At 40.1% G+C, this 66,693-nt stretch overlaps 1 protein-coding gene across 1 annotated transcript; it reads right to left on the bottom strand.

Annotated features, from left to right (window-relative positions):
* Nucleotides 1–6,517: 6,517 nt before the first annotated feature.
* On the bottom strand, nucleotides 6,518–34,602 carry abhd17c (abhydrolase domain containing 17C, depalmitoylase). Its single transcript, XM_056382248.1, has 3 exons — nucleotides 33,730–34,602; nucleotides 18,633–18,812; nucleotides 6,518–9,314 (listed from the first exon to the last, which is right to left on the bottom strand). The coding sequence occupies exons 1-3, from the start codon at nucleotides 34,212–34,214 to the stop codon at nucleotides 9,095–9,097; spliced, it is 885 nt and encodes a 294-aa protein (XP_056238223.1). The 5' UTR covers nucleotides 34,215–34,602; the 3' UTR covers nucleotides 6,518–9,094.
* Nucleotides 34,603–66,693: the final 32,091 nt, after the last annotated feature.

Below are 66,693 nucleotides of genomic sequence, written 5' to 3'. Positions count from 1 at the left end.
CCTCCTCCATATGTATGCTATTGTGTTCAGGAATGGAAACGTAAACTATCTAAAAGGACAGTGATGGTCATTACTAACTAATGGACAGAACTTTAAGTTTAACTCACTCTATTCAACCAAACTGATCAGACTCTTTTCTGTTTTCACTGCTTTACAATGAGTTTTAAATAACACTGATTTTATTTGACCAAGTTTAAACTGTAATTGCTGAAGAAACTGGAGTCAGTGTGAACACTACAGTCTATTAGACGGATGTTTGCTATTAAAATCAATGAGTCCTTAAACAACCTCAGCACAAAGATCAGGGATCAGGTTGAACCTGGACATTATCTTTGCGGATGATGTCACTGAGAGGGAGCACGGAGATCAAAAATCAAATGGGACCTGATGGGGAACATCACAGAGGGGGCACCAACAATAAAGTCAAGTGTTTGAAACAATTCATTTGAATTCTGGGGATTCTGGGATATCAGAGTGGAAAAGTGAGTTCCACAAAAAAAAGTATTTGTCAATAATTAATGAATAGATAATACTAAGCAGGAGACAGATGTGCGTGATGTGCACAGCTGGACAGTGAGCTAAAGACTCATCAAGAACTTTTTCTGCTGTTTGTCACTCGTGTCTAGAAACAGTCGTCTCAGAGTTTCCGCCTGGGCGCCGTTTCCTTAAAACAACAACAGCTCCAGACCGACAATTAAGTCCATCCTCTGTAGTGCAGTTTTGGGGGTTGGGTTACACTTTTCAGCCGAAATCCAGAAATCAATCTAATTTATTAAAGTCCCCCTCTCATGAAAATCAAGTTTTTAACCTTGTTAACATCCATATAATGTTTTTATATAACACAAGACATATGATGAGAGAAAAAAATATCACACTCCATGACTGAGTGTTTTCACCTTGAACTGCAGTGAACCAATGACAGTCTCATAAACACAGATTCAGACAGCCAGGGTTTCATACGTCACAAACCTAAGGAACCAATCCTGTCAACTGGTGGGGATGGGGGGCGGGGCTAAATAAACCCGAGACGAAATTCATGTAATCATGTTATATTTAATTGTTAACAATGTGTATATGTGAAAAAATAAATCTTAAATTTAAATATTAATTATAAATCTAAATGATCATTTTAAATGTTAAATGTAAATCTAAATATAACATCTAAATCTAAACTTTTAGACTTGTAACCGAATTTTTACATTCAGCACCCCATACTGATCCGTCTGCTAGTCTCTGGTTCTGGTCTCAGACTCCTCATCTGAGTCTGGGTCTGACTGAGGCTCAAACATTTGGCTGAGTCTCTCTGATGTTTCCTCCTCTAACCATCTTGATGCTCTCTGCTCTTTCACCTGTCCACCTGGAGCAAGGAGGTGGTGGGCGGGGCTAAAGGCCCGTGAAAACCATGTTAAACTAAATATTAATCAAAGCAGAAGATTTTTACAGTTGAAAACATGTCTGGAGAAGAACTTTAACAATGTTCTCCCAAAACCACGTTGAGTTCATTCACCTTTCATAAAAAACAAAATGTCCCAAAGCAGAGTTACTGATGTACTTTAAAGGGTTTGTGTGTGAGAGTGTGTGTTTATGGGAATTCAAAGTGAGGGTGTATTAAAGGGAAGGTTGAGTCCAGGCTGGGAGAGAATTCATGTCCAACAGAGGTGTAAGTATGACACAGTTTGAAGTGCTGGAAGTGGGCAGAGCAGAGAGGAGTTAATTTCTCTTTGTCGAAGGGTAATGAGGGAAAGAGAAGATTATTTCTTGGTTGGCATGAGATTTTAAAGAGGGCCGTCACCAGATTCAGTCAGATAATCCAACACTATGATTCTCCAGGGGACGAGCAGTTCCACAGAAAATCACAGGTGCAGAAAGGTAGAAAAGATAATCAAAGCCGCTCTTGGTGCTTTGCCACCAACAGTTGTCAGTCTGATGCAGCTCAGGGATTCTTCGCTCCACTAAAAAGCTTGTGATGACTTAATATCAGCTAGACTCAAAATGGATTTAAGCTTGGTTGACATGCAGCTCAAACACTGGCTTCTAGGCCACGCCTCGCTTCCCTGCAATGTGTCTGTCGTCTTCTCACACAGGTGTCAGCAACTCTCATCTCCTGTTGCTCTGCAGAAAAGGAGCAGTCAGCTGATTCTTTTTTTGGCTGGCTGCTGTATTACAATGGGACTAAAATGATCAAATCTTAAGATGTCAAGTCTAGTCAATGTATTCCTAGAGCTCATTTAGGAGCGGCAAATGTTGGCCAAAGTGTTTTACAGTCAGATGACAGTTACAGTCGAATAAAAACACAAACATAATTATAGTAAAGAAGAAAGAAGTAAACAATAAAAGCAGAAAAATCAATAATATTAGATGAAATCATAAAAATAAAAGAGGTGTTCTGCAAGTTTATCATATAAGTTATCTCACTTTTCATTTAGAGCAGGTCCAGACTGGAGTATTTATAGTTTCCAACCTTTAAAATAGTACCTTACCAGAGCACCTACAGTATAAGTACCTTATTTTAATTAGATATAAGTCTATAACATATGAAATACCCATAGTAAAATGTGTATATGTACATATATTAAAAATATATGCTGATTTCATTATTGTATAACACGTTGCGATGATAAATGTTAATGATATATTTTAATTTATATATGCAAATTTATTGAAAAACATAATCCTACATATAAACATTCTCTATCTTTCTTCTTTATATATGTTTTTCTTATTCATTTTTGATAAATTTTGAACATATCTCTTCACATTCTAGGAAAGTGGTCTCAGACTGCTGTTTATAATATCTAAATATTAACAGGCTTTGGGATGGATATATTATTTATTTATTTATCTATTTACATAACATGTCTTCAATATAAGTAGAGACTACATACATTTTTGCTTGGGTTAGACATATATGTCAATATATGAAAAAGTTCCTATTTCTAACAGGTTTCATATATAATACTTACATAAACATTGTATTTTATGTGCATTATGGAAATTCAATATTTGTACATGTACTAAATTTGCGAGTAAAGGAAGATGTTTCTCTTTTTTTGGCGGAGGAGAGATTCAGCGTCTGTCTCTGACTCTCTTTCCTTTTAATGTCTGTCCTGTTGCTAAACAGCTATACATTTGATTCTCCAGTGTTTGCAATTAGGGCACAGTCACACTGAGATAACTAACTAGTATATGAACATAAAAGTTCCTATCATTAGCTTATCACAGTCTAAACATTTTTAATGTTTAAAAAAATCATTTCAAAACATCAAAAAACTGTTTTCAATTTTTTTCCATTCCATCTTTTCACCAAAATTGTCCTGTTTTGCAAATAATTTGTCAGCCCACCTGCAATACCTATATCTATAATTTCATCTACAGAGAGGCAACATAGGGACAGAGAGCGAGGGAGAGAGAGAGAGAGAGATAGGGAGAGAGAGAGAGAGAGAGAGAGAGGAGGGAGCATGAAAGAGAGCATAGCATAATGCAGGTTACACATAAAGATGTATAATAATAAGACTAATAATAACATCAACGATAGTAAAAGGACTTAGTAATAATAAAGAGACTAACAATGAGACTAATGATAAAAGTTTCTAGCAGTGGGTGTTGAGCAGCAGCTGGCTTACAATCACAGATCCAGAAATATCTGCAGGAAGTGACAGGAAGAGAGAGAGAGAGAGGGGAGAGATGAGGGAGCCCAACTGTGGGAGAGGTAAGAAACCAAGTTAGTAACCTGTATTAAAAGGATATGAAGGGGGACAGGAGGAGAGAGGAGCTCGGTGCATCATGGGAAAGTTCCCCAGCAAGTCTAGAGGGACCAATTAAATGCTCCAGTCTCTGTAATAGGATGTGATGGTCAATGGTATCAAATGCAGCACTAAGATCTAACAAGACAAGTACTGAGACGAGTCCTTTGTCCGACGCAATTAGAAGGTCATTTGTAACTTTCAGCAGTGCTGTCTCTGTGATATGACGCATCTAAACCCCCACTGAAAATCCTCAAACACACCGCTGTTGTGTAGAAAGTCCCGCAACTGACTGGCGACCGCTTCCTCGAGGATCTTAGAGAGAAGGTCTATGTTTGGCTAACATACACACACAGCCTGTTAATAAAGACAGACTGATTATATCAAATAAAGAAGTGTAACTAAGAGTAAAAGTTCTTTAAGCAGGGTAGTTGGGATGGGGTCTTAGAGACAGGTTGATGAGTAAATAGTTGAAATTAGTTGGTGGAGGTAGGTGGGAGAAAAACTGTACTAGTTAGAATTATATCATCAAAAAAGCTCATCAGGTCGTTACTACTGAGAGCTATAGAACTGCACGGATCATTAGACTCGCTAGACATTACTCTGACTGTCAGCCCGGCACAGAGCTGACGAGAAACCTGGGGTTATTTTTACTTTCCTCTATTAATGGTGAGTAATAGGCTGCTCTGGACTTCCCATATGTTTTAACTAACTTGGCAGACTAAGCAAGAGTCTTCCAGTTTGATGGAATTCCATTGTCCTTTAAAGTTTTCAAGACTTTTCATGACATGGAATAGCACTTAAACGAACTTGATATTAAAGGGATAGTTTGTGTTATTTGACGTGAGGTTGTGTGAGGTAGTCATGTATAGTCAGTGTTACCTGCAGTAGGTTCTGATCAGCTCTCTAGCAGCATCGGTACACTAGCAGAGCGATGTGTTACTGTGCAAGGGGCCAGCAGAAAAAACGTGTTACATATATCTTAGAAAAATAAAATTTGTTTACTCTTTGATGAAGACTTGAAAACGATGAATGCTCAGTGGTGCTTTTATTGTGATTCACTTGTGTATGATCTGAAAAGTGTTTGATTGTGACAGATAAAACTGTTGATTTTGAAGAGTCAGAGGTTTGGTGAATGTACACAGCTCGAAAAAATGAAGGGAACACTTAAATCACACGTTGGATCTTGATGAACAAATTATTCAAGTTGAAAATCTTTACTGATGTACATTGTATAATTTGTTGAGAACAAAATGACGTAACAACGGTCAATGGAAACCAAAATCATCAACCCCACTGAGGGCTGGATTCACAATCTCACCCAAAATCAAAGTAAAAAATTGAAATCACAGGCTGATCCAACTTGTGTCCCATAGGTGCTCAGTTGGATTTAGGTCAGTGGAACGTGAGGGCCAGTCAATGGCATCGATGCCTTCATCATCCAGGAACTGCCTACACTCTCTGGCCACATGAGGCCGGGCGTTGTCCTGCAGCAGGAGGAACCCAGAGCCACTGCACCAGTGTCAGGTCTGACAATCACTCTGAGGATTTCATCCCGTTACCTAACAGCAGTCAGGGTACCGCTGGCTATGACATGGAGGTGTGTGCCATCCTCCAAGGATATGCCTCACCAGACCATCACTGACCCATCGCCAAACCGGTCATGCTGGATGATGTTACAGGCAGCATAACGTTCACCACGGCGTCTCCAGACTCTTTCACGCCTGTCACATGTGCTCAGTGTGAACCTGCTCTCATCTGTGAAGAGGACGGGGCGCCAATGACGGACCTGCCAGTTCTGGTGTTCTCTGGCTAATGCCAGTCGAGCTGCAGGGTGCTGGGCTGTGAGAGGTCCCACTAGAGGACATGGGGCCTCATGCCACCCTCATGGAGTCTGTTTCTGACAGTTTGGTCTGAAACATGCACACCAGTAGTCTACTGGAGGTCATGTTGTAGAGCTCTGGCAGTGCTCCTCCTGTTCCTCCTCACACAAAGGAGCAGGTACCGGTCCTGCTGCTGGGTTGATGCCCTTCTTTGGACCTGTCCAGCTCTCCTCGTGTAACGGCCGGTCTCCCGGTTCCTCCTCCATTCTCTTAAGACTGTGCCAGGAGACACAGCAAACCTTCTTGGGACCTCATGTATGGATGTGCCATCCTGGAGGAGCTGGACTACCTGTGCAACCTGATTGGGCTGCAGGTACCGCCTCATGCCACCAGTAGTGACAAGGACACTAGCAAAACACAAAACTAGAGAACAAGCAGTCAAGAAGTTTTTGTCTCTCAATTGCACCTGTTGTCACTTCCATTTGCACCAAAGCAGGTGAAACTGATTCACAATCACTTGTGCTTCCTAAATGGACAGATTGATATCCCTGAAGTTTAACTGACTTGATGTTATACTGTGATGATTAAGTGTTTTTTGAGCAGTGTAGTTTGACAGCGGGGGTTTGTGTTTAATTTTGAGAAGATCATGGAAGGTTTCAAGAAATGTGTTTAAACAATCATGAAAAACTGTCAAAACATGCTGGAAAGGCAAAATCTTCCATTCTCACTGACTTTCCTAAAAATAGTCATAGATGCTGTGGGTGGAAACCAACTGATGACTAATTGGTGAAAATGATGAAAAACATCTTTGCACCCACTGTACCTATGGTGCGAAATAAAACCAACACTATGTAATATACTGAACAGAGCCTTTAAAAAGAAACCAAGCAGGGAAGACAAGTGATAAAAGGCCTGTAATCCCTCTAACACAGTGAAACAATGAGGCCGACACGCACTTCCATGCATCCTTTATTCCATTATAAGCATTAAAACATCCATTGGGCTGCCTTCTTACAACAACCATCACATGTATGACAATCTGTTTCATGGCATATTTAAGGCTTATTTCATCTGTTTTACACACTATTACAAAATCTGATTCTACTAGCATCATCATCTGTCTTTCATTTGCATATCGTGAATCCAGTGTTCGATCAATGAGACTAGACGGCCCTGTGTGAGGGCTAAACATGTATAGAGAAGATATTGAAGTATACCGTTACAGAGGATTATCATACAAACCAGCTTCAGAGACAGTGTAAATCTATCAACATTTAGACTGGAAAGCCTCGTAAAAATGTCAGTATCAAAACAATGATCAGGACCAAAGCAGGGTCTTCATTTCCTTTTAAAAAGAAAGGAGCTAGAGGAATTATACTAGAGATGATCAAGGGCTCATTATCCAGAGCATCGGCCCAACATTATCTATAATCAGAAAACATTCATACCCAACTGACAAACCACTTTACAGCAATACACAGATCAGTTAAACGATCGTCACAAGTTGCTATGGAAATATCCTTCAAACACAATCTTCATCTGAAAACATTTTCACCATTTATCTCAATGTGATAGTGTTTTCCTTCTTTTTTTTTTTTCTCTTTTGGTGTGATTGAAACATCATTGTTTAGTGTTTTACTGCTTTTTTTTTTTTTCATTATAGGGGGGCAAAGAACAAATCATTCAAATACAGTTGATATAGGTTGAAATGTCCACAACTATAAGAGGTGGTCTGCATGCGCTGCTTATTTCCACAGCATTTCATTTCCCCGTCGTGGTTCTTCCACGTCTTCCCAGCTCCAAGTCCAAACTATGACAAGGCTCAGCAGACAGTGTTGGTAGAGGAGAACGTCCCTGCAGGCAGGAACACGTGGCTGACAACAGAGGAGGATGATGATGATGATTCGGTTTTAGTACCATGCTGTCATTTCAAACTGTCTTTGACATGATTGATCCTCTGATGAATAGCAGCAGTTATCAGTCCACCTGAAGACCACAAGGGCCCCGATGTAGTTGCCAGGACTGTCTGGGTGAAATGTTTACGAACATAAGGCTTTATTTGTAGTGTGAAATGACTGAAAACTTAAATACACACCCAAACCCAAGCAACAACACCTTCACTTTAAAATACCTTCACATGGAGCGGGGTTCACAGTTGAGTGTCTTTAATCTGCAGGTAAACCCAGCACCACAAACCCTGGCTTCACTTTACAGTCTCCTGTGTGAATCAGCTGTTAATCTCCAGTTAACAAAAGCACAGTCCTGATACCTGCTGCTCTCTCTTTTACTGAGGTCAGCTTCTATATTACCCAACATGTGGGATCTTCTTTGTTTCAACAATGGCTTCACCAAGTGCTGAGATGTCAGGATGTGTTTGTATTGTGCAGCATAGGTTGATGAAATCAGTTCAATCATTCAGGTCCTCTGGTAAATTCAGGTTCACGTTACATCACCTTTAATGGTGTACAATTGTGAATAGGCAAACCTATTCTAAATGTTTCATGGAAGTAACTCTTTGCTAAATTTATCAGAAGCTCCAAAGTATTCAAGGACTTGAGTCATTTTCTCACAGAATTAAATATGTGTGTGCCAATAAGCACAGTGGCACACACTAACGATTAATGATGTAGGTCAAAGCAGCTTGTAAATTTGATGTGAGAGTAGCATGCACCAGGACAACAAAGATCACAGCTACAAAGACCAGATGTGCAGAGGTGCATTCTGGTTAACAGCTTTTAAACACACACTCTGGGGAAAAAAAAAAAAAAAAAAGAGTTCTAACTGCAATTAAGAAAAAACATGGAATGCCAAAAGAAATCAACATACATCTTCAAATGCAGAAAACAAATCATTACCTGAAAATGTCTGCACATGAAAAGTGCAACTGTTTAATCAACCCTGAATGGTAACTTAAGAACACATAAAAAGTAAAAAACTTCAATTTTATCTCGAGGTGCAAAATTGATACTTCTTCACCTGGTATAAAAGAATAGAAAAATCAAGCTTGAACATTGCAAAGACTCTGTCCAAAGAAAAGCAGGGAGTGTGGGAGGAGCGGGGGGAGGAGTGAGGAGACGTGACGAACTGAAGCTCACAGTGAGAGACAGTGATGGAGGAAAAGTGAGGGAGAGTCAGTGGGAGAAGAGAGGAAGGCTGAGAGCTGGAGGGGGAAATGAATCCAGATTGAGCAGCGAGTGCAAACACTGTCTAGGCCTGGGCTCATTGGCAAACTGGGTCCACATGTAGGAGCAACAGCCAGGGTTTAGGAGACACTACATTTTAAACCACAGCTACACACCTTCCGGGACTGGTGTTACGCTCAGCTGCACCACAACAATCTAGAACCACCTCCTCTTCCAGTCCACTACACATTCCCACCCTGAAATGGCTCGGAGGACAGGGGAGAACAGTGTGGTCAGTTTACTCTGGTCCTGCCCCCTTTGCTAAGAGAGGAAGTTGGGAGATGATAAGGAGGAGGCTTCTTGAGTGTGTTGAGATGAACCCGGGCCTGATGGGTGGAGCTCCCCCTCAGGAGGTGGGAAGCTCGAAGGAGATGAACTGCTTGAGTCTCTCCAGGTACTGGGCGTACAGTTCAATGTCGTTGTGGCCGGCTCCCTCCACCCACAAGGGCTCCACAGCACGGGGGCAGCGTTCGTACATGGCAAGACCGTGAGAGAAGTCGATGACCTCGTCCTCCGTACCATGGATCACTAGCACTGGTGACGCCACCTTGGACACCTTGTCAATGCTGTTCAGGGGGGGAGAAAGAGATTGAGGATGAGTGTTAAAGAAGAGGAGAATGAAAACCTTATAAGCACCTGTTGGACTGGATCTGACTGATGACCACTGATTTGAACCAATTTATTAAAGTTCCTCTCCAGACATGTTTTATATGTGCTGTGATTCATATTTTGTTTAACATGGCTTTCACACTTAAAAAGAGAAAAAATACATCAATAACTGGTCTGAAACTCATCTCCTCTTACTTCCTGATTTAGAAATCTGGATCAGGCCTTTAGCCCCGCCCACCACCTGCTGTCTCCAGGTGGACAGGTGAAAGAGCAGAGAGTATTAAGATGGTTAGAGGAGGAAACATCAGAGAGACTCAGCCACATGTTTGAGCCTCAGTCAGACCCAGAATCAGATGAGGAGTCTGAGACCAGAACCAGAGACTAGCAGACGTATCAGAACAGTTAGCATAGTTAGCATCTTTTATTTGTTTATGTTTGTTAGCTTGTAACTGGCAGTGGCTGACACAGTGTTAGTGATTGTGCTAATGCTAACTGTCTTTCTCTCTCTGTACTGACAAGGTGTCAGGTTTATCTCACGAGTTGACAGGATTGGTTCCTTAGGTTTGTGATGTATGAAACCCTGGCTGTCTGAATCTGTGTTTATGAGACTGTCATTGGTTCACTGCAGTTCAAGGTGGAAACACTCAGTCATGGAGTTGATGATTATTTCTCTCAGCATGTCTGTATCATATAAAAACAAGGTGAAACACTTGATTTTCATCAGAGGGGGATTTGAGTTTTGACTCATTGTGGTTAAAACAGAAGTTCTTCCTCAATACAGCACATCTGAACTCAACTCACATTCTTGGGGGTTTGAAGCATCTTACCTGTAAGTTGAACTTGGGAATTCAAACTCACAATACAAGGTCAACAGGGTGCACTCAACTTGCAATGGGGACAACAATGTTCTCCAGCTCAGCTGGACTCAGCTGATTTCACCTAAGCACAACAGATACACTTGTTTTCAACTTGTTTTCACTATATTGTGTATTTACAATAAGACCTATTCAACTCAGGGTAGGCTCAAATCTAAACATCTTAAAACTGCTACGTCTTAGTGATGTGGTCAAAAATAAATTGTGAAGCCCAATTTTTAAGCCAATATGTATGAGAACTGCAAACAGTGCTCAGAATAATGGAAAGTTGGAGCATCTCCAGTCCACTGAGCCCTGAGGGAAACTGTGTGACCTGGTTGAAAACCTAAGAACAAGTGAGTAAGAACTTTGAGATGAAAGTGTTTTGTCAACATCTCAAAACTTTATCTCGTAACACAACAGCTGTAGAACAAAAATCCTTACAACTGTGGGTTTGTCTTCTGCCATCACCGCTGGTTCATGTAAAAAGTATGCTGCCAAGTTCCCAAGTTCATACATTGGTTGGCTCACAAATCATCCTCAATAACAGGCACATCAACAACACTTCCTGGCATTTACACGGTAAATGTGGACTTTGAATTGAGCCAGTACTTGGGCAAATGACTGACATTTCAATGGCTGAAAGACCTCAAATCTAAGCATCAAAGTCTAAAATTAACCATTAAACCCCAGGATTTAAGATCGGCTATATATTAAAGCTACTAAGTGAACAATTTAAATCACTCTGGCAGATGATGTACGCTGATAAAAGCTGCATATCAGCTAAGTGGCGTTTCCTTCAGGGATGTTCTGATTTTCATCATCATCAGTTGATGGTTAAATTCACAGAGAAGAAAACATGATCAGAGCAGGGTTTTCACTGCCTCTTCCAGCCTCGTAGCTCTGTTTCCAGCACAGTTTACCTTCCTGCCTCGGTTCACACACACTGCAGATGGTGCTGTTGATCACAACATGCCTGAGAGGGATTTGAAATAAAGTCAGGCTAACAGTATCTTTAGGTGTCTAGAGAGCGCTGTGATAGGATTCTGCAAGCTCAGGTAGCTGAGAGTTTTTCCAAACAAAAACAGGCTTTTAGAGGATTTCAGTGGGAGTTTGAGCACATCACTGTGGGACCACAGACTCTGACGAGACCACAGTGGGAGTGGAGATGCAACACGTGTGGCTGCTTTACTGTTACAGGGACAGGTGAATTAGTGAAAATGTAACGATTGACATTTAATTATGATAATTCACGGTTGCCTTTACAGGAGCTCTTCAGGTTGGAGACTCCCTAACTCCTATCCAGAGGTTTTAGGTCCAAAATTCAAAATGCATACAAGAGTTCTGGTTTTGAAGACAATAACATGGATGTGTAAATGTGTTCATGTGTAAGACGCTCACACTGATGTGGTTAAATGATGATCGGCTCTGTCTTGTGGCCTGGATGAAATTGTGCAAAGCCCCAGTCCCTGCCATGCATACCAATTCCTCACTAATCATCCTTGCCCATAACTAGGTGGAGCTCAGCCTTCATGGTCCCTGCTGTTCAGATAGAGGTTTAGTTGGAAGATTAATGCTGGGAAATCATCACAAGCTAATTTCATTCCAGATGGAATAAAACTATTATCCTGTTTGCTTCACAACTGGGGTATACGGACTGAATTATTGCAGACGTGACTGTCAAACATGCGTATTATCTCTCCCAACATTAGTATGAATGCGAGCTCACAGCTCCACACAACAAACTCTGACAGAGAAGCGACAAAAGCACAGGCAAAAGTTTGGTTTACAGATAATGGACTATTAGGGCCATTTTATTAAATGAGTCCAGTATCTAATCTGCTTATAAAACCACAATCCCTTATAGAATTCAATTACATTTAGCATTCACCATTTTCAAATAACTTAACTTATAAATAGTAGATGTTTAATTATCTTTTGTTGACTTAGAAGGAAAAAACTGTGCAGTTTTTAGTGTCAGTCTAATGAATGTTGACAGCCAGTAACTACAATAACCTGCAGCAGCAGATATGAATGTAGTTACTTAAATCATCAGGCTGCACCATGTCACACTGTTCATGAAAACACATGTATGAATCTAAACCTGACTAAAAAAATGTCATTTTATCAACAACACTGTGACATGTTGACGTCATTACATCATGACTACCTACAGCAGCAAACCACATTGCTGAAAATATATACATATACATACACACATGTAGATGTGTGTATACATGTTACAAATAGTCAAGAGTCAAGTCAAGATGCTGGACCTAAGATGTGATCTTGATGTGATCTCATGAATTTCAGAATCTGAGTATTTGCTGGAAAGACAGTGTGCATTAAAGCATCTGTGCTCAAGTTTCTTTTCTAGCTCTCAGGGAACTAAGCTTGATGTATTGATCTTGTGACGGTGTGGTCTATTCTGGTCTGCCTGATGGTGCTTTGGATACAACTGATGCAGGTTGTGCAAAGTGTTTGAGTTCAATGCACGGCACCCTTAGAAACCTTTAGTCTAGCAATTACTTTGTTCTGATCACATTTTTACTACAATCAAAATGTTACTTAGTAACCAGTGATCTGCTAGAGACTAGAGGCACAGCCTCATTTCAAACATGTGAAGACTGGCTGCAAGTGAGTTAGTTGAACGAGCCTCTGAGTAAATTAGTTTTACATTCAAAACAATATTTGGTTTAAAAAAATAATTAAAGGGTTAACCACTAAGCGCGTATTGCCGTCATGCCACTGCCAAAATGTAATTAGTCAGGACTATGGCAAGGAAGGCCACCCGCCCCTGTGGCCTCACACCAATCAAATCATAGCATGCTATCAAAGTTATTCCACTGTTAACAACATCAGCAAGTGCAATTATGGAGAATGGAGGATTGGAGTTTAAAAAAAAAATTAAAATTAAATCTGATCACAGGTCAACACCAAAACTAGAGCTGCGTACGGAGAGGAGGGATCCAGACTTTCAACGAGGACAATTATGGCCGCATAGAGTGACTAGCTGGTAGTGTTAAACTTCAACAGCTATTTTGCTGAACATGTCTCTTTTTGACAAGGATTCATGCTCACTGAACAATCCTTGGGCCACTACAGGATTCATTGATCCTGCCAACCTGTCAATGGCAATTGAGAGACATGGTAAATCAAAAAGTCACATAGACTGTGCTGTGAAAATGAAGCTTTTTGGATGCATAAGGATTTACGAGGCTCTGGCCCTGGCAAGAAACATTTGCACAAAGAAGTACAATGAACAGGTGAAGAAGAAACGGGAGATTCTGATGACACTCATTGTTGCAGCCCTTTAACCTGTGCACCGAGAACAAGCATTCAGGAGACACAATGAGGCCACTGGCTGCTCCAACAGGGGCAATTTTGTGGAGCTTGATTGTGAATGAACTACGCATGCTGTACATCAACATGCTGTTTCACAAGTCATCAGTAAAGCTGGTGCAGCTTCTTGAGGATGACCTACAGCACACTCTCTGGGGTCTACTAGCTGCTCCAGCCACCAGCACATCAGCAGAGCCCGCCGTCTCCTGTCTGAAAGGGATAACAACATATCTGATGGACATGTCTAACAGAACAGACTTGTAAACCTTGGCAAAATATCCACTGACTGTTATTGTGGAGGACTTAAAAGCCTGTGGGAAATTCTAGGACATCGTTATTGAGCACTTTACCACCATGAAAGACAGGAGAATGGCCTCCCTCTTCAGATATGGGGAGTGAAATACACCACCCCACCCCCTTCTCTCTCTGTGGCGTTACTGTTGACTGCTCATGTAGCCATGTGTTATTGTTTATTGTGCCTTGCTTGCCTAGATTGAGCTGCATGTGTTAACTAGTCTGCTGAAGTAGCTGTTGACGCACAGAAAATCAGCACCAAGGACAGCACCCATGAGGGGTTAACGATACCTGGTTACTATTCAGGTTAAGTTACGTGAATAAATGAGACTTTGATTGTTTATAGCCTCCACAGAGGTTTGTACTATGAAGCAGGATTTGAGGTTATCAAGGTAACTTCAGGTTTAACTCTGGGTTTTCAGTCCTATGATGGTGGTTCACTTGTTACCAGGGTAAATCACCATGGTAACTTGCACTGAACTCCTTACCTGCTCTGGAGCAGTTTCATGAACGCGCTTATAGCCAGATAGGTAAACCTGAGTTAACTGAACCAGTTGATAACCAGCTTCATAGTACAGGTTATCCAGGAAGGTCAATGTTAGGTTCAGTTAAGCCAGATAATGAAAAGATATCCTGGGTCTGTTGAACGTGCTTCATAGTACAGGCCTCTGGTCCGGTACATGTTTGAAAAATCTTTTAGGTCGTGTTGTATAATGAACATTTGACCTAGTCTTGAATGGTAAGGAAATATGGAAAGTATTTGTGGAATCCAAGCACATACAACATCATGTGTTTGAAACATGTACCATTCTGAATGTACCATTCTGACTATATGATGTGAATGTAAAACATTAAACATCTCACGATAGAGTTTGTAAATTAATGTTTTTTTTAAATTCATTATCGATTCTGTGCTGTGCATTAAGCAGCCGGTTATGCATTGAGGTGGGGGGAAGATGTATAAATTTGACTTGTTTAGGACTACATCATCTCAAACCAAGGACTATACAATGCAGACAAACTGTGCTCTGATGTTCAGACTCTGTCCTGTGTGCACAGAAAGCTGATTTAACATATATAATTGTATTTCTTAATGAAGGAGTGGCTCTGAGGCTTCCTCTTGTTTGAAGTGAGATTTAACAGATTGATTTGAGAGAGATTAGAGTGTGTTGCCAGCTCTGTATTATGTTTACCAGAAATGTAAAATTATAGATTTTAGTACCGAGATAAAATTATATGTGATTTTGCAAAGGCATTTTAACTTTAAAAACTTTGTTGTAGGAATCATAAAAAAGTTTCAGAGCGACAGAGACACAGAGCGTTCTCGTAACCATTTAGTTCTTCATGGTCCGCTGCACCTATGATGGAGTCCAGTTTAGTGGTAGAGCATTTTGTACGACAAGCCTGTTGCAGTTGCCCCTCATACCAACCTGTAAACAAGCAGGAATCTCACGAGACAAAGAAAAAAAAATTAAGCTAATGTCTCATGAGGCCCCTGGTTGGTTGGAAGCTTGGGACTCAAGCCCAGGTAAGGCCAGGTGCATTAAGGTGCCACTGGCTACTTTCTGTAAGATGTCAGAAGTCACTTAATACTATTATTAATTATTATTACGGTGCCAAAACATGCAGTGAAAAATTATGTTCAAGTGCAGATAAATGAAAAAGGTAGGTGATGTAGAAAGTTAAGTCTGAGTCCTGAATAGTATCAGTGTTTACGTGCAGACATGTCATGGACCAGTGTGATAGATACAGTAGATACGAGACGAACACAAACACAAGCGCCGGCACAATAGAACACTGTGCTTAATAAGGTGCAGTATTTCAACAAAAATGCAGATTTTTACAGAGCCTTTACATGCTGCGTTCCACTGCAATGCTTACTGAGTGTTTCACCTGCCTCATGCAATTAAGTGCCAATGTATTTATGTGCCACTATAAATATGCATGTTTTATCGTTTCACCTATTAGCAAATTGGGAGATGAGAAGATGGGATACCAATCTCATGTCCTCAGTGCGATAAAGTTTGGCACTGTCAGTTCCTTGTTGTAGCTTGTAGTTCCAAACAGCGCTGTGAGGACATTGGTCTCTGCTGAAACTACATTTTCTCCTCTGCATCTTGCGCAAAGTCAGAAATAACTCATGTTTAATGGGCTCATTGTCTTCAGCTCCTCTCACAGAGTATCCTGGCAACTTCTAACAGGTTGGAATGCCTCTGAAGCTCTTCCCACATTTTGGCCAGGATCTCTATAAATTCATAAAATACGATACTACATATACTATTACCACCTCTGACATGCTTGTTAACTACTGTGAGTATTATACAGTACGTGCAGTATGGTGACTTTCCCATTGTCTTTTTTTTTCTAACTTCCTGTGACTGTACTGCTGTATTGGTAATGGCTGATCCAGGCATTTTGTATGGATCATATTAGTTACATGAGGTGTAATAAATTCCTTATTCCTCGTTTACTTTAATCTGTTGTGCTCTGGGTTTACCAGCGGTCTAACATACTCCAGCTCACTTTGTTCAATTAGAGAAACAGCAATGAGAGCCACTGAAATACATAGATAGTGTAGTTATTGCTGCATTCCTCAGCTGTTTTATTAACACTAATTCTACAGATGGCTCAACTGATATAACTGATTAAAATTATCAATCAACTCCAATATCCTACTTTGACAAGACTTCATATGCAGTAGCAGCATGCTCCTGCTGCTGACCCCTGAGCAGGAGCCATGAGACCCACCATCTGCAGCAGGGCGGATCTAAACTGAACAGCAGGTCCACAGAAACCTCTGTATATTAAAAGCCATTACTTTGTATCATGTAGGGTGCAAATTCATTCACTGCATGACTGGTGCTTTTTTCAGTCATTATTAGTTATTTAACTTGTCACTATCACAAAAGTATGTTTTTTCTGTTATCACAAATCATTGTCACACACCTGCATTCAAATCAGAGTGCATATGAATAAAGTTCTGAAATGAGGATAAAGCAGGGCCCTTTGTGTTTGGTTCACAGCATGGTGCGTTATCTGGAATCTGAACAAATGACAGGCTACACAGGAATCTGTCACATTGTTGTGCAGTAAGGAATCACAGGTTCACCATGCAAGCAAAAATAAGCTCTTCTTGCTAGACAACTAAGAAACGTGGGAATAACCTGTAGACCTGGTCATCAAATGACCTGTATTGCTCTGACTGTGCTGATCTGTATTCTCTGCACAGGTGCAATATGTTCATGTTGATTAGTCAGCTATAAGAAAAAACATTAAGGACGTGGACATGCACATCAGGATTAGGGATGGATACCGAAACCCGGTATTTAATGGGCCCCGGGGCTGAATCTTTAAAGACTGGAGTGTTGATAAGCTCCGGCGTTATCGGTTCTGCTTTTGGTACTTGATAATAGGGATAGGCATTTTCAGTAATTTCAATATTCGAGTACTCTCATTACCTTATGAACGAGTACTCGATTACTCGCAAATTATATATATTTATATATATATTTGTCATTTCTATTTATTTATTGTTTTTCACAGTAAAAAAAGAAATACACAAGGTCTGTGTCCGACTGGAAACACAAGCGCAACCACAATGTTAGGCTTGTGTTTGCAGTCATACACTCACCTCCCCGACCAAGCCTACTATTTGGCTGTCGGAGAACATGGTATGCAAGTTGAACACCGCATACCTTGCACTGCACGCTATCATCCTATTTTTTTTATTATTATTATTTTTTTAAATTAAAGTAATTAAGTATTTCACAACATCACTTTCCCTAGTCATGGCTGCCATGTTGCACGTAACGCTACCTGAGTTGAACTAATGTAGCCAAAAACAACACGTGCACAGGTGCGCGAGTAGCGTTTCACAACTCAAATGATGACGTCAACAACCATGTACCCATCCCTACATTTCCAGTTTGTTATTGAGACATAAATGTGCAGCTCACTCTCTCTCCACTGCGTCTGTGTGTGTGTGTTCTCTGTAAGTGCATGTGAAAACATCGGCCCTTGCAGTTGTGTGTTTCCTCAGTCCGAACAGAAAGATGAATTCCACTGGCAGTGGAAAAGGGGTGAATCTGCTTTTAATAGTGGGTTTACCCATGTTTAAAATACCTGCTTATATCTGATGTTGGTGGAAAAAGGAAATATGAGTGCTGAAGTCTTGTGGTTTATTCCGTGATGTGTGCTGTGTTGACTGTCATTTGACTGAAAGTGAAGCTAAATTTACTGTCTATCTACAGTACACTCTAACCCTCGGGGCTCTGGAAAGTAAATGCAAGAATAATAGAAGAACATTTAAGTGGCCAAAACAATTTCCTTGGCAGGGTGAGAAGCTCAGACATCCGGAAACAGCTGCTCCTACACGTCTGAAGGAGGCGGTTGTGGTGGTTTAGGTTTCGGACAAGGATACTACCTGGACACCTCCCTGTGCAGATATTCAAGGTATGTCCTAGTGGGAGGAGACTACAGGGCAGACCCACACCACAATAGAGGGATTACATATCCCATCTGGCCTGGGGACGCTTTGAGAACCCCCACGAGGAGCTGGACGATGTGGGGAGAATGATATATGGGCCGTGGTAGTCTGTTCTATTACTGCAGAGCAGCCTTTTCCACTAACCTACTGACACCTGTAACCATGGTAACTGTTACAGCAAAGACGGCGACATTTTGGCCTGATAGCCAACTGGCTTTTACAAAATAGTTTTTTTGTCTGCCAGGTAACTGCTGCTGTGTGTGTGTGTGTGTGTGTGTGTGTGTGTGTGTGAGTCTCACCTGGGGAAGGCATCGAAACAGTAGGTCTTGCGTGTATCAGGGAAGGCCACTCGCAGCCCTGACATGAGTGGTGAGTGTAGGATGACAGCAGCACATTCATAGCGAGCAGCCAGGTCAATGGTGGGCACAGTGCCAATGCTCTGACCATACAGGATGATGTTCTCAGGCGTTACACCATACCTGTATAACCACACACAGACAAGCCAGATTCATTTATAAAGTCATTTTACATAGAAGAAAATAAGTTGCGCTCAACATTGGGAAGTAGGTTACATGTTTTAAGTGTAAATGTGTGTGTTTGTGCGTATATGTGTGTGCAACTGCAAGGTTTAGGCCAAAGTATGCCACTGTGATAGGGCTGAAAGATATATCATCATCATGTCCTTAACAAGATATGAACACACACAATACTGATATCGCAAAAGGCAACAATATGGACGATATCAAATTGCTGGTGAATTGTTATGTATTCAACCAGCCTGAGCACCATGTACTACTGGTAACACCGAATTTTACTGCAACCTTAATACATCTAAGATCTTGATATATGGGGTAAGGAAAGACTTGGATGTTGAGTTTGTGAGTTGGTTAGCAGGTCTAAGAACAGCACGGTCAACAGTCACTTGTATAACACTCTAAAGCTCCTTTCCCACTGATCAAAAAACCCATTGAGACCCACTAAAATCTGGCTTTTGTCAGCAATGGAAAAGGTAACAACCTGCATTAAGCCCCAGGTCAAATGACTCTGAAGTAGACAAAGGTATTTATCAGCTCAGATCAGCATTGATGTAAACACAACACCCAAGTGAACACATCAATTTTCACCCCTTTTCCTGCTGTAACGTCTTTCAGAGCACAGACACTGTAGGCACACCTGATACTAGTCCTGCACGGTGCTCAGACACACCTTCCCCTGAGAGTGAGCTGCAGCCCTGAAATAAGTTTTAAAAACACACAATCACCGATCGAAGCGTCTCTCACACGGAGGCTCCAACGCTTTTACAGAAGCACCAACCCGGGGATGAGACATGACGCCTCCACTGCGTCTGTGTGTGCTCTGTAAGTACATGTGATGACATCAGTCATAGCAGTTGTTTGTGTCCTCAGTCCGAGCAGAAAGACAAACTCGACTTAGCAGGTTTGCCCACATTTAAAATACCTGATAATGTCGGTGAAAAAAGGGTATAACACTGCAAAAAAAAAAAAAAAAACAAAACAGCAAATTCCATTTCATTTTTTAATGAAAGCTCTTGACAGCTCTTTGGACACTTCATATCACTACATGTTTTGTGCAAATGTTTATTCATCCACTGCTCGGTGAAACCACTACATGTTGTCACTACATGCCCTATATTTCTGACGCAGTCTGAGATCCTCTGGTAGTTCACTGCTGGTCATTCCCATGTCTGGGTCGAAAACCAAAGGAGACAGGGCCTTTGCTGTCAGGGCCCTAAACTGTGGAACAACTTACCAGAGCAGATCACACTCTCAGAGTCAGTTCAGTTTTATCTTCTTCACTTCTTAAGACACATTTTTATAGGAAAAAAAAGCTTTTATTGTGTAATGTCTTTTTAATTTACGGTAATTTACTTTGGTTGTTTGGATGTTTTTTTATCTTGACTCATGTGAAGCACTTACTTGATTTGAAAAGTGCTGAATGAATAAATTATTGTTTTTTTTATTTATTATTAAATAAAGTTATTATGATTATGTTGTAGTTGAGAAGGGAAGTCCTGCAGATTCCAACTGACACCAGCTGAGTGCAGTGTGTGGTAACACTAATAAGCAGTGTGTAGTTGCCTGGATGACATGACACTGACCATGCTCCATTCCTTCCTGAGTGTTTGAAGCTCTGTGAGCGTTTCAGCAGCAACATCCAAAACCACAGCTTTCTAAAGAGAACAATCACATCTGGCTCCTTCATAGTTCACTTGGAAAACAATTCTAGGGAATGGAGAGACTTCCTGGTTTCAGGTATACTCTGCACAATAGAGAACGGTTTGATGTATGACCTGGACAGTGGCGTGTCTTTTCCCGGCCTCTCTTCTTAAGTACTGCGGGGTGAAAGGCAGCGCTGACAGAAAACAGGCTCGTCTAGAGTCTGTCAGGGGGAGAGAGGGAGAACAGGGACGTCATGCTCCTTTGCCAGAACTCACAATCTGGAGAGGAAACTTCAAGCAAACGCTCCCCTCTCCTGACAGCGCTGGGAATGCAGCGGGAGGCCGAGCAGAAACGTCCAGCAGCCACAACACATACACAGAGGGATTACACCCTTGCTTAACAGACAGCCATGACAAAGGATTTGGACAAGAGGTGCTAGATTGTATGTGTCCTATGAAGTGATGCCATCATAACAGCTCTTCAGATAACAGCTTGGGTGTGACTAATCTGCTGTCCTAGACAAATCCAGCCTCCGATAAGAAGCAACTGAACTGAACCGTCATCCTGATATGAGATTATGACCCTGCACATGGGTGAACAAAGTAACCACCGGCTGCCAGCTGACTCACAGGACACTGGACTGCCTCTGACAGGACACTAAGCAACCCTGAGGATGATTGCAGCTACAACTTGGCATCATGGCTGTCGAAGATCAAAAAGGTGGATAGTCAGCCTCAGTTGTTTTGGTAATGAGAAGGGTTAAGACCTTAGTCTTATGATCCTACTAACACCATTACAATTCCCAAACGTGGGTTACATATGACAATACAGTTAAGCTTTAGACAGAGGCAATAACCAAATACTGATTTTCAGTTTTCAATAAAACTGAGTATGCCCCTGCGCAATATGTTAAATGATTCAAAATTATTTTATTTTTAGTTGCATAATTAAAAACAACCAGGTTAGATAGACTACATAGAAAATACAAGCCAGAAGAAGAACCTCAATGCAACCAAAGTCAGTTAGACTGTGTCCCTATGAACACTGTAACAAAAATGATTACACCTGTGAATTCCAGTTAAGGCTAACTGCACCAACAAGGTTATAAAATAACCTGCAACATGTTTCCACATTGTGAGAAGTAGGGCTGAGCGATACTGCGATTCAGACAGATATTGCAATTCGAGTCATGATTTCAGTTTGGAATGATTGTTTTTGGATTTCCTTTTCACTGAAGAAAATTATAAAAATGATGATGATGCGATTTTTGTTGAGTCTTGTTCCAAAAAAACATGTTCCTTTACATGTGGTGAATATAATTTTAGGCCGGGGAGTCTCCGTAGCACCACAATGCTTCATCTATGGTTCGTTCTGACACATTTTACCTCTATCAACCAAAAAAAAAAAAAAACTGCAGCCCCAGTGATTTGGATATTCTCTTGTCCATATTGAGATTTGATAATATTTTGATTAATTGTGCAGCCCTGCCCAAGAAATAAACCAGATTGTGAGATTACATAAAGATGGAGAGGACACAAGATCATCAGTAGACTGCTGAACACAAGCTGAATCACAGCTGCAGCAGTGGTTAGGAAGTGGCCATCCTTGAAAAATGACACCACACAGAATTTGCTGTTTACACAACCTTGCATTAATATTACACATGGGTAAGAGCTTGTAACTTGGCACAAGGATTATCTGCGGGGATAGGTGCTTCAGTGTCTGTGAGATGCACAGTGCATGAAGTCAGGCCAGGACTACCACAGTAACTGCATAGTGAAACATGGAGGTCGGAGTTCACTGACATGGCTGCATGAGTGCAGAAAGTGCAGGGAAGATGACATTTATAGATGACACTATGAATACAAGTTTGTTTACCCGAATACTGAATGAACATACGACTCCCAGTCTCGAGAGGCTCGACAGGAGAGGAGTTTTACATCATGACAATGATCCCAAACACACTGCAAAAAGAATTCCTAAGAAAGAACATGAAGTAAAAACTATGACCTGCCAGGTATGTTCCCGACTTGAATCCAACAGAACACCTGATGCGTATTTTAAAGTGGATGTTAGAGCAATGAAACCCCTCCAGTAAAGAGCAGCTGAAAATAATCATCTGTGAGGGATTGTGCCAGACCCCGACAACTCCCACACCCAGGAGAATCAGATATGTCATCAATAATAAAGGCGGTTATACAAATAAAAAAATTAATTAAAAAATGGCATCTCGCTAATTAAGGGTACACTGACTTTTGTTGCAGTTGAACATGGACCTTTCATTATGGTGTAATAAGTTAATTGCCTTGATTCTTCTTGGGCTCTGGATACAAATAAATTAAACTGTATTAAACAGACAGGACTTGTAATTACTGAACATTGTAGTGATACTGACCAGGGGTGTACTCAGTTTTGTGGTATACTATCTGTGTGAGACGCCACAGCAAGACAGACAGCACGATTAACTGTACAACGGTGACAAGCTAGATTCAAGCCTCTGTTGCCATCTCATTCTCATGTGACAACAGTTCTGTCATGTTTGCTTTAACAGGCCTCAGAAAGATGCAGTCCCAGTTTCTCCCAGAGATCCATCCACGGATGAAAAGTGTGCAACCACAAGACAAAAAAAAAAAAAAAGATTTGCAGTAGTAAAAATGAGTCAGAATCACAGACAGTGTGATGCTTAGAAAGTACAAATGCATTTAAGGAGCACCGCATTTTTTTAATGCTCAGATTACAAAGATACAGTAACTGTCTAAGAGACAGATTTCATTGTGATGTGTATTTCATTTGTTCATATAGTTTTTATGACAAATTTATGATAATTTAAGTTCATACAGTCAATAAAAAGGATTAAAAATGCAATAAATAAGATGTTAAAAGGGTAACTGATAAAAGTTTTGTCTAAAATATACAAGTGTCAAACAATGTTTGGTGATAAACAAGTCACATGACCAGAGTGAAGCTAAGGGTAAAACCGTGGCATTGTGGGTTGGAGCAGTGGATCAGAACTCCGTGGCTACAGAGGAGGGATGTACGGCTCCAAAATGATGTCATTCTGCACACGGTCATTGTATTTCATTTGTTATATTTGTGTATAATGTTGTTAATGTACCTTTATATCGGCAATGTGATATGTTTTCTGTACCTTTATCTGACTTGATGTCTGATGTGCTAACATGATTGGGTCTGATTATTGATGGACACTAACTTAGCGTGTTTGAGCTGCTTATACAGACACTTAAGAGACTTTAAAACGATGGAGAAACATATTTTCAAACTTTTATATTTGTATTTTCTTGTAGTTTTCATGGGGTCTTCTGATGTTGTTGTCAAAAGAGAGATAAAATAAATCTTCAAAAGACATCTGTGTGAATAGTGGCCATTATTTGTTGGACAAACCAGTGTAGCTACAGATACTAAAGTGAAAACAATTAAAAAGGAGAAAAATGTTTGTGTATGTCCGATTGGTTTTAACCTTTTTAATCTTCCCCATGTAGTTCCACTTGCTAATTTTTGAGTCTTTGGGTGGGCAGCACAAGCATGTTTTTCAAGGTGCAAATTACCCATTAACGACATGCTACTGCATCTCCAGTGTCTGAGTCTGAATGTGTGCACAGGGAAAACATGGTCAGTGAAACGTTACACACTTCCACATTACCGGCATGTTCGTCTCATCTGCTTTATTTATTCTGATGTCAATTAATCTATATTGATTACGTACCAGTGCTTGTGCAAAACAAATGGCTGCGGAGCTGAATGCCACCACAGTCACTTAGAGAGGTCTGAGAGAGGGAGTCCAAATGTACATGTCTTGAGCTTTAACAGGGCTGTCATTTTAAATAGGGAGGTAAAAGGGAGTCCACTTCTTTTAAGTGGAGAACAAAAGCTTGGGAGCCAGTTAAGTAGTGCAGGAAGAAAACATGTTTGATTAAAAGAAATCGTGGCTTTCATTTTCGATAATTAACGAATAAATCTGATGCCGCTCCCTGTTCAAGGAGCAGCATTAACTGCAATCAACCATGTTTAGTGACAAAACACTTGAGACTGTAAATGGAAAGCTACCAAGTAAATACAGATACAGAGGGGGAGATGGAGAAAATGAGAGAAAAATGTTTCCATTTGCAAACTCAGGCCAGTAGAAATGGCCTGTCCTAACATACATACAGTACATTCCATGGAAACATCAGGACAGGAAAAGTTTCAGGTCAAAGAAAAGGTAGAACAATCTCTGAATGGAAAAAGCAGTATTAGGTTTTCTCAAGTTAAAAAAGCATCTTACAGTTCATCCTGTGTGGTACACAGTGAGGGTTATTGAATTGAAGATAATTAGTCCCTTTGTGCTTTTCAAACTGTAATGAAGATGATATAAAGAGCCAATGTCATTCTCTTTCAGCATTCTTTCATGCCACTTGTTTCCTGAGCAGGGCTGATAAAAATCTGAGCTGTGCTCTGCAGTTTGGATCATGCTATTTCATTAAAACCTAGTGGGGGAATTGTATAAAAAGGCTCTTAGGCAAAATTTGACAACCTACATTACAAATCACTTTTTATTACGGTGAGTAAATAAACCTAAGTGGTGGGCATGTCCAGACTGATGCCTGAGGCATTCAGGTGGATTGCCATTGGCTAAATTATAAAGCATGTCCATAGTCTGACACGAGAGGCCCAGTGAAATTTGATTTTAAACACAGGCTTTAATAAAAACACAACCAACAGCTCATCACTACTCCCACAAGAGAAGAAGAAGAGGAGTAAACTAAATACTACAACATCAAAGATGCTCTCTGTGAGGCGTTTTAAGACAACTGACAATTAATGTGTGAGCTGCTCAATGAATGTTTTGTAGTTGACTGACAGTTTGGGGGCTGGCATTGTGTGTCTGCTGACAGACACACAAAGTTTCATGATATTTGAGTCCATTTCAAAATTCCATCACAAGTTAGGTAACATCAAGCAGAAGGATAGTGGGACAGGGAAACTTCTCATATGTACAAATAAAATGAACAAGGCCACATCTGTGAAGCAAAGCACTTTGCGGGGCCTCCCAGAACAACACAGAAGCCAGGAAGTTTACATTTACTCAAGTCTAACCAATTGTTATTTATTATTTGTCTGGAAATTAACTAATTTCCTAAAGGATAAAAGAGTTTTTTGTTCTAATCCAGTTATCATTTTTAACATATAAGGCAACTGCAAGCAATGCTCTATGGCAACACTCAGTGTGATGAAGTACCTTGATTTGTTGGTAATTGTTTGTTATTGATTGAATTATCCCAACAGACATTTAAAGCTGTTATTTCATTTAGAAACATTTTTTTTTCAGAACATTTACTATATAATGATATATATCAACATTGTGACATAAAATCACATGTACCATGACAAAAGATTTTATCCATATAGCCTGGGGGTGGGTGATCTGGCCAAAGGATCATACGACAATCTTTTGGGGTAGAATCCACGATCTGAATCACGACCGGCATCCCATTTCAACTCTGATTTTTTGTGAATGTCCTGACTGGACGCTGTGAATCTTATCTTCCTGCTACTTTGACACTTCTTTCAGATGTTTGTCCATTCGCCACTACCATTTGCCCACAATGCTGTCTTCTGTTTACAAACGGTGCCACAACCAATCACACTTTTTGCTTAGTTCATATGGAGTATTCATTTGGACAGCACTGTTATTAAAATATGAGGTGCTACATCGACCTCTGGCTCGTCCCGCCTCCTGTCTCCCTACCTGCAGGTCTCTCGTCCCGTGGACAAACTATAACTTGGACTGCAGATGGTGACGGTGGTCCTGTTTCTTGTTGTGCTCAGGCGGAGTACTGGTGCATGTGCTACACCAAACTCACTGAGGCTATAGAGCAGAACAAGGACTGCTGTCTGCAGCTGCAGTTAGCAGGCTAGCTGTTTAACAGTTAACATGGACTGAACTTTTGAAGTTAAAGATCTAAATATAGAAACCTTTAATGATGCGATTCATCTGAAAAATATGTCATATTCCCAAGTACAATCATCCACAATATAAGATCGTCAGATCACCCCCCGCTAATATAGCCCATCTAACAATGGTCGTACCCCACCATACTCTGAACTCTACAGTACCATTGTTAAGTTAAGTGTTTAATGCACAGTCTCATTCAATGAAACAGATTTGTTGGTAAAAATGCTGAAAGGGTAAAAGTAAAAAGTGTCGACAAAGTGCATAGCACTATCGACACTCCGAGACTTTACCACAGCAATATAATAAGAATCCACCCACTGGGTATGGTAATGTACAATACTGTTCAATGGGACCTTTTACAATTTCCAAATGAGAAATGCAGGCAAAGAAATTAAGCATTGCGTGTGCTGGAATCTTTGCTTAGGCCTTTTGGGAAATCACACATCATCAGTGCACGGTCACACTGTCTGTCCTGCCAACACTAGCCACATCAGACACGGAGCAATGTCCAGCATGAACAGAATGAAGCCCAGGCTTAGAGGCAGGATATTTCCATGCTTCACTCTTTCAGTAAAAGAAGAGAAACTTCACCCTGGTACACCCACACTGATGGGATGAGGCCTGTGGAATCCTAATGAAAGAAAATTGTGCTCATCAAAATTGGCTTATTGGAATATCCAACCAAGTTATGATCTGTTTATACACCCAAATAATGATACAGTGACAGATTACTACACTTAATTCTTTTGAGACACACTCCCTTATTTTGTTATTGAAAACCAAATCCCCAAATTTCTTTTCCAACTCACAGTGATGTTCTTGAAGAAACTGGGGTTTGGAGGCACTATAAGGCATTACAACACAAGGGAGTGTATCTTTAAAGCCTACTGTGGGGAAATGTAATTTCAAAGGGGAAGAACAAGTACAATCAACTCATTTAGCAATTATCAAAATGCCAGGCCAAGTGATCTTTGAGCAAACAAATCTTTATCTCAGAAGTCTTTCTAGCTGCTCCAATTCAGCACAGCCCTGCAGGCTGAGTAACCTGACTACCATTATGAAATCAAATTGCTGTTTAAGGGCATAGTCTTAATGATTTTCCACAAAATGTAATTAAAAATATATTGAATAAACATAAACCTCCTCCTCAGGTGCTTAGCTCCCCTAAGGAGAGCCCAATGATTAAGACTGTTACATGCTTGGGTAGCTCACTCTCCAAAGGGTTTGGGAACAATTAAATGTTATTTTTTAATGGTAGGTGGGAAGAGACAGTCTTGGTCCCGTTCAGTTGCAGTTAGACTACCTGTCAAATGGAGCATTAATCTGAGACATGCTCTGCATGAGAAATCTATGGCTCTGCTTCGTTTTATATGAGGTAATGATCAGCCTTTGGCCTCTATTATCACATGATGGCAAGGTGATAACAATAGGAAAATTACTCTGTCAGCTCTTCATCATTAAATATGTATTGACTTCAGAAATATTCAATCAATTTAAGAAACAGCTGTACAACCCAACAGCGGCGACATGATGAGCATCAGACCCCCTCGTACCTGGGACGTCAGAGACGAGCCGACATGATTTTATTTCTGTTCCATTACCTGTTTTTACACTCTCAAACTCATTGTCAGCATCAAGCTAACTACATATAGTTGAAGTCAGACGTTTTTAAGCACCTTAGGCAAATGCATTAAACTCAGTTTTGTACAATTCCTGACATTTAATCCTAACAAACATCACCTGTCTCAGGTAGGTTAGGATCAATGCTTTAGTACAAGAATGTGAAATGTCATTGCAGGAGCCAAATTTCTAATGTCAAGGTATTGTGTAAATCTTAAGCTGCCCCCTAAGATATTTAATTTGTTATTATAATTGAGCTTTGCGTTAAGCTAACAGAATATGGAGTCTTCCCTTTTTCCCATGGTTCCCCTCTACCACTATCTTGGAGGTTCCCAGCACTCAGGTAGTCCCCAGGTAGAGCAGTAGAGTTTTCTGACTGCACATTATTGTCAGTTTCTCCAGTCCATCTGAAGGCATAGGCAATAGAACCTTTATTGTTTATTTTCTAGCCATTGTGAAGCAACATTTGATATCGTTTATTTTTACTATTGGATCCCTTTGGTTGGATGACAATTCAGAGCGCATTTAACTATACACATCATAGTTTCAAGTATCAAGTTTGGATCGCAGGATTGCCTGTACATTGTGTCAAAAAAAAACAACACTGACAGACATTACCTTTGTAGCAGAGGTATGTGATAGTGTTTCTGTCGAAGCGCCCTGGATGAGTTGCTGTGTCTGGCGGTGGAGTGGATTTGTGGATTTTATGAAGGTGAAAGAGCCCAGGAGTCAATATTGTTTGAAATTGTCTTGAGCTGGGTGAGGCCGGAATAAAGACAGCCTCTGAGCTTCAATGAGCCATTCTGTTGTGTTTGAATAGTAATAACAGTAGAGAGAATGATTTATTTCAGCTTTTCTTTCTTTCATCACAATCCCAGTGTGTCAGAAGTTTACAGACACTTTGTTAGTATTTGGTAGCATTGCCTTTAACTGTTTAATTGGGGTCAAACATGACATCATCTTCCGTCATGAAAGTTTCAAGGCACAGTCGACTTGGAGAATGTTAACTTCTGACCCACTGGAATTGTGATATAAATAGAGAGTTTGACCACGTGAAATATGTGGAGAGGTTAAGAAATGAGTTGAGACTTCAACCTAAGTGTGTGTAAACTCCTGGCTTTAACTGTAAATCCTGGTTGTCTTTCGAAATAAATCTTAAATATGGCAACATGCTAAATTCTATGCTTAGCCAATAGCCAAGTTCTACATTAAATTATAGTCACAGAATTCATTCTACTTCCGTTCTGTGGTCACCATTATCTCCATCATCCAGTTTTATTTGCCATAATTACATTTTTATTTATTCAGTTCAATTCAATTAAATTTTATTTATATAGCTTTGAATTATAACAGAAGTCATCTCAGGGTACTTTTCATCTAGACCCTCTGCTTTATAGTATCACAGTGGAAACAGCTTTTAATGATCAACTACTTATATGAATTAAAAAGTTTCATCCCTATACAAATGCTGTAAGTAATTAGTAGTACTATATTAGTCGTATAGTAGATGTATAGTGGTCTGCTTTCAGTCATTTTGGGTCTTTTCTCTTAGTATTCTTTTAATAACATACAAAATTTGTCATATGCTTAATCTTTCCTCTAATTAATGTTCTAACAAGGTTTTTGGAGCCACAGTGTGTAACGACCACTAATGACCGTCCCTGCCTGCTCTCCCATCATACGTTCACTGCATGAGAGAGTGTGTGTATGTGCGCTTGCTGTGCACACTCGTGCACCATGTGATATCTTCACTGCCGTGGCTCAGTTAGTTAGTTTGTCCTCCTGCTGCTCTGCTTGTGTTCTGGGACTTTTACAATCATGGTAATCATCGTCCCTGCTTTCTCACAGCAGCAGGTGTGTTACGTGAGTGGAGTTAATGCTTTCGCCCTGACCATTCAGAACAGGTGTGGAGCAGGAGAGGGCCACAGCACAGTTTGTTATTTAATCTTTATATAGCAAAGATGTACATTTCATTACTTTATATGCATGTAATGCATCTATAAATGTCAATTATTAGGTAATCTGCATGAGAAACAAAGAAAAAGGGAGAGTAATGTGGTTATAATAACCATTTGTTTAGTGTGATCAATTTTGACCTGGACAGATTTCTATAAGCTGTTTCCGCTATATTAACAGACACCCAACATTCCCCCATAAATATATGGATCACTGAGCATTTAGAAACTTCCCTGATCCAAATAAGTGGGACAGAAAATTAAAGATACAAGAGTGCAGCTGTGTGCAGTGACATGATGAAGACGTTTTAAGGCTGAATTGACATAAACTTGATGCTTAATCCAATTAATTATCAATAGATTAAATAATGATGCAGTGGCATCAAGTTGTTTCTCTTATTTGGTCCTCCCCATTTATATCAATGCAGGTAGACTAAAGAACAGACATTATACACCTTTCTGTGTAATGTAATACAGCTCAACAGCTGCACACACTACATCCTCCACAACAATCATCTACTGTCTAAAACAATTTTATTACAAACTAAACATTATAACTTTCATGCAGGAGGACTTATTACAGGACTGCCATATTAGACAACATCAGTTTTATCTACATAAATTAGAAAAAAAATGCCAGATGAATATATATTAGTAATTGTCAGTTGAATTCACTGTTAGCGGCTAACGCTGTACATTTAAACTTACACTAGTTCTTTACTTCAGCTTACAAGTCCTCTTGCACAAAGCAAATATGGCATTATTTGCTCACATAGCCACACTCAGGCCAAGCCCACAGATGCCACAAAGCCCATCTGTAAAAGTCGCTTTAAACCTACACAGACCAACACGACAGACAGGTCAACCTGATCAAAGATTTCAAAGAGCTACAGGTTAGCAAATGAGAGTTTGATGAGGCACTAAAGGGCAATGATAACTGTTTAATTTGGCTTTATCTTTCCAGCTAACTTATCAATGTGGCAAACAAATGCAACGTTCACACTGGGAACGTTAACTTTATCACAACCTGCAAGCTGCTAAAAGTCAAGCCTTCACAAGTATGCAGATCAACACCAGAGTATAAATACTCAATTTATAATAATAATAATAATAATAATTATTATTATTATTATTATTGTCTTTTACTAGAAAACACACTCAGTAGAGCTCAGACCTCCGAGCCTCATTAAACACTGTTTAATAAAAGATATAAATATATAAAATATAAATATAAAGTCAAAGAAATCACTTAAACTCATATAAAGGGAATCAGATTACTGCATAGCATGTAAAAGCTTTAATAACACTATGACCTTGATTCTTATTCACAATAATTCAATTTCTAATGTCATAAATTTACTAGTTGTCAAAAACTAGGGATGTCATGATAGCAGAAATTTGGTAGTTGGTACCAAAACTAATGAAATTCCACAATTCTTCATACCAAGTTCAATACCACAGCAAAACATAGAAAATGAATGAAAACGAAGAATTCAACATTATATTTTGACAGACTAAACAGTGATGACAGTAGCTGCTAATGTTGTGAGCACCCGGCTCACATTATGAGCTGCTGCTATGTTAGCCCAATCAAAAACACACCTATATGTATGAAAATTCAAACAAAGCTGAATGCCTTCATACAGACAGGGTTTGTAAGTCATCAGTAACAGTTGTAGCACCTGTAGGAATTGTTCGCATTAACTTTCAAGGCTTCATTTGCTTCCACTGCTGCAGGAAACCTGGGAGTTTCTCAGTCCCTGAGAAAAAGCTGTTTTCTATGAAATGTACATGATTTATCACTTTTTGGTGACTTAAACTTTTTGTTTTTTACCTTGGGCAGTTTAAGCAGTGAACTGCTAAAATTTCAATAAAAAATGGAAAAATGAGGATGTTTTAAAACTTTTGACCAGTAGTGTATATATGTATTCTCTTATTTACACTTTGCTGTGGCTTTTTCATCATCTCAGTTTATATAATACCTTCACCCTATACAACCATGTCACATTATATTTCCCTACTCTTTTCCATGTTGATAAGGACAATCTGAATGCACCATGTAAAAGAGATTGTGGAACACAAAGAACTGCAAAGAATACACTAGCATTTTAAGCCTCGTCAATCCAGTAACGTTTATTTCCATGGTCAAGAATGAAAAAAAAGTTTAAATCTCAGCCAACATAGACAAGAAGTCCTTAAGTCCTCACAATGATGGAAACTTGAACATCTGAACTCCCTCTACTGGGGAAGATCATGTGATACGAACAAAAGCTTCGAACCAGAACTAGAATTCTCAGTTGATTCACATATGCCAAAAATCATGTTTGCTCACCGTTCATGACACCGTGTTGACTGAACCAAAAACTTCCAAATGAACCAAAAACTTCCAGCTGAACCGTGACGGCACAGTGAAGCACCCGGACACACACACACACACACACACACACACACACACACGAGGTAACTTGTTATTCCTCTTAAAAAAAAAAAAAACAAGCATTGTGGATCTAATAACTTCATATTGGTCCTTAATGAAGGTTATGAAGGTTTTCTGTGGAAATCATAACTCATCACCCACAGGGCTAACACTAGTGAATCAGAGCACCACTAACAAAAAAGCCAGCAAACCAACCCACAATGCAACACTTTACAAAACAATTCTGGTGAAGAAAACAACTCAGCCATGGTCCGTTTCACTTCAGGAGCCAGCCCCAGTACTGGTGTTGCAGCAGAACACACACATCAAATTCTGTTTAAACACCATTTTACCAATGATGTTGGTCAGTAAATTACACTATTAATTTATGATTCCACTACAGACAGAAGATTGTAACACACCTCCAAATAGACCTGTCACAATAATTACATTATTTGGAAATTATTTCATCTTTTCATTTATTTTAGCAGCCTAAGACAATGATTGGTCTGTTCTATTTAGTGATGTAACTGCACTTTTTAACATCCATTTGGTATTATGCTGCTTTTTGAAGAATGCTTCATTTTTTTTTTAAATTGTTGCTACAATTTCAAGTACATGTGAATCCATAGTCATATCATATATCGTATCACTACTGAGATATTTGGCTTAATATCAAGGTATGAAATTTTATTTATATTGTGCATCCCATATATATATATATATATATATATATATATATATAATCTAATCAAATAATGAAATTTAATTTGATCATTCCCACCCCTACCACTGACTGATCAGTTTTCTCAAGTGATATATTTTGTCTTGACATGTGGACCCACATGTCACACAATTGATTGTTCTTCAACTTGATTTATTGTTGAGCCTGTTTTTCAGTTGAAATATTAAATGTGCATGTGACATGTTAATTAAAACTAATTTTATATGAACAAAACAGGTTTTGGCAGTAGGTACCACAGAAGCTATCCCTGTTGTGTGAAAGGAGCTAAATTCTTGTCTCGGATTCTGAATTGCTTATATTTTCATACACTTCCATGGTGCACCTGTATACAGTGATAGTGTGATGGAGAGAGGCAGCCATTTGTACTGCTACTTTTCGCCTCTGTCACAGGATTCAAAATGAGAAACTGTTTTTTTTTTATTTAGGGTACCATTTCCTCAACATGAAGAATGTTGGGGTTAACTTAAGACATGAACACCAAACCACTACATGGGCTGATCCATAATACTCTCATGGTTCATACTCACTTGTTCCTCAGGACCTGCCAGGCCGCTTCGATGTCCGCATACAGGTTCTTCTCAGATGGCTTTCCGGTGCTGACTCCGTAGCCTGAGTAATCATAGGAGAACACGTTGCAGTTGATCCTGGAGCCGAGGCCGATGTAAAAACTGCACATCTGTCCCAGGTCCACGGCATTTCCGTGGGAAAACAGCAGCGTGTACCTGCTGTTCGGGGCGCAACGCACGAACATGCATCCAACCCGGTTACCCCTGCTGCTTCTGGTGGTAAAAACTTCCACTGCATCCAGTTCCCGCTGGGAGTACTGCCAGTCCGCCCGTTCGGTTAAATGTAAGCTAGTTACCCCGTTAGCGTCGGTGTGCACCGAGTACGTGGGCTCCGGCGGGAGGAAAGCTAGCTTGGCCGCGATACGACTGGGACAGGGTGGACAGCAGAACAGCCAGCATAGCTCACCGAGAGAAAACCCATTCATCCTGGGGCCTTGTTCGGGCATTTAGGCGCGGGTATACCCGGTTTAATCTCTTGTACTGAACCAAAAAACAGTCAGTTCTCCTCTGGCTTGAGCTCCTATTCAGTTGCCATTAACAGAAAGTAGCGAGTAGTGCTGGATGACAGGTGGCTCGGTCTCTCGGCTTTACAGCTAACAGCTACCTGCAAGCCGGCTAGCGTCACAGTGAAACTCGCACTTCATGCAGATTACAGATGAACTAAAACGAAGCATTTACATTTATCTTACTTGAAAGCACAAAACAGTGCAGCGGCTGCTCTCGATTGAATAATTTCGCCTCTTTAACATATTATTTGGTAAACGTCAAGGTTTGTAGCTGATGTATTGTAAGAGAGACAACAGCCATTTCTCTAGCATGTAGACGAGCCGGTTTTCCGGTACAAGCGGATATCCTGTTTGGCATCTGTTTTGTTCCTTTTTTTTTTTTTTTTTTTTAACGTTAGCTCATTTTTTTCCTTGTTTGTTGTATATTAATGTAATAATCATAATCCCTTACACTAATTATTACAGTATATACTCTACACTATATACACTATCTAATATTTTTAAAGTGGGCCTATATCATTTTTTTCTATATACAATATGCATATAGGCTATATACAATATATCATGTATATGTACTGTATATAGGCTATTTATTCATCACATGCTTTCATCCCAAAATCAAATTAGTGAACTTCCTAATCTTATCATTTATCATCCCCATTTTAGAAATTTTGTGTCTTTCCATTCACTTATTTGTGGTGATGCACTTTGTTTTCAACTTTTTTAAAGATCTATTTTAGTGCTTCTGCTCTGTTGCCCAAACCTGGCGATGACAATTCAGTTTAATCCTTTAACCAAGTGTTTTTAATTGCACAAACACAAAATCATTCATTACCCTTCAATCCTGGCAGCGTTGCTGTATGTTTCCTACAAATCTACTTATTTGTAATTTTCAGAAAACTGGGTTGGTCTTGCCATTCCTATAATATAAACACTTACACCTGTCAACATACAGCGGGCAGTATACTCCCAACGCAGAACACGGTAGGTCATTACCACATATCAACACTGAGTACGGCGCACATGAAAACAGCTGAGACTCAGATTCAGAAACAGTATAGAGGCATGTGTCCTCAGATAGCTGAAGCACTTCAAACCCACTTGAGAGCGAGAAGAAAATTACACACATAAAATCTATACGCATATTTCAGCAGTGTCACTAATAACCATATGGAGACGGGACTTGGCTACGTTTGTCATAGCCTGGAGGAGGAAAGTCATTCCCAGATAGTCTAATGTGTTAAAATCTAATGGGCTGCGGCGATTGAATCTGGGCCAAGTTTCCCATACAAACACCACATGTCTGATATTTGGAGTAGGTAGGGGAAAGTATAAGTAGAATATTTATGAGCCTGAAACCCAAGATGTCTCACTGTTACAAATGGGCTGAAATAAAGCCTGTGCACAGATATGTTTCTTTCATCAAGACAGTATGGGATCAAGCACCTGCCAGCATGAATCATCTCAAGTCTAATTAAATTCAGCCTTTGACCTTTAATGTAGAACTGAACTGTTTTTTTTCTATCCTGCCCCAGCTGCATTGATTCAAGTGTAGCTGAAGATAAAATGATTCATTAGGATGAAAGGATCATTCCTTCTCCCCCATTATGATGAACACCAGGCAAAAGTCAACCTTGATCTTCCATACCTATGTTACTGGTGACAACTGGTGCTGATATGAAGCTTAGCGAAAGTTCAGTCAGGAAGACTATCTACTTACTTCTAAATCACAAGCAACGTTTCCTGCTATCTATAAGCTCCACCCACTCATTCACATCTTCACCCAATCACAACCTTACACGGTGGCCTTCAGCCAATCACCTGTAAGCTGTCAAACTTTAAATTGTCTCTCTCTCTGGTGTCATTCAGCTGTCATTTCATCACCGTGAATAATCTGCGACCCACCTCCACCCCTTCTCCACCTAAACCATGGATGCCAGACCATCTCCAATCAAACCATCCAATCAGAAGTCCCCTCATCAAGACGTTCCCATTCCCGAGCTCCATTCCTCATCACCACCACCAGTGTCTACACTCCGGGATGGAGTCGGATGCAGTGGAGACGCGTTCTCTGGAGTGACGAATCGCACTTCACCATCTGGCAATCTGATGGACGAGTCTGGGTTTGGCGGTTGCCAGGAGAACGGTACTTGTCTGACTGCATTGTGTAAAGTTTGATCGAGGGGGGATTATGGTGTGGGGTTGTTTTTCAGGAGCTGGGCTTGGCCCTTTAGTTCCAGCGAAAGGAACTCTGAATGCTTCAACATACCAAGAAATTTTTGACAATTCCATGCTCCCAACTTTGTGGGAACGGTTTGGGGATGGCCCCTTCCTGTTCCAACATGACTGTGCACCGGTGCACAAAGCAAGGTCCATAAAGACATGGATGAGAGAGTTTGGTGTGGATGAACTTGACTGGCCTGCACAGAGTCCTGACCTCAACCCAACAGAACACCTTTGGGATGAATTAGAGCGGAGACTGAGAGCCAGGCCTTCTCATCCAACATCAGTGTGTGACCTCACAAAAGCGCTTCTGGAAGAATGGTCAAAAATTCCCATAATCACACTCCTAAACCTTGTGGAAAGCCTTCACAGAAGAGCTGAAGCTGTTATAGCTGCAAAGGGTGGACCGACGTCATATTAAACCCTATGGATTAAGAATGGGATGTCACTTAAGTTGATAAGCGAGTCAAGGCAGGTGAGCCAATACCTTTGGCAATATAGTGTATATACTGTATATATCTAATGTAATATATATCTAATTTACCACTGTTTCTTATGCTAATGATGTCTTATCAGTATGTATTGTTTATCACAGCAGCAAGTAATGCTGCACTGAAGACCAAACAGCACAGAGAAAATAAAAAGAATATGTATATATGAATGTTAAGATGCTATTTTATAATTTGTGTAATTATATTAATACGAACAAGATTATTATGATAGATTTAATCTCAATATCACTTTTCAAAACAATGTTATAACTTGCTTTTCAAAATGTAAGTTAATAAAATAGTTCATTTTTAAAATGAACTTTGCGAAAACTACAATGGAAGTGGTGGTGTTGGCTTTATGAACTTCTGATGTGGAGTGAACATTCAAACACAGGATCCAGAGGCCATTCCAACTACTTCAGTTGTCACAACTGAAGATGCGTAGGTCGATCGTTAAAGGACAAATGGATGGATGGATGGATAGATGGATGGATGAAAGATTTTTTTTTCTGTACATGAGATATTAAAATACACAAACGAAAAATAAGTACAATTACATATCAACTTAAAATGGCAGCACTAACAATAATAAACTAAAGTAAATCATTATTACTTCCACTTTCTTCATTTGTGTTTTTAAATCTATTTCTTCACTTTCAGGGTGTTAAACAAAGGAATCTAATAAAACATAATACAAGTAAACATTCAGCCATGCAACAATAAAATGCCAACCAAATAACTGATATAAGATTAGCCAAATAAAATAACATAAGGTTTGAGAAGTCCATTCTTTAACTCAGTGGTTCTCTTTGTTCTCAGTGGTTTGGGAGGAAAGAGCTTTTCAGACAGAGGGGTGGGGTTGTATAACTTCCTGGGTGTGGTTAATAGCATGACAGGTGATTTCAGATGAGGCAGGGCATTACACTTCTGATTTAAAAAAAACATATGTAAAACTGTTCTTGCGGGTCATTGTAAAGTCTATGAGCCCAGAGCCCAGACCTAAACAAAAACACAGACAAAAAAACCTGCACACTAACGTCCTATGTTTTCTACATAACATGACCTGGTTTACAAATAGCAACTCAAGAATTCTAAATGAAATCCTGTAACATCAGACAATTCCTTTATAAATGCCAGCTCTATTTTTTTTTTTTATCACCAAGGTTCAGTTGTGTTTGTACTGTACTGGTATCACAACAAGCCTGTAATTCTATTTCATGTAGCCTATGTATTTCTTGCGTCAACCATAATGATGTACTACTTTTGATATTTTTAGATTGGCACATATAAGGAGAAGATGAAGATGAGATGAAAGAGACCTTGAGGGTATGAGGAGCTTTACATTGATCCTTGTGCCTGACCAGGAATCCAGATTGGAGTCCTGGTGGGAGCGCTGTCCCCAGTTTCTGCGGTAATTGAAACAGAATGCAGTAGAGTTGCTGTAGGTGTTGCTGTTTCAAAGTCTCAGTTAAGTCCTTTCCAGACATTGATCATCTGTAGTTGCTTCAGAAAGTATTTAGACCCCCTTCAGTTTTTGCACAATTTGGATTTAATTTTAAATGGATAAAATTGCCATTTCCCATCAATCTACACTCTACGTAGGAGGATTAGGGCCACATCTGATCTTAATTTATCTAACTCAATCTAAATTTGAAATTCTGAGATTAAAGTCAGAATTGAGAAATGTAAATTTATTACAAACGAAAAAACTGAAATCTCCAGTTGTCAGACTTTTGCTGTGGCACTCTTAATTGAGGTCAGGTGCATCCTATTTACTTTAATTATCCTTGAGATATGTGCAGAACTTGGCTCGAGTCCACCCGTGGCAAATTGAATTACCAGGATATACAGTAGTTTAGGAAGATTCCACAATTACACTGCATGTCAGGACAAAAACCGAGCAATGAAGTCCAAGGAACTTTCTGTAAACCTTTGCAATAAAATGTTGTGGTGACGTATAGATCAGGGCAAGGTTTTAAAACCATTTTTAAAGCTTTGACTGATCCCAGGAGCACAGTGACCTTAATAATTGTGTATTAGAAGAAGTTTGGACTCTTCCTGAAGCTGACCATCCAGCAAGACTGAGTTTCTGAGGAACCATAAGTCTATAGACGTTCATTACCGTTATCTCTATGCTGACAGTGGGAGCCAGAGCAGAGTGTCTCATGGAGGTGTTCATGCCCACTCGCCATGTTGTTGGAGGATAACCCGGCTGATCTGTCCCTGCACAGCTACCTGTGAGTAGAGGACACAGACAACATTTGAAACATATAACAGCCTCATATAATACAAGATATTAATTGAATCCTTCCATCTCAGTAGAATTGGACGACGGGCAGCAGTGTGTATGGACACATGTGAACTCTCATATTAAATGTTATAATACATTTATGATACCTTTTTAAAAAATGGTCATACCCTGTTTAGCACTGTGCATAACCTTTACAGCGGCTATTAGGTCTACTTCACTATACTAGTAACATGCTTTGATTTAGTGATTTCAATTTAATTAAAAATACACAGTACTTAAATGAACTAATAAGATGTTTATACCATGTAATGGCTGATGTATTAACTGTTAACAAATGATTTCTAATAATTAAAATTTCATGCAATGGAATACGTAGTGGGATTTTTGAAAGAATCAGCATTATTTCATCAGGGACAGATACAGACGTGATGAGGCAACACATGAGACTTGAGAAACTCTATGACTTTATTACATTTCTGAACGGGTAAGTTCTTTGGTCCCACTCCCACTTGCTTTTGGATGCAATAGCTTCCCACACCGAGTGAGCAGAGATGCTGCACGGGTTGTTACTTTTCCTACTGTGAGGTGACGGAGAGTATCACATCATTAAATAACGTACACCAGAATGAGTTCAGAGCATGGGATGACAGAGATAAAAATATGACTTCACTATACACTGTGCAGTGTGCGTTTGATGGCTTGCCAATCACCAGGAGCTGCACATCCTCTGCTATTTTTTCCATGCCCTATCCTGTGATGATAACAGCTGGAGGACTCTTCATACAGACAAGGCTTCTGCTGCCACAGGCAACAAGATTTTCTTTTCTGTTTGAATCCCAAACATTTTGGTTTCCATTAAACTTCCATCTCTTGTGTTATGCACCAGTGTTATGTTGATGAGGAAAGCTGGGTCAGGAGGTAGAGTGGCTGGGTCTGGGTCCGAGTATCATCGGATAATCCATAATTCATTTTTTTAGCTCAAAAATTAAAAAAAAAACATTAACACTAAACCAAAAAACATTTATTTATCTATTTGTTCATTCATTTATCTATCTATCGCCTTTTTATCACCTTTTTTGTTTTTAAACTACCAATGAATCACGGATTATCCAATGATTCCCAGACTGTGGAGTGGGTGGTCCAACAAACAGAAGGTTGGTAGTCCAATCCTCCTGCAGTCCGCATATCAAAATGTCCTTGGGCAAGACACTGAACCCTAAATTGTCCCTAATGCATCATTGTGTGTGTGTGTGTGTGTGTGTGTGTGTGTGTGTGTGTTTGGTAGAAAAGGTGAAGGTTCAGTAAAAGTGATGTACGCATGTGTGAGTGAATGTGACTTGTGCTGTAAAGCATGTGATTATGGTATGATAGGACTTCTCACCATTTTTGTTGTCAGGATCTGTATTCATTTTATTGGCATTTCCTGTTTTATTTTGAAGTCTTGGTTCTGTTGTGTTGCTTTTTGTTTTACTTCCTGGTTTTTCCCTCCTGTTTTGATTGCTGTCTCCGCCCTAATGTCCTTCACCTGTGTCTTGTTTCCTGTGTATTTAAATCCCGCCTCATTTCTCATGTCTTTGCCAGATTGTCGTTGTTACCCTTGTGTTCAAGCTCTCTTGTGTTTCAGTCCTGTTTGATTCCCTGTGTATGATCTGTTTTTGGTATTTTTGTGACCCTCGATTCTGCCTGTTCCTGATCTGCCTTTTTGCCTGGTCTGACTGTCTTTTGGTATTTTGACCTCTGCTACGTTTCTTGGATTAAAGATTTGGATTTCGGACATTGTACTTCTGCCTGACTCTCTCTGCACTTGGATCCAAACACACCTGCCTTTACATTTGTGTAATAATTAAAAACTGTATCATTCAGCATGTCAGAATAATTAGGGTTTGAAGCATGTTGAACTGAAACCCTGGTTGTACTGCATGAAATGAATATTTCTTTTTCTGCTGTATATGAATGTATTATTACTTATCCTCCATCTTCTGGCAATTTCAAGTGAGTAAATGCTGGAAACGTCATGGCAACGCAGTATGAAATGCTAATGTCAGGCCCATCATGTAATAAAGGCTATAGATTGTGTGTAGTTTCATAAATGAATGTCATCCCTGCCGTCATATTTCAACAACATTGGTAGTTTAGCCAATTAGCTGCATCCCTCTCCATTATATGAATAACGGAACTACTGAGTAACCGCAGAGACTCTGCTCAGCTTCTTGAATGTCATATACACTGAAACTTTATGAAAGCTGCTTATTGCCTGTTGCAGCAACGTCGTATTTTTTAAAATCATAAAGCTGTGATCAAAAATCTTGCACAGGGTGTTCAAGAAGAGATCCTCAGAACAGCAGATGGGGGAACTGTGAGCCCGCTGACCATGCCTCTGCTCAGCGTACACTGCCCTGGCTCATGGAGCTGGAGGTGAATCTGCCATAAGGAGAGGGAGCAGAAGATGAGAAACCAGGGAATCCATGCAGGCAGGTAGCTGCTGCATCTGGTCAGTGATATGACTCATCAGATTTCTTATGCAAGACTGGATTATGAATGAATGGCAGCAGGCAGGTAACAGGGTGAGGTGAGTCCATTGTTGCCACTTTGTATTGTAATGAAATGCACCGCTCAAGGTAGATTCAGGTTTCCAAAAACCACAGTCATTACTTGGGCAAAACAAGTAATCAGTAATCAATCAGACAACCAAAGAAATCCAAGAAGGGGGGCAGGCAGGGGGAGATTCAAACCATGAAAAAGTCACACACAAGAGACTAAAACACGAGAAATGGCTGGAACCATGTCATGGGGAATGAAGATGAACTGGCACAGAGGGAAAGGAGCACAGGGACTGAATACTCTAGGGCTCAATTCCAATCCGGTCCCTACACCCTCCCACTCTGTGACAAAGTGTGGCTCTGTGTCACACTCGTGGCTGTGGAGGGTCTGTTAACTAACCGGGAGGGTAATAAATGCACCAGTGAGTTTTTGGGACGTCCTCGCTTCTTTCTGACAGAAACAGGAAATTAGTTTTTACCCAAAATATTTCAGAAAGGATATTGCAAATAAATATTTATTTAAAAAATAATCTTAAAACAACACGGACAAAGATGTGTGGGCAATTACATGGCCCACACATAGACTGTATATAAAGATGGATGTAGCCTCTTTGACATCACCCCCAGGTTTCAGAAGAGCGGTTTTAAAGCTCAGAGTGAGCTGCTCTGCCATTGCCATCTAGGCAGTGTCTGACTCATTACATTCATGGCATGGTAAGCTTGTGTAAGTGCTTCTTTGGCCACATTTCTTTTTTCGTCTACCATCTTAATCGGATTATATCTTAGTTTTTTTTCGCTAGTTCTTGAAATTATACAACAAAGGCATTCAATCATGTAACGTTTTCTAGTCTGTTTGATCCAAGGCATCGTATGATTATCCTTTGGAAAAAAAAAAAACACACAGAACTCACATTTGTAGGTTTGTGACATTTCATCCATCCTGGACTCAAAGCGATGCTGCACTGCTCAGGGAGTGTGGTTTGTAAGCCTGTATAGATGCAGACTTGTTGTTGGAGGGTTGAATAACCCACTTACACTTAGTGGTAATTGGTTTGGAATGACACTTTGTGTGTCAGACCTTCTACATGAAAACGCCAACAGAGTGAGAGTGGGTAGGGGGAGGGTGCAGGGGCCACATTGGAATTGGACTGAGGAAATGATAATCCAGCCATAAAATTGATATGATATTTTCATGTCTTTACATGATGACTTGTTGAAAATAAAGAATATATACACACAGTTATCTATTTTTCAGAAATCAGTCTCAATAATGGTCCTTAAAAAAAATGTTTTATCACTATTTGACAGACCTGCCACAACCATGCTAAACAGGAGCTGGGGCCTAGTGCCCAGTGTCTGTTCCACACAGTTACCCATCACTTTTTTCTGTCTTTCCCAGCTGCACTCCCACATGAGCTCTACATAAAAAATTGAGTCTCTTTTAGGGCCGAATGTGAGCTGACTGACATTCTCATGGACTTGGTTATCATGATGCAAATTCATAGGCTCCTAGGGTCATGTCTGTCAGAGAGAAAAGAGCCACATTGTTGTTCACCATGGTTGAGTGCATGAATGATTTCAGCACCCTATTGGTGTAATAGAAACTCAAGCCACTGAATATAGGGGTTCAGCTATGTTTGTGTTGGTCTATATAACCACCCTCATGCATCAAAGCGCATGTGTCATGTGGCGTGAAGTTTGTTTTGTAGAAGTCCGTACAGCGTGACGCTGAAGTTGTATGTTTAAAGGGAAGCACGTCAGAGAACTTCACACTTATTTCACTGTAAATCATGCATGACTTCCTCAATACAACATCATTAACCCCATTGTGCCTCAAAACACCTGGCGGCGGATAGTGTTGTACTGCTGCATGAAAGTGGCCTTTTCACGACCCATCACCATGTCATACCTATAGTAAGAGGGGCCTCTGTGAAACTCATCTCAGCTCTGATGGTGAATTTGAGAGGGAAATATACTTTGTCCATGTTATGACACCTGAGAGAAGCTGGAGTCTCTATCTTTCTTAAAGCATTGGGAGAAAGCTAAAGGAATCTGCTATAAATGTAAAAATACATCAATAGAGCATTTTACAGGGTACTCAAAGATTGCATTAGAATGACAGTACTACCTCGCATAGTCAGGTTAGGTTCTATACCCAGTTCCAACATGATATAACAGTGTTGAGACACTGTGTGCAAGTGATTCGATTTCGGAGGTCAAAGGTCAAAGGTCAAGGTCACAGTTACCACATAAAACATGGTGTTGGCTTCTTGAATGTGATATTTCAAGACCACCGTGAGGGAATTTAGTTGGAACAAACATTATCTTGCACTCAAAGATGAACTAAATTTGGTGATCAGAGGTCAAAGGTCAAGGTCCCTGTGACCTCCCAAATCACATTACTGGCCATAACTCACAAATTGAAAGAGTAATTACGACCCAATCTAACTCAAATATCTATAAGGATAAAAAAAAAGGAGCGCTTGTGACCATATTTTCTGCAACTTGACTGGTTGCAGAAAATATGGCCACACAGAGATTATTCTAGTGTACACCTGAAGTTTTATCACAATCTGCACTGCCGGCACACCACCTTTCACTTCTGAATGTTATAGCACAGACAAAGTTGAGCTCATGTCCACCATCATGGTAACAAGTCTCAAAATAGTACAAATATGATCTTTGTGTCCGGGTCTTCCTTGGGAATATGTTGAACGTTTGTGTTCAGCACACACAGTAATGTCCGTCATGTCAATATTGTTGTGATACTTTTTCCCTGGAATAAGTCCAGATTTTTCACTGCCTGACCAGCAGAAGAACCTGGTATGGATTTTAAGGCACATTTATTTGAATTGCACCAATCTAAATGCTCCAGAAGGTCCTCATGTTGTCCATGGTGACTAGAAACATGTCTGTCGTCTTTGTATGTTATTATTACTGGTGAAAGTTCTGCACCTCACTATCCCAACAGGTAATATAATAATACTGATCACAGCAGCTGAAAAGTTCCTGATAGACTAGCTCATGATACGTGTTGTTGCTTCTTCACACTCAACAGTCTTTGCTTTGTTACTCCTCTCAGTTCTAAGCTCAACCTGATGAAATGAAAGCTGAAATCAAGAGAAACATTCATCATATCAAATATCAGCCTGAGCAGTCAGTTTGGAGCCACGCACTTGATCCAACAATCAAACACAATATTTTCACATGGCAGCATCAGAGCTCTGGTTCCTCCCTCGCAGACATAGCAGTGCAAGTTGTGACTCAGGAGATTTAAGCTGAAATTTAAGTAAACTTTCAGAATAAAAGCGAGCTGAATGTACTGAACATAAGCAGAATCTGTTTACATTCCTCGCTCATGTGAAAGGTTAGATGGAGCGCTGTGATTGGCTCAGAAGCTGTGGTAGGTCCTTGTCAAGTTACCACATGGCTATGATGAAAACACATGGTGTTTTGAAGATTCTGAAATACTGTATTAGTCATGACAGACTGAGGCAGCAGGATGATTTGTCATGACACAACTACTCCACAGTGTTTTGACAGTTTTCCTGTTCTTGAATCCTAAACAGATTTGGAGTTTGACAGATGTCCAGATCAAACCATACAGCCTCTCACCTACAATCTCCAGCTTCTCTATGCATTCGTTCCATGAACTCTAAAACACTTTAAAAACAACTAATGTGACAAGTAGAATGACATAAGTCTGTTTACAGGTCCTGAGAGGTACTACTGCACATTTGAAAATAACAATTCTAAAAAGCCTTTTGTGAAGTCTGACACGTTTACTGTGATGTCACTTGAGTCAGCTTCAGCTAGTGCTGAGGACTACAAGTCCAAGAATGAAAAATATCCAGGGGTGTGGAGTTAGAAAAAGTGAGCTCACCAGCTCACTCTTTATATCTGCTAGCACTTCCAGGATTCATTATTCATTCATTCATTGCTGTGACTAGCAGAACGTGAATCTCTGACTGCAGGGGGAGTAGCACTGTTGGTAATATAAGGACCAGGGTTTGACAAGGAAGAATAATACGTGCTATGAACAAAATTATACCTCTGGTCCTGCAGTCAACACTGTGCTAAATTCATTCATATGCTTTGAAACAAGCATAGTTTGAGAAACACTTTCAGGTAAATATACTTATTTTCTTTGTTGAAGAGAGTTTAATGAGAAGATTGATACCACACATCCAATATGAAAGTACAGTCTGCAGCCGGTTAACATAGCCGAGCATGTTACTGAGGCTAGCAGCTCCAGGCTACATTAGCTGTGATGGTGCTGGAAATGGTGCTGGACTAATGAGGACAAGCAACAGTGGTTATGTGTGTGTGATACCCTGTTGTTTTTAACCAGGGGTTAAATTGGGATTTGTGAGGAGATGGAGCCTTTATGTTTGTATCTCTGATACTTGGCCAGATACATCTCCTGTTCACCAAGGAAACACAGCTTAGTAAAGCTTTTGAAAACTTACCATAGTTCAAAATGATATAACTAAATGACAAAGTGCCGTTACAGACTGTACACACCTAATGTGTTTGATGCTATGTGTGTTTGATGATGTCTGATAATTGATAGCAGTAATCGATGAAGCTCTTTAATTTGGTGTAGAAATTGCCACACCAAATCAAAGAGCTTAATTTTTAGAAATATATTGCCAAAAATTTCACTTTGTAATCATGACAGTTAATCAGGTTTCCTGGGAGATTTAAAAAACACAAGTGTGATATACCGATATGATACTGAAAAGAGCTCAGCTCTGACAGGGTGTGATTTGCTCCGGCCCAATTTCACCCCTGATTTTAACATGGTTCCAGTCTGATCAGAGTCTAGTGTCTCTATTGTTACACTTACACAGAGTGGGATTTGTTTGCTCCAATTTGGATGAACTTACTGAGAATATCTCTGCATATATACATTTTTGTGAAGATTTAGTCATCCCCAGAAACCAATTTCTATTTTTCTGAATCACAAATCATTGGTGTTTAAACAAAATTATCCAGAAGAACATTAGTTTTAACCAGGGGGTTATCACTTGTTGCAAAAGCATGTTAAGAAGGAATATAAAGAAAAAGTAGAAACTATGTCGGGCATGCAGACTAAGAAGTGTCCCATTTCGCTTGAGCTGGCAAGACTCTGAACTTCCTAATGACCTGACTGTTTCTTATAGTTTTAATTCTCACAATTTTAGCGTGGTGTTGTAAGGTGTGCTGCCCTTGCTCTCTCTCTCTCTCTCTCGCTCTCTCTCTTTTTTTTTTTTCTCTCTCTCTCTCTCTCTCTCTCTCTGTAGAGGTACCGCTCCTCCTCCAAATAGGGGAGATAGGCTGCACGCAGCTGCACCCACTTACTAATTAGCGGGAGACGTCATAATGGAAAGTTGTAGCTGAGTCGAGGCCAGTGGCCCAGTGTGTAGCCCAGTGTGTAGCCCAGTGTGTAGCCCAGTGTGTAGCCCAGTGTGTAGCCCAGTGTGTGTCTTACTCTTTGCCATGAAGGAAGGTGCTTGGTGTCCTGATTACCTGTTTTCTTTTGTTCTTTGATTCCTTAGTGTTGTGTTGTACATATCTGGGTTGTTTATTGTTTCACAGCTATTTGCTTTTAGTGACCTTTATCAGTTATTTGGTTAATAATAAAAGTAATTGGTTTTTCCCTCACACATTGTTTTGCTTCCTGATCTTTCTTTCCTCCCTGAACACATTTTTACATTTGTTACTTGCCCTCATCCCCTGGTCCCTTCGGGGAACGTTACACTTGCACAGAGCAGAATGAAACACATGTTGATACAGACAAGGTTTTTAAACTCAGGGGAGTGAAGGAGAGTGAAAGTCCTGGTCCAGATCATATTGGTCATTGACTTCTTAAGAACTGTGCAGAACCGTTGCCTGGCATATTTTCCTTTATGTTCATGAAGTCACTTCAGCTCCATATGTTTCCTCGTCTCAAACCGACAGATATCAAAAGGTGAAATGAATGGTGTTTTATTTGTCTTTTATATAAATGAGCATCACTGTCATTATGAGGGCAGACATGTTTAGTTCATATATGATTCTATCATTGCGTCCCTGCTCAGTAATGTAACTGACCATGGTCCAGAGGTGGATGGATTTAGTGACTATGGTTGGATATAGAAGTGTCTCAAAAAGTTTACAGAATGGCTTAGAATAATGACAGAGAGCGACGCTTTTAAAAATATGATTGCCAGGGTGAATAATACTTAAAACAAACAAACAAAACCAGCCAGACGTAGCAGACTTTCATGGCTTACATTACGGGTGCAACATCTTAGAGAGGGTATAGGACGCTGGTGAACAGAATATCTATGTAGGTGCTTGTGTATGGGTATATATTTATCAGTGTCTATGCATATGTGTAAGAATTGTGTGTTTGTGTGTGTGTGTGTGGGGGGGTAATTTATAGCTTTTTGTCTCTTGTTTTTTTTTCACAACTTTTACAAATGATACAGAACTTGATAATTCAACTTTTGTATTAGATGTGTTTGTACAAGTTGAAGTGGTACAATGAATAAAAATTTAAATGACAAAAATAAAAGAAGTGTCTGAAAAAGAGGACCTGATAATTGAGTCAGTCCTCACTGACCCCAGTCAGCCATTGTTCAGTGTGTTCAGGTTGCTACCATCTGGCCACAGATGTATTCTGGCAAGATGCAGGACCAACAGACTTAAAAAAAATTCACTTGCCCCGGGTGTTATTGGCTCAGTCAATAATCATATATGATTCTATGTTTTCTGTGTAAATTACTTTTGTGTCGATTGTTGCTGATCATTGTTTTTACTGCTGGCTGTGCAAGAAATTGTCTCTCCGGGATAATAAAGATTCCCTTGACCTTGATACTGGTGTAGAAGAAAATAAGTGTCTGTCTTTCTAGCTCTTGTGGCAAACTAATTTACACTGATCAACACATCCATGTGGGAAACTTTGATTTACTCCTCCAGGAAGATGGCCTTTGAGAAGCTTTCCTTAACTTACATGTGAATTCAATCTACCAGACACCTCCAGACACAGACAGAGATATCACACTTGCAGAAGTGTTGAAGGGCTTAGCCAAATGGAAGCACTGGCAGATCAAATTAGAATTTATTCTTAATTAGCTTGTCTAGGTTTTCCTATTTATCCTTGTTGTCACTCAGACTTCTTGATCACCCCAGCCCACAAGCCATTGTTCTAGGCTAGCCCTGATGTAAATAGTATATAAACCTGCTCTAAATGTTGACCTGCAGACAGAATTGTACCACCTTGCTGCAATCGTCTGTCTCCACTGCGCAGTGAATAAAATTAATCTGAACTAGCCATTGAATTTGGACCTGAAGGAATATTATTCTTCAAAACTGGAACCAAGGGGAAACAGCCAGATTCACCTACCAGTACCTCTAAAGCTCTGTAAGCTCTCGCAATAAATAATCTGCTCATAACAACTGCAGCATTATTAAATTTTTTATGTTGTTATGCAGGCCCTGTTGATGTTTCCTCTTACATTATGTTGTGTATTTCCCTGCTGTAAACTCTAACTCCCTTCATCTGATTTGTGAGTTTAAATAATGAGTTTAAACTTTGCGGTGCTGTTGGATATGTTAAGGTCTCAATTGAGTCATTTTATGTTGAGGATGTAACAATGATTATATTTAGGCACTGGCAGCAGTTGGTTAAGGGTTAGGGAAAGATTATGGTCTTGGTGTAACAAAGAAAAAGTCCACTGTAATATGAACTGTAACTTAACTATGATGGTGGTGTGCTAGGCCCACAACCCCCTTCCTGGACCAGGTTCTGGCCTCAGCAAAACAGCAGTCAGCACTACAAAAAAAGAACAAAACAAAAGCAATTGCACAATGACGCAAGACCTCTGAATGATATTAAAGGAGGACCTCATCAGCTTTATCTTAACAGCTATGCAATGGTTTAAATCAGCTCTCTCTTGGGGCAGGAACAGGCATTCGCCTCTTAAGTCACCAACAACCCAGGGAATGTGCTGCATCAAGGGAAGATCTGGCCTATGACATTAAAACCATCAGTCAAATCCACATACAGGACCTGAATGCAGTCAAATAAAAGAAACAGACACAGCTCAGATAAATACATCAAATGATCTCACCACAGGGTTGAAGGGCCGTATCTCTGCAGCCTTATTCTCAGTTTATTGGCAGTCGACAAACAACTTTCAGGTGCATTACAGCACCCTGTGATCTGGAGTGTGGACTAAAGGTCTACTCTCTCTGATATCTATACCAAACACAGATTCACAATCAATGCAATAAACAAAATAGCCAAAAGGAATCAAATGAAAACACCCATATTTCTCAGGTTCTATTCATTAATCTGTAATGACATCACCTGAAGATTTCTTTCGAATATTACTGATATTCTGTGCTCCAATCTTTCTTAGTGCATTCTTTAATACGCCTCTCTCTGGAACATACTTCTGACAATACAATAAAAAATGGTCCACTGTTTCTTCCTCTCCACAATAGTCCCAATCACGAAGAGAGAGCTGTTTAACTCAGTATGACCAGTCCTTAATATTGTTGTAACCCCCTCCTCTTTCCTGATTGGTCCTCCAGACCCTGCACCTTCAACCAATGGTTTATTTAAAAAAAAAAAAAACATGACTTCCTTTATTTTTGTTCCATTCTGTCTGACATCTCTTTTTGATCACTTCCTTCACCACTTTTGCCTCTACTCTTATTCACATTAATGTGACTACTCCCACTCTTTAAAGCCCTTTTAGCTGCTTTGCTCTCCGTCTCATTCCCACCAATTCCAATATGAGCAGGGACCCACACAAATCTAACAAATTCTTGCATTTGGTGAATTCTGAATAATGATCGTAGTATTTAAAACAGTAAATCCTCTCAACACCTCTCCCTATGCCTTGCTCAGTATTATCAAATACATCATCAGTCATAATTGAGAACAACAAAGGACTTATAACACTACCCTGTGGCATTCCATTATCCACAATAAAGCTGGCAGAAAACGTTGTCCCACTTCTACTTCTATAGAGCGTCCATACAAAAATTAAACTAAACATTTTATCTGATATTCCTAATCTTTTGATTTTAATTAATAACCAAGCATTCCACATCAAAAACAGTGCTACCACTACCTCCTTATTCACCTGTGATATCTTCTGATTCTAGACATAGCATCGATTCATTGTTCCCCTTCCTTTTCGAAATCCACTTCAATATTGTTCTAAGATTCCCTATTTCCAAATAACATATTAGTCTTTCTGTGATCACGTGTTCCATAATCTTACACATGTGAGATGTGAAAGCAATTGGCCTATATGTAGCCAGGTGAACACTGTGGGCTTTCAGAGATGGCTGTGCCAGGAAAGGAAGTGAATGAAGCTAGGTGTGTATTTCTGTATAAAAATATCCCTTGAAATGTCGCTAAAATACACACAAAGTAATCAATGACAGCAGATGATTTCATGATTAAGCTAACAGAGCAGTGAGTAATAACTTTGTATAGTGCTGATTTCTGTAGATTGGTAACATGAGATGTGTGTGTGTGTGATATCTTCGCCATGCCGTGAGGAACTCTCAACAGCAGAGCAGCATGAGTGGTGTAAAGGTGCATTTACTCATATCATCGTGATGATGATTTCAATTTAATGTGACCATTTTGTGTGTTTCTGCCTGACTTTAGAGGGGCGATATACTTTGTTAACTTTCAGCTGTGAGTGTCTTGCAGAGCATACTGCGCACTGGAGTGAGAGTGAGTTTATTATTGACATTCAAACGTATTTGGCACATAATATATTTGCGAATGCATATGTGAGGGCTGACATGTAGGGTGAAAACGCTGCCCTCTGTAGTTTGGGTTAGGGAGAGTTTCCTCCCTTTGGCAACAGGTGTGGGCAATCAGTGCCTCTTTGTCTGAATCCTGGTAGATGTGTGGTAGGACTGCTTGGTGTGTGCAGATGTAGAGAAGTTGTGCCCTGATCGATCCTGACTGATATATGCTCTGCAGTCTTGTGTTGAAAAGGAAATTTGAGCCAGAATAGTCGGCCTGCTGACCTCCCCAGTGTCACCTTTAATCAGGGCCCCAGATTTAGCAAGATCTAAGTGCCAGACTGCTGCTTTACCTGGCCCCCTTGCTTTGTTTTGCCTGTGCCAATTCATCTACATATTCCGGCCTCACTTGCTTTGCGTTGTCGGGGCCAGTTTGTCCATATTGCCTGGCTTCACTGGCCTACTATGTTAACGGGGACTAGACCCTATTTTTTGTGTGGATTGCCCATGATTTGTATAGTGTTGATTTTATCTACTGCTACACCACCCATCGGATTTAGGAATGTCTTTTTCACCTTTGTCAACTCGAACCAACTGGAATTCATTCTGTGTTTTGTTTTATTTCCTTTCAGGCAGTAGTGTAGAATGCAGTGTGGGTCGCAGTGTTAGCTAGCACCGAGGGATCATGTGGTGGAATCTATTGGGGTCTGCGATGGGATCTCTCCACAGTAAGTACTTTGTCTGATTTATTGCGGCCCATAAATACCACTGTTGTCCTATACTGGAGTCTGTAACTTTTTAGCCGTTGTTTTAGCTATTTATTAGATTTGTTGATTAAAACAATTTTTATGGATTTAACCTTGTTCTCTTTTGCTCTCAAGTGCTGCAGCCACAAGCATCAAACTTTAAATAAATATTTCTTGCAGTGAACTGAACGCAGGTCTCTGCTCTCCTTGAACCTGTAAATGTGTATTGTGTCGACACATATGAAGTTAGGGCCTTTCATGACCCGTTGGGTTACATAGATACCATATTGATCTCAAATACTGTCTTCTGTCACACACATTTTGTTTACAAATCTACAGTTTTCATGAATGAATGCACTTTTCTGTCAGGCAGCTGTGTATAGTAAGCTGTGAGGTTTAACAAATGAATTTCTATTTGTTCTGTTTCTTATTTTTCTTTATTCAGAAAGTGCCACTTCTGTTGTCTCCATTGTCTATAGTGACTATAGTGACTATACTGACTAAGAGATAACTGCCAGTATTGAGTACAGGAAGAGCACAATAAATGGGAACATTTATTCTATTGTAAATTGTTGACAAATCCTCAGTATAAACAGTATTAACCCTGTTCTCTTATTTAAGATCAGTCAGGGATTAAATATATAATCAAAAATAATTTTCTGTGTCTTGTCCTATCATTTTATGATTAGGCCATATAATTAGATAAATTGGTAGGATCTTTGTAATGTGAATGTTATATGACCTCTCATGGTAATGCTACATTAGACAGATGGCTCAACATAGGAAAGCAAATTTGATCTTTCTCTGGAGCAGTTAGTCCTAATTTACCTACAGCCAGTTTCATATCCTCTAATGAGAAGAGCGCATTAATAGCGTCATCCCTCTCTTACTCTCTTTCCAGCAATTCAGTCATGGTTTGCCCTTACAGTACTGTTTCAGTCGGCTTTTGGACTCTTTTTGTTTGGACTTTTGGTTGATTTCCTGTTTTGAAATTGCCTTGAATGTCTCGTAGATATTTTACTTCCTGTCTTTGTCCTGTTTCCCTCCTTGTTGAATTACTGCATGGCCCTAATGTGTTTCACCTGTGTTCAATCACCCTCGCCTCCCTTGTGTGTATTAGTCACTGTGCTCCCTGTTGTCCTCATCAGTTCATCTGTTGTACTTCAGTTCGGATATGTGATGTTTCCTTTGTTTCCTTCTTCTAGTGTTTTTTGGAATTTTGTAAGTTTCTTTTGTTATTCTAGATCTTTTCCATCAACTCCCCTTTTCCATTGTCTGCATTTGGGTTCAGTTTTCCCTCAAACATGACAAATTCTTTATTTGGTTCACTTGTTTTCTGTCTTCCTCTAATCCCCTTCTCTGAGGTACTGTAGAGCTATGGACCTCGACCAATGCCTCAGATAACATATCTGGCTTGTTTCATCTTCACTTGCCTGCACCCCATAATTGTCCACTGTTTTTAAAACTTGATTCCTCTGCACCCGCCCTGCTGTCTCTACCTACCTCACATAAAATAGATTAATGATCCCTTCCAACAGTTGTATGATTCATTACCTCCCACAAACAAATACCTGCCAATGACTGTGATGCTAATGTCAAGTTGAAACTTGATTCTCTGCCTGTATTAAACCTTGTGAAATCATCTTTTAAAAAGCACCTATTATGGCCATTTTTAGTGTTCATCATTTCATTCTTGGTGTCAACTAAAATAGATTTACATGCTTTAATGTGACCCGAATCAGAGCCCAGTGTCCTCTGATTGGTCAGCTTGCCGGCAACTAGTATGGTGACGATATGCTCTGCATGTCTTGTGTAAACACGGTTGTGGCGGCTTCCGTTCTGCCTTATTGTTTTGAGCAAGAGTCTGATCCTGAAGCAGAGGATGACAGACCCGATACACCTTCACAAGCTGGACTGGAGCAGAAAACAAGCGTACCCACTGTCAGGCAGCCGGAAGGAGGGAGAAATATGAGGAGCGCTGCGAATCAAGACGCAGGACAGTCTGCAAAGACTTCGGATGACAATGACAATCACAGATCCACAAGGATAACGCAAACTGACAGGCGGTGAGCCTGAGTCCCCCTGCTCGGCCTCGTTAAGTGTGAATTATAGAAATGTTGTGAAAATGAAGCTCTAGCTGTGCATGGTTTCTGAAGCAGTCCTCTTAGAAGTGCTGGGCTCACACAATGTTTGGATCAGTGGAGAACCATGGAAAAATGAAGCAGATTTCTCCAGGCAATTGAAAACACTGTCTTTTTGGTATGGCTAAAAAAAACAAAAGAAAAGTCTTTATAATAAGTAGTTATGTGGACCCTCAACAAGGCGTTTCATACAAAATGAAAATCCACACCAAATGACCACTCTTCCATTTCACCTCTTTATTGCCTCAATGCTTCCAACTGCAATCTCTGACATTATTAAAATTCACAATAACTAGATTTCCATCCCCTGACCAAACCTCAAACAACTCCATATTACTCCATATTTTATATTTCTCAATTCTCAATACGAAACACCTTGCCTAATAAACACACCGTCGACCCATGCCCCCCTTCTGTGTCCCTTCTTAAGCACATATACCCTTGAATCACAAATTTTAGCTACATCTCCTCTACACACCTTAGATCAGATTTATATTCTGCCCCATGAAGAAAACCTTGAAATTCTTGACCATTCAACAGCCGACTTGTCTCAGTCCACTGAAGAATTGACATGAGTCACTGTGAACTTAATTCTTTGTTTAACTGGCCGAGTTCTTCCTGAACATCCAACCCTGACATTCTTTGAGTATTTGAATGTCTTGTTGCGCTCATTATTTCGGTCTTCTCAGATCTCCCCCCTGTTTGGGATGTGCAGTTAATTACACCATAAAATACACAAAATTCTACTTATTAAATATTTCCATCTCTCATCTGACTGTTCGTCACATGTTCAGTGTACTGTCCCCTCTCTGATATTTCTCTTTCTCTCCTCTCCATGTTCCCTCTGGAGCACCTGTACTGCTTCTGCATAAGATACTGTATATCCACGCTTGCTGTTTTGGCTGATGCCCAGGATGCTCGCTCGCCCTATCTACAGGGTGCTGACTGCAGTTCACTTAAAGGCCTGGTGTCATTATAACAAGGGTTTTCTGAATGTTACATTGAGAACCTTTAATAATAATAAACTTTATTTTTATAGCACCTTTCACAGGAGAATCACATCTCAAAGTGCTTTACAACAAAGAAATTACATGCACCATGTGCTTCACATGAAAAAAAAAAAAACATCAAATGAGCATGAAAACATGTTAAAACCATGAATGTAAAATAGGGGTTCAGTGCTGTTTACTTCCATCATCATGTCAGCAGCTGTGTGACAGGAGACCCTGCTGTCTCCCAGTGCCACAATCACACAATCCTCTCTCCAACCTGTCGACTGTTTCCCTATCATTCAAGCCACAACAATGTGAGAGTAAATCAGCTATTATTGCTGTAACCCCAGCCTCCTGTATTAGCATAATGAGATAAAAGCCAAGTTAGCCAGATGCTGCAATAAAAGCAGCTTTACATAAAAAGCAGCTCAGCACTCAGCGGTTTATGTTCACAATACAGCAAAGATCACGGGCTGTTTGTATTTAAGAATCAACACACACACACACACACACACACACACACACACACACACACACACACCAATAATGTTTCATCGTCATCAGAGGGGGTGAGATCAACAGCAGGTTCCTGACTCACTGTTGCCAGGTCAGTCTCTCCTCTGCAGACTAGGACTGACAACACTAGCCTAGGGTCAGGTCTGTGGATGGATGAAGCTTTTTCTGGTAAATCGATCAAGTAGCAGTGAGGTAGAGTCTACATGCAGATCAGTGGTTCTGATTTTTGGCAGCCTTTGTTCACAGCAGCCTGAGGTTAGTAGCTTATGATTGCCAGGCTGACCAAAGAAAAGAAGAAGTAGACAGCTGGTGACATTTTATTCAACCTTGGCTGTAACAGGTTGCCTGGCTGTGTGATGCAAGCTGTGTTTTTTTCTTTTACCTTTGAAAAAGTGTCAGAGACCTCTGTACATATTTGAGTCCTGTGAATTGAATCAAATAAAGCATTTAAAATTTGTGTGTTGTGCATATGATATCACTGAGCCACGTTTACTGTCCTTTTTCAGACCCCTTTACCTCCACTCCATCCTCCACTCCGAGTCAAGAGAGCTCAGTGCACTGCAACATAAGAAAACACATGCAAATAGACAAAACACAAACAAATTTAGAAAACATCTTCATCAGTTTGACAACACATGAGCTGAAAATACTCACAACAGAACGGAAGTGTTTCCAGGGGAGACTAGGAAGTGATGAACCTGATGGGACGCACCTCTCAATGCTTTTAACTTCAAAAGTCACAATTGGGCATTGAACAACAAGTCCCAGCCAGGTTCAACACTTATTTCTTTTTTTTTTTTTTTTTTTTGCCTTAATTCCAACAGTCCAACAGTGTGAGAGAGAGAGAGAGAGAGAGAGAGAGAGAGAGAGAGAGAGAGCGAGAGAGGGTGACATGCAGCAAAGGTCCACAGGTTGGACTTGAACCAGAGCCACTGTTAGGACTACGCCTTCATGGTATGTGCGTGTTTGCAGCACATGTTGTCAAGTTGATGAAGAAGTTTTCTAAATTTGTTTGTGTTTTGTCTATTTGCACTGAGCTCTCTTGACTCGGAGTGGAGGATGGAGTGGAGGTAAAGGGGTCTGAAAAAGGACAGTAAACTTGCTTCAGTGATATCATTTATTTGCATGTGTTTTCTGAAGTTGCAGTGCTTTGAGCTCTCAGGGCCACAGCAGGTCAGTGGTTATCACATCCCCACATATATAAACACCTGTTATGATGTGACCCACAGAATGTCACACACCTAAATCACCTGATGACATTTGAATCGGCTCTATTTGCTGAAGAAGACCATGTGATGTGGATGATGCTAGTAAGTGGACCTTGAGTTAACATAGTGATACCAGGGTGAACAATGAACTTCCTTGCTTGAACTTTACATTTCAGAGAGAAATGTTTTGCTGAAGATCATTTAACTGAATGTTGTTATTGGTAACAGCACATGGACTACCCAGCAGTGTAGCAGTAGGAAGTGAAAGATGGGAATGTTTCCTCCATCACTGCGCAGCCCTGTGGTAACATCAGTCTGACAGCATTGCATTCCACACTGCAACTCACATAAATAAGACTTCGGTTGATGTGCTGCATTTTGCTGAGAGGTGTTTTTAATTTATTCTATTTTGTCTGGGTTCATTTTAAAAACATGGGAAAGAAGATTGGAAACATGTTTCTAAGGACAGCTTGAAAAACAGTTTCATAGATTGGTTTAATTTCAGGACAGTTCTATTTTTTATTATTTTTAAGGAAACATAAAAATACTCAAAAAAAAAGTCTTTCTCTCCAGACTTTGAACTTTTAGCACAACATCTTTTCAGTCAGTCTTTGTGGAGGTTCAGTCGGTAACGTGTTACAGCTTTCTTGTCGGCTGCTAACAGTATTCCTGACAAATGAGCTGCTATATCGCCCAGATAGATTGTAGAGAGCAGTCAATTCCATCACCGAAAATGTATTGCTCGCATTAACTCCTGCCAGTGTGACTGAATGGCTGGGCAGCTCCAAAATATATGGAAATGATCTGCCAGTTGTCTCCACATTACCTAGAACATAGATCCCATCCCAACTCATTTGTACACTTTAAATTTGGGGGGTTACAAAACTTCTAATCAAACTCCACCAACATAATTCTCTCAAAAGACCAGGGGCTGGTTCCACACAGATATGTCAGACTGGTCTGTAGTGTTGGTCCAGTCTTCATGTTGCTCACAGATCAGTCTGATGTTAGTTAGACCCACTAGCTAATTGTCAGCCAAAAATATTACATACCTTAACATAAGGCTAACTTAAGGCCTAAAAGCCATGTTACCATGGTAACAATCAATAAAACCTGTGCTGACCAGTAACAAAAAAACAGGAAAACATGCTTCATAATATGTGGTTTCCTAACATTGGTATGGAGAAAGCAAAGCCACAGAGATTTTACTTTTTATTGTTTCACTCTTTGCTGAATAACCCAAGTAAAACATCCTTGTATCTGTTGAATTCTTCCAAAAGACAAACATTTTCTGCTGCGGTTAACGGAGATGAGCAGTTGGATGTTATTACTTGGTTGGCCATGTTTTTTATTTTGAAAAAGAGTCTTATTTAACCCAGAATTCATTGTACCACAGTTCGGCCTAAACTAGTCAAGAACGTCGATACTTAAACCTCCCATTAATCCCTGCTGGCTTGAAGTCGGGGTCAAACACTCCTCATCTCAGCTGTCCTTCAGTAGTGGTGATTAATATTTCTTAAGCCAGATTCTAAGAGGGACTTTGCTATATACAGCCCCCCCCATATGAATCTTGAAATCCACTTGTCACATTCACTAAATTGTTTTAAAGTTATTACAACTGGTGAGGATTGGTGAGCACATTCATTTTTATTGCATCTATCTTATTATGTATATTCAAGGACGGTCGGACCACTTGTCAATATCTGACTTTATGTTCTTACTTACAGGGCCCTGATTACTGTCATATATTTTGGAAATGTCTTTAGATATTTCAATCCCCAGGTAATTAATAATTCAAAGTTCAATTTGAATTCAAATCTAATGAGCATGTCTTTCTGAGGAGTATAATTATAACTTAGTGTTTTTGTACATTTAATTCAAATTTATAATAAGTTCCAAAATCTTTTAATGAAGACATCATTCTAGGAATGCTAACGTCTGGTGCTGTAACAAACAGCAACACATCTGTATATAGATAAACCTTCTGCTCTACACATCTGTAAATCACTGTGCTAACAGTTCAATAAATAAAGGGAGAAGGGCGTGGCTGGGAGAGCAACTTTGGTGACACACTCTCTCTAAGTCAGTCGTTCCTGCTCTAAGTCATTCATTTGAGAGTGGTATCCATTGGCCTTTATTCTGGCATTTGGTGCGGAGTGCATAGTTTTAGCATCTAACAGAATTGTGCTTAAAGGCATATCTTAGATTCTCTCAGTTAATTCTCTCATCGAATCAAATGCCTTATTAGTATTGCTTTAATATTTCCCTTAATCACAATTACATGCAGCACCCATGTAATATTATCTTATGTCTGCCTATCACAAACAAAGCCTGTTTGGTCTGGATCCACTATATTCTACTATTATATGTTCTAATCTTTTAGCTAGCATTGATGCATGCAACTTGTAGTTTATGTTCAATTCCAAAATCTGCCTAAATGCACTACACTCCTTTCTGGAGGGCTTTATGCTCACAAACCTGAGCCAAATCATCTGGAGAGCAGGCCCAAGGCTAACTGACTGGGGTGCAGGCTGGAGGCTAGCAGCTGGCCTGAGGCTAGACTTCCATCCACCAAACCAAACCAGAAGGGAATATGACAGTTCATAAGGTTCATAACCAAATGAAGTGCCAGCTGGGTCAAAGAAACTAAACAGGAGCATGAGTAATACCAGGGAACAGAGCAGACAAACTGACAAAGAATGAGGGGAACACAGAGACTTAAATACATATATGGAGAAGGTAAGTTAAGGTAAGGTAAAATCAGGTAAGGTAAGGTAAGGTAAGGTAAGGTAAGCTAAGGTAAGGTTAAGTCAGGTAAGATAAGGTAAGGTAAGGTAAGGTAAGCTAAGGTAAGGTTAAGTCAGGTAAGGTAAGGTAAAATCAGGTAAGGTAAGGTAAGGTAAGGTAAGGTAAGGTAAGCTAAGCTAAGGTAAGGTTAAGTCAGGTAAGGTAAGGTAAGGTAAGGTAAAGTCAGGTCAGGTCAGGTCAGGTCAGGTCAGGTCAGGTCAGGTAAGGGAGCTGAACCTGAAGATAAAGCTCTCAATCAATCAAAGAGTTGATCTTTATTCCATCAATCACCCACTGGCTTTGAAGAATGACCTCCTGTGTGGTAAAAGGATCCAGGTGAGTCTAGCATTGATCAGGAAGCCTCCCTTTGGATGAATTCCTGGCACATCTGACTAGGATGATGTGCCAGGACCGCCTTGAAACACCTCAGGATTCCCCAGAAAGAGCTGGAGAATGCAGATAAGAAGAGAGTCATCTGGTCTACTTTGTTTAACCTGATGCTACAGTCACAGGATAGATTCACATTTTGTCTGGTCAATCTTACTGCAAAGTACCATGTCCATATGTATACTGTAAGTGTTATTGGTGGTCATTGCTTACTGTTGTTCTTGCCCATAGTGGCAGAGAGGAGATCCCTTCTTGATGTGATTTCAAAGTAAAAGATGAGGAACAAAAAGAGCATTCTGAAATGAAGATGAAGTTTGTTGACCAAAAAAAAAAAAAAATAGAATAATACTAGCTTAATCCTTTAAAGCTCATGTGCCAGTGTGATGCACTTTGAATCCTAAAGTGTGGATGTAGGTTTTCCTACCTTTCCAACTTAAGCCACACAATTACATCTTTGTTATTTATTACATTTAAGTTCAGATTTAATTTTCAAACAGTTCAAAAATTAAAAAATAAATGTAAAAGTCTTCTGAATTTCTAGGTGAAGGTTATCAAAGAAATAAGTATATGGTGGAAATGAAGTGGCCTTTTTACTTAGTAGTCTGTTTCCTTTGAACTGAGTATTTTACATTTTAAATTTTTGTAATATTACAACTTTAATCTTGAAATTTCAGATTTCTTTTTTTTCTCCATCATATAAGTGGGATCACTTTCTGCACTGTAAGAGATAAGTGAATCATAATTACACTGAAAGCCCATTACCTCCAGACAGCAGGTACCGTGCAGGCCCGGCCAGAGCAGAGTGTGCTGACGATGACTGAAGGTTTCCCACTAAGCAGGTGCTGCTGTGAACTTTTAATACTAAACTTTCCAGACTGTGTGGGCACAAAGCATAAACATAAAAGGATGTGAATAATGAGCCATGACTAACACACGACCTGACAAACAGTCTTTGTGTCATCAGAACAAAGTGAGCGTCTGCAGAGCGTGAGACCCTGTAATATAGTTTTGCAATATTGTTTCAAAGTGGACTCTTGCTATTGTATCTGTTTGGATGAGTTAAACCCAGCCCAGCATCAGATGCTCACTGCCAAAGTGTCTTTTTCAGTACCATCGCTGGGCGATGCCAAAGATGGAATGTTAAAAAATTCTCAGAACATCTATTCTTTCTTTTCTGTAGAACATTAGAGGAACATTCACATTTCCCATACGAGACATACAGGTGGCAAATGAAAGGAGAAAGCTGAAAACTGAGTGGAGGAACAGGATGACAATGCCCCCATCCACAGGTCACGAGGGGTCACTGATGGTTTGATAAGAATGGAAATGATGTGAATCGTATGCTATGACCTTCACAGTCACCAGATCTCAACCCAGTTGAACACCTATGGGAGATTTTAGACTGACAGTGATAGACAGCGAATATCTTTAGGAGGATGGTGTTCATCCTCCAGTGGAGCCAGAGAATCAATGCCAACTGACCCAACACCTTACTAAGACACTGTATTGTTTTATCACCTGTCTGTACATAAACTAACTAACTAACTAACTAACTAACTAACTAACTAACGAACACACACAAAGAAAAATAATCAGTCCTACTCAAACTGTAGTGGAAATGTGATGCTCCTGTGCTTCAGTTTCCACTGAGACATTTTGCATGTTTTGCTTACCAGGCAAAATTCCTTTTGCAATGACCGATGTGGAAAACAGCAATTAGATCACTACAGGGACTTTAATCGCATTTCTATAACAAAGTGGTAGATCTGTGTGAATGCTGATATTTTGCCAAATCATTTGAGTTGGTCGTCTTCACTCTGAACAGCATCGGCAAACACAGGCAGACCACGCTGACCAGTCCCCATACTGTAACAGCTGTATAGCCCTGACATTTGGTTGTATTTTTGAGGAGGTGCACATCACCATCGGAGTCAATATACACAGCCCCCTTAGGTACAGCATAACCCCTGAGAGAGGTATAAATCCAGCTTCAGCCCAAACAAGTGCTGCCTTTGTGGCCTGGTGAGATCTTCTGGTTGAATCCTGAATCTCAGTGTAAATTAGAGGTGAATAGATCTGTAAATACATAGCAAAGCTTCTTAATATGCAGTAAAACTCAACACACTAAACAGAGCGCTGAGGGCTTCCGGTTTGGAAATGACCAAGTGAGGACGTGCTCCAGAGCTCCTCCACTGAACTTTAATATATATCTTTTTATAAACATCGCAACTTCATCTCCAAAATAGTACACATTGTTGCTCTGACTGATTACTAACTTATTCTTAATGTCTGGTCTGTCTAATATCTAGTATAAAGCATCTTCAAGAAATTTGACCAAACTACATCTTCATTTTTACAGGGAAACAAACCACAGCGTATTAAAAAAGTGTATCTCCAACGGCCTAAACCAACTGGTGGGCTTGACCTTCCACATTTTCTTAATTATTATTGGGCATGCAATATTCAGAAGCTTCTGTATTGGTCGAATCCAGGGATTACTCCTCTTTGGGCACACGTGGAGATGTCCTCTTCCGGGTAGTCTCTTTATTCTTTGGTATGTTCGGGCTTACCCCTTGTCCCTGTCACAAGTTCTAAACTCATTGTTACTCACATTGAAGATCTGGGCTCAGTTCAGGAGGCTGCCTGGTGTTAACAGACCATCCTCTCATTTCCCAATTTGTTGTAATCACCTGTTTGAACAGACTTACCTGCTGTCAAATTCACCTTTTGCCTCATGGTGTTGGAACTGGATGTTGTATTTCTTTTTATATTTTTAATTACAGTTACATTTTTGTTTGTTGTTGAACTCTGGGCTCCCCCCCCCCCTATTTTGTATTTGATGGTCTCTTCCTCTGCTGCAGGAGGGAGGGAGGGAGGGATGAAGGGAAAGAGGGGATGCTCATGTACTATTGTTTGTGTTATGTTGGAAAAATTGTAAAATCTAATAAACAGAGCACTGAACATAAAACCACAATAACAACATAACTCAGCAAATACCAATTTGATGAGTATGAAATGTTATGGAGCTTTCATGTCTGACAAATGGAACAACATGTTCCAATGTTCAGAGAAGCTCAGTAACCATCTGCAGTGTGGGTGGACAGAGGGCGACTGGGTTCCCTTTGGTTCTGCCAGCTCCAACATCTGTTCCCAGGCAGGCCAGGACAGAGCCCGGGCGCGCACACACACACGTGCACGCACACACACAACCACTGTGTAAGGGACATGGTTGAAGTACCAACCCACATGGCAGGTCCGCTCTGCCTGCGGCTGGTGTCTGAGGTGGTGCATCATCCGTGGAGACTGATGAGCCAGAACCAGTACTTGATCAGTATTTGTCTGATGCCACATGTGACAGTAATCCGTTTCACTGGGTGTCAAAAGCTAAAGAAGAGAAATGTTCTTATGACAGCCTCATATTTCTCGGTTCAGGAAGCCATCACCACAGAGCCATGCTGTAATGGAGCTGATGATGGCAGACAGTAACAAAGGGTGTAAGTGGCGCCCTGAGGAGCATTCAGCCAAACTAAAGAGTCCTAGAGCTTTAAAGCAGGTGTCAGAGCACAGTGAGCCAGGTGAGGCTTTGTTGCTTTTCTTCTCAGAAACCACCAGGGCTCTTTCTGGAGGCCTGTTAATCACAGTCAATTAGCTGCTGAAGCTCTGGGGATGGAGAGAGAAACAATCAGCCGATGCTGTTTTATGAGAGCTTCAGTTTACAGGCTGACGGCTGCTGCACTACATTACCTCAACTTTGTAATAGCATAATTGCTATCAGTCAGTCAAGGCCTGTCAGACCCTGCATGTGCCGTCACACAGAGCTCACGGGCTTTTCATTTTCAACCACAGTCTTAACTGAAGACCGATTACTGCCGCAGGTAGAAAACACTGAGGCCTATGGATGACTGAGGATAAGCAACATTCTCCAAACTCAAACAAAAATAACTTTATTTATCCGTTAGGAATTTAATTTGTGTAAAAGCATACAACACATACACAAACACATACTTGCTTAATATCCTCTTTAAAGTAATAATTTGTAACTTTTCGACATTAAAATGTCTAAAAACATCTAGATCTGTGTTCTATATGTTGTTGAGTTGTGTTCTTATATTATCATAAATGTTTCCATCAATTGTCAAACCAGAGAAATCTGTGATTTTAATCATGGTAATGTTTCATTGGTCGCCTGCCAGTGACATCATATCCTCTATGATGATGTCAGTGTGTTTGTCTGACAGAAGCTCAACATTGACTTTTATCTAGTTTTAAGCCACATACACTTTTGACACCTTGGTGGTTTTCAGCTCTATATTTGAAGCAGATGAAGGATTTTAGTCGTCGGACGTCTGGATCTGAAGTTATCAGAGAAACAAGCTGAGGAAATGTTAGACAGCTCAGCTCCCAGCTGCTGGAGACGTCCTGTCCTGTGTCACTGAAGAGCGTCGCTGAATCTCTGCTTTTTAAAGGTAAACTGCTTTCTGGGTGTTTCTACTGGTTTTAATCCCCTGGTGTGTTTGTTATGGAGAGGAGGACACCTCTGTGGATAATTCAGCTGCTGGTAAAAACCTGCTGAACGTCTGCTTCATAAGTTTTCAGAGAAACAATCAGAACAAAGGTTAGCATCAATCTCAGCTCCAGCTCTTCCCTGAGTCTCTGTCCTCCGTACAGCGTCGCTCAAACACTGACTTTAAATGTCAAACTGCTTCATTCAGTGTTTTTAACATTAGAATCATCAGGTCTGTTTGATTTCCTGAACCACTCACACAGAAGGAATCCAAACTGGGAGGAGCTTACGGTAATGGTGATGAAAACAACAACTCCCATGATCCCACAATATTTCATGACATCACCCAATGCTGTCTTTTGTTATTGTTTTGATTGAGAGACCCTTAGAAGCAGAAGTTAGACTGTGAGTTTAACATAAATGTGGAACAATGGCGTCTGGAATCATATAGTTCACATATTTATAACAGCAACAATAATAACTTCATTACTATAGTGCAATTCATGCAACACAGTGTTTTACATTTAAGTGAAAGATAAAAAAAGCAAATAATCAAAACATTTAGAAGTAAAATAAGGGTAAGAATGAATATATAATTAAGAAAAGCTGCCGGTCAGTGTCTGCAGGGGACCTGGCCGACACATCTAAAAACCAGTCAGATAGAAGAGACAGTCCGTTAAAATCAGCTCTCTGACAGAAATGTAGCCACTGTAAAGACTCTAAACTGGGGGTGATGTGTGGTTTGGTCACCACACTGTACATTCTGCACATGATGTAACTGACCAATGAAAATAAAAGTGTGTATAAACAATATTTCTTAAATGGTAAAAGAACGATTTAGTCATGATTCTGATGAGACTAAAACTAAATGGATACTTGACTAACTGCTTAGCTACAGTTAATACTGTTGCATTCAAAGAGTAAACAGCTTGGTTGGAGGTGTCTGGTATTACTGTGTGTTTCAGGAAATGAATGAAATGAAACAGCTGCCGGCCAAGTGGAATGAAGAATCCTCAGTTGTTGATGGTAAAAAAAATCAATGTGTTTGGGAATTCACTCTTCTCTGCAAGAGAAAAAACTGAGGAGAACAATAATGCGACACCAGAGAACATCTCTGAACGGGTTACAGCCCAAAAGATAACAATGTTAACATTTAAATTCAACAGAAAAGCTGACTGTTCTTTCTTTCCCGTTTTTTATAAACATAATAAAACATCGTCTTGACCTCGCTGTCACATTCTGCTTTTCTGCACAATAATTACAGCTTCCTGAGCAACAGTGCTACAGTGCAACAGTAAATAAAAAGTTGCATGGACCGTGCGCAGCATACCAGCCATCTCGCTGTTGACCTTTTCTTTTTGTTGCATTGTCATCATCTGCTGGACTGGACCAGTGGAGCATGTCAGCTACCGTACTACAGCCACATGTAAACAGGAAGAAGTGGAATGAAGTCACAATGTGTCCACCTCGATAACACACAAGTATTAGACATAATTTAATCATTTATTCTTAAAAGTGTGCAGCTAAACTCTCTGCTTCTCTAAGGCCTCAATTATACTGGCTTGCAGATGAGCACACAGACAGCTGCAAACACCACAGACATGTATTTGGTGTTGTTATATTTATTTCTAATCTGCTTGGCAGTTGGTGCCCTTGTAGCGTAACGGCTGTACACACTGGTGTGGACAAGTTCACACAGATGCGACAAATCGAAGGGTACATGGACATCTGCACAGAGTCTCATGCACGCCCTCTAATGACGACTTTCACAACACACAGACACTTGTGTACTTGCAGGTGCAGAAAGTATAACTCTAGCTCGATGATGAGTTAAATAGCACCAGATATATAAACGTGTGAGGTCTGACTGGTTTTAGGTAGAGGGTGGG

Source organism: Seriola aureovittata, chromosome 1 (assembly GCF_021018895.1).
Source record: "Seriola aureovittata isolate HTS-2021-v1 ecotype China chromosome 1, ASM2101889v1, whole genome shotgun sequence".
Classification (NCBI taxonomy): domain Eukaryota; kingdom Metazoa; phylum Chordata; class Actinopteri; order Carangiformes; family Carangidae; genus Seriola; species Seriola aureovittata.
Note: the sequence above shows the minus strand (reverse complement) of the source record. Positions and strands in the feature narration are given on the sequence as shown.

Coding starts and splice junctions, on each gene's coding strand:
- abhd17c (XM_056382248.1), bottom strand. CDS start 34,214: ATGCCCGAACAAGGCCCCAGGATGAATGGGTTTTCTCTCGGTGAGCTA. Junction 18,813..33,729: donor TGGCAGGTCCTGAGGAACAA/GTGAGTATGAAC, acceptor GTGGTTATACAG/GTATGGTGTAACGCCTGAGA. Junction 9,315..18,632: donor TGTTTCGATGCCTTCCCCAG/GTGAGACTCACA, acceptor CCCCCTGAACAG/CATTGACAAGGTGTCCAAGG.